The 71,239-nt window shown below is 43.9% G+C and overlaps 3 protein-coding genes across 21 annotated transcripts; 1 reads left to right on the top strand and 2 right to left on the bottom strand.

The window, feature by feature from the left end:
• Positions 1-17,167: 17,167 nt before the first annotated feature.
• On the bottom strand, positions 17,168-20,381 carry LOC100216695 (uncharacterized). The gene is made up of 4 exons (XM_008659933.2): positions 20,306-20,381; positions 19,791-19,861; positions 17,577-19,691; positions 17,168-17,502 (listed from the first exon to the last, which is right to left on the bottom strand). Exons 3-4 carry the CDS (start codon positions 19,672-19,674, stop codon positions 17,459-17,461), a joined length of 2,142 nt encoding a protein of 713 aa, XP_008658155.1. The 5' UTR covers positions 19,675-19,691; positions 19,791-19,861; positions 20,306-20,381; the 3' UTR covers positions 17,168-17,458.
• Positions 20,382-32,753: 12,372 nt separating this feature from the next.
• LOC103638184 (rho GTPase-activating protein REN1) lies at positions 32,754-48,669 on the top strand. 19 transcript variants are annotated; one of them, XM_035962506.1, is made up of 27 exons: positions 32,754-33,066; positions 33,206-33,759; positions 33,934-33,983; positions 34,088-34,207; positions 34,818-34,940; positions 41,345-41,381; positions 41,604-41,680; positions 42,379-42,449; positions 42,534-42,612; positions 42,913-43,060; positions 43,447-43,551; positions 43,680-43,757; positions 43,982-44,037; positions 44,122-44,191; positions 44,373-44,457; positions 44,957-45,200; positions 45,280-45,486; positions 46,043-46,070; positions 46,180-46,379; positions 46,465-46,514; positions 46,871-46,931; positions 47,022-47,105; positions 47,376-47,492; positions 47,578-47,661; positions 47,782-47,877; positions 47,955-48,206; positions 48,279-48,669. In XM_035962506.1, exons 4-27 carry the CDS (start codon positions 34,172-34,174, stop codon positions 48,480-48,482), a joined length of 2,592 nt encoding a protein of 863 aa, XP_035818399.1. In that variant the 5' UTR covers positions 32,754-33,066; positions 33,206-33,759; positions 33,934-33,983; positions 34,088-34,171; the 3' UTR covers positions 48,483-48,669. The 19 variants fall into 19 exon arrangements, with proteins under 19 accessions (XP_035818399.1, XP_020400082.1, XP_020400090.1 ...); XM_035962502.1 differs by having other exon boundaries at positions 32,755-33,006; positions 47,578-47,729; positions 47,817-47,877; XM_008661173.4 differs by lacking the exon at positions 47,578-47,661 and adding an exon at positions 47,662-47,729 and having other exon boundaries at positions 32,755-33,066; positions 47,817-47,877.
• A 58-nt stretch (positions 48,670-48,727) lies between these two features.
• On the bottom strand, positions 48,728-51,929 carry LOC100283684 (IQ calmodulin-binding motif family protein). Its single transcript, NM_001156585.3, has 3 exons — positions 51,094-51,929; positions 50,511-50,786; positions 48,728-49,414 (listed from the first exon to the last, which is right to left on the bottom strand). The coding sequence occupies exons 1-3, from the start codon at positions 51,850-51,852 to the stop codon at positions 49,211-49,213; spliced, it is 1,239 nt and encodes a 412-aa protein (NP_001150057.1). The 5' UTR covers positions 51,853-51,929; the 3' UTR covers positions 48,728-49,210.
• Positions 51,930-71,239: the final 19,310 nt, after the last annotated feature.

Genomic DNA, 71,239 nt, shown 5'->3' with positions numbered 1-71,239 from the left:
TACAATTTGTTTTTGGCAATTCAACACATTGCATACATAACAAATATATATAACAGCCACAATACACAACATATCACATATAACATCTCACATACATAATAATAACACAAGACACATGTCAAATCCACCTCGACATAAGAATTCACAAGTCTCACAAGACATAAGTTTGTAGTCTCACAAAACACATCGAATGGAAGCCCACTACTGTCGATCAACATCAGGAAATATCGAAGAGTGATGCTCGCTACCTCCACTCGCGAAGAGCGTATTGACAAAGTCTAACCCATCATCTTGTTGCTGCGCCGGCAAGGTAGCTGGAGGAGTCTCATATACCTATACAAATGACATTCACGGAGTTACATCGTAATGTAACAAGTAAATTATGATAAATTTGCATACCTGATGTTCGGTAGGTGGAGGTGGAGGTGAAGGCCAAGGAAAATGTATGGAAGGTGGAGGTGGGGGGGCCATCGGAAACTGTATCCCTTGGGCTTGTGCTAGTTGCTACCAAATTTCCGAACACATTAATAATGTCAGTGTTTTAAATCAATACATAACTTAAAATGAATGATCTTTTTGAACTTACTTGTATCAGTGCTTGCTGTTGTTGAAACTGAGTAGCATAGTATTCTTGTTGAGCAGCATGCTGCCTCAAGTATTCCTCTTGAATCCTTTGTCGCTCCTGATGTTGCCTAAGCTCTTCTCGTAGTTGCTCAACTTCTGCAGTATCCTGAGTAGAGCGACGGGAGCTACGAGCAGCAGACCTCGACGAACCTCCCCTCTGAACCGTCACCTGGCTCGAGTCGATGACGTTATCGAAAATCGAGTACCTTCAAACAAGTAACATCAGGACAGATTAAAAAATCTAGACATACACAGCCTGAGGATCAATAGGTGCATACAGATGAAACAAGATAAGGTATGTAGAGTCCACACCTTCCATGGGGTTTTCCACCACTTGCATACACAGCCTGAGGATCAATAGGTGCGGTCCTCCAGTCGTAGTCCGATCCGTGCTGACTAGACATCGCCTCAGCATATGCAGCCTCCATACAAAAGAACAATGCAATCTTACATCACTGGGCACATACATAAATTCATATGAACAAAATCTACCAAGCATTTCAAAACACTCACCAGACGATCTGTTGCCTTTTGGCTACACAACACATCTGGATTTGCAGGATCTGGTCCTCTGTGCCCCCTCAGGTATATTTGAACATCACTGGGCACTACACCACTGCTAGCTTCCTGTACGTACATTTGACAAACATTATAATCAGAAATGTGACATCAAGTCATATACAATCAACAAAACTACACCACTGCTAGTTTCCTGTACTTACCATTCGTTTTGCCAAACGAAAGTGATCATCACCTCCATACTTGTGATACGACTCGGTTCCACGATTGGAACTTTGTCGTATAGACTTTGCCTTGAAATTATCCGAAGCCCAATAACGGCATAAGGCACGCCAAGCAGCATCATTGGCGGCTATCCATGGAATCGAATGCTATGGAAACACAATTCATTTATAAGTAACTATAACATATACAAGGAACACAGTACATCATATGCAAAAACATCAATTTTTTCCAACATAAGCAAAAACATCAATTACCTGAAGAAAATCTTGCTCAGTCATAGAAAGTCCATATTGTGACGCCTCGCTCTTACTGGTTGCTCGTCGTCCTTCACTACTCAACATAGCTTGATTAATCACCTGGATTCGAACATAGTACATCATATCCGCAACAACATCTGCCGCGTTCTTATGGAACACGGAGTGTGCATGCTCGGTATGAGTATCTCCATCAGGCAACTTATAATATTTCTGAAAAAGAAACATAGTCAAGAATCCATAATATGAATCAATCATTGAGCTGATAACTTCGCAAGAAGATAGATAAACATACCCAGAAGTCGTGCCAAACTGCACCTTGCGCATTCCCATGTTGCACGTTAACCGCAAGGGCGTATTGATCCCATCTTGTGACAGGGACCTCAATACCATTCTCAATCACCAATCCAGGCCATCTCATACGACAGATATTGCCCAACACTTTATTTACTTGCCTTACACGATCTTTGCCGGTGAAACTACTATCCAGCCAAGCCCTAACAACACAAGCACAATTGTCAAATTCAAAAATAATTATTTATCATCAATGTGTAAGACATAAGAACAAAGCAAATATGCTCTTACCCATCTCCACTCGGGATTATCTCAACCTTGTTAACTGGTTCTTTAGGAGGGGGGACCCAACTAGTCTTCCGCGGCTTCCGGACCCGTGAAGACCCTCCAACTCCCCCGCTTCCAGAACCTCCAACTGAAACACCAGCTTCTCCTTCCCCTGACCCACTAGCTCCCCCAACTCCCGACCCTCCATCATTGGGCCATTCACCCCACCCTGTCTCTTCCTCATCTTCCACTTGTCTCCACTCCTCTGTCTCTTCCTCATCTTCAGGCTCATCCTATAGATCAAAATTGATAATTTAGTTATTCAAACTCATACAAATATTACATTACAAAACAAATATATTGGTTACCTCATTCCTCTGTACGTCGACTGCCTGACCCTGCAACTCTGGAACATGCTCCAACAAAGCTCTACGCCTGCTCGAGCTTGAACTAGTGCCCTGGAACACTAAGTCCTCCTTTCTCCCAAAAATGGAGGCTCTCCTCGCTAGTCCCTTAGCGAGCTGCTTGACCTTTTTAGACATCCTGTTATTAAAACAAAATCAAATTAGTAATTGAGCATAATGTAAATGAACATAATGTATTGAAATGAACATAATGTAAATGAACATAATGTATTGAAATGAACAATAAATATATAATTACTTTTTAGTCGTATTCAAAATCAGGATCAAATTGTTTTCTACGATTCGATGTTTTCTTCTTTGACTTCCGTTTCCGTATTTTGGGACTTACTACATCTTCAGGATCTCCCACTAATGATTCTGGCAAAACCTCAGTATCTATATTAAAATTGGTCGGAAGTTCATCTTCTTGGTAAATTTCTTCAACTTCCGCTTCGAACCATTCACCCTTGGTGTGTAACTGTTCACGAGGATTCACTTTGTACACTACCCATGTGGCTTCCAGCTTTATAGATGGATACGGTATGTAGTACACCTGGTCAACTTGGTGAGCAAGAACAAATTTGCTACATGCACTTGTTTTGAGCTCATGTTTGACTTCTACCATGCCAAATTGGTTTTCTACAGTCCCTTGATTGGGATCAAACCAATCACATTTGAAAAACACCACCTTAAGATTTTTGCTCCCGGCAAAGTCGTACTCGAGTATGTCATTAATAACTCCATAATAATTCATCTCTCTTCCACGATCATCGACTGCCCTGCATACAACTCCAGTATTCTTTGTCGCCGCAAATGGACGAGTACATTCAAATTTGGTCGAACGAAAACGAAACCCCTTAATGTCGTAACGACCGTAGCTTCTGACTTTTACGATTGCATAAGACATCTGAAGCAAGTCCTCGTCTAAATTTGGAATTTTGTCACACTGCCAATCAGATGGTGAAATTAGATTTATAAAACAAAATATATAAAGTAGAACAAGAGTGTTAGGTTATTTACATAATTTCGAAACCAATTAATGAAATTGGGCTTCCCATGTCTTCCTCGAAGCGCGTTTTCATACTGCCTCGAGGACAATTTCTCATTAAGATGCGATTGGAATTCTCTGTTACAACAAGTAAACAAATGAGGTGCGGAACATGATTACTACAAGTAAACAAATTGAAATATGGAGTCATCTTACTTGAAATATTGAGTCATTTCATCCATATTTTCATACATATAGAGCAAAGCGTCCAACTTTTCTTCGCGCTCAGGATGATATTCTGTGGATGCACCAACAGTCTTGCCCTCAATCTCAAAAATTTGGAGATTGCTTCGGGTCCCTACTTTGTCATCATGATACCTCAATGTAGGGGCATTGATATTGTGCTCGTCTGCAAAGTATACACTCGTAAAGGCTGCTACCTCTTTATATTTGAATTCTTCAGCTATACACCCTTCAACTCTTCCTTTGTTACCAACCATTGAACTAAGCTTCTTTAATGCCCTTTCAATATGGTACATCCACCTGTATTGCATGGGACCACCAACCTTAGCTTCATATGGAAGGTGTACAAGTAGATGTTGCATTGGATTGAAGAATCCTGGGGGGAATATTTTTTCCAACTTGCATATAAGGACAGGAATTTCTGTCTCCAACTTCTCCATCACATCTTTGTTTATTTCTTTAGCACAAAGTTGCCTATAAAAGTAGCTTAACTCAGCTAAAGCCTGCCAGATACTGACTTTCAAGTACCCTCGGAACATTACAGGGAGGAGCCTTTCCATCATTATATGATAATCATGGCTCTTCAATCCAGTTATTTTATTTGTCTTTAAGTTCACAGCTCTCCTAAACCCGGCCGCATAACCATCTGGGAATTTCAAATTTTTCAACCATTCCATTACTTCTTTCTTCTGTTTAGGTTTTAGACAAAATTGAGCACGTGGCTTTTTTCCATTTTCGTCGAGTTCCTGGGTTGGTCGGTTACAAAGTTTTGCTAAGTCCTTTCTGGCCTTTATATTGTCTTTTGTTTTGTCACCTAGATTCATGCAGGTACTTAGAATGCTTTCACCAACATTACGTTCCTGATGCATGACGTCAATGTTATGCATCAGAATCAATGCCTTAACATAAGGTAGTTCCCATAAACCACATTTATGTGTCCAGTTATGCTCGGTTCCAAAACCTATGTATCCATCACCACTTTCATTCTCTTTCAAATTATTAAGCATAGCCTCAATCTCTATTCCGCTAAGACGCCTGGGCGGTCCCTTTGTCACGATAGTGCCCTTCTTAAAGCTGTTAACCTCGAACCTATACGGGTGTTTTTGGGGCAAGAAGCATCTGTGGCAGTCAAAGTAACAGATCTTCCCTCCAAACTCAAGGCGGAAACAATCTGTATCCTTGCCACATATTGGACATGTCAGAGTTCCATGGCAGCTCCATCCAGCAAATAAACTGTATGCCATGAAATCATGAATGGACCACAAATATGCAACTCGAAGTGTGAATTTCTCGTTTTTGTAGCAATCGTATGCTTCGACTCCTTTCCATAACTTTTTGAGATCATCGATCAAGGGTTGCATCATCACATTCAGCCCTTTCCCAGGATGGTCTGGACCAGGAATAATTAGGGAAAGAAACATGTAATCATATTTCATGCACAGATGAGGTGGAAGGTTGTATGGAATAACAAATACAGGCCAACAAGAATATGATGCTGCGTTCGTATTGAAAGGTGTGAAACCATCTGTCGCCAACCCAATTCGAATATTTCTCGCTTCACTAGCAAATTCTGGATCAAAGTCATCTAGAGCCTTCCACGCATCACTGTCAGACGGGTGCGTCATCACATGAGTGTCCCCTCGTTCACGTTCTTTATGCCATCTCATGTGCCTAGCTGTGTTCCTCGAAAGAAACAAACGCTTAACACGAGGCGCAAGAGGCATATAACGTAGTTGCTTTTGGGCTACAGTTGATATGACCATTTCACCATCATCGTTTTTAACCTCTACATATCTCGACTTGCCACACTTTAGACACTTACTATCATTCTCATGATCCTTCCAGAACAGCATACAATTATCTGGACAGACATCGATTTTCTGATAGTCCATACCTAGACCTGAGAGCAGTTTCCTGCACTGATACACGTCTTTCGGCATCTTGTGATTTGGTGGAAACACTTCACTGATTAAGTTCAAGAGCTCGTTGTAACAATTGTTCGAGAACACGAACTTGGACTTGATAGCCATAAGTCGAGTCACGAAAGCGAGGATTGAAACTGTTGTGTGTTCATGCAATGGCTCTTCTGCAGCCTTAAGGAGGTCGAAGAACTTTTTAACCTCTGGAGGAGGCGGCTCCTCATGATTTGGTGGAAACACCAAATCAGGATCCTCCCTTAAATCTTCAAGCATCTCGTCCATTCTATCGTACTCCACGTCGTCAGTGTTGTTGGCTTCCGGCAAATTTTCACGGGGAAAGTCCTCGCCGTGATACACCCATACTTCATAGTTAGGCATGTAGCCATATTTGCAAAGGTGCCCCGACAGAGTTCTCTTGTCTTGACATCTACAAATCCGACACATACTACATGGACAACGCACATCCGTGCCGGTTCTTGATATAGCAAAAGCACGATCAATAAAATCCTCTGTCTTTCTTATCCAATCTATTGAGGGATCATTCATACGCCAACCTTCATACATCCATCGACGGTCCTCGCCCACCATATTTGATTCTAAAATAGTAGAACACATGATTCATAAATTTTTTCTGGTACTAAACGCATATCGATCGTGTCACTACATCTATAGGAAAAGATAGTTCCTAAACCCACCCATGAGTGACCAGTAGAGCAATGATTTATGACGAGCAACGAGTCCGAACGAAATTTCAGCAGCATAACCCCGTTGTTCTCCATTTACATGCCCATAAATGGTGCAATAGAGAACAACAGGGTTATGTCACCGAAATCTCGTTCGGACCCGTCATCGTCATAAATCCATAGCTCTATCATCCACTAACAGGCTGTCCAAAAAGGGACAATTTCGGACCAATACGAGTCATATGTGTATATATCATGTGACTCGTGCCTATCCGGAATGGGCGACACATAGGTTTCACAACACTACGACAATTTTGCAAAAAATATTACTAACACACAACAAACAAGAGACTAACATAATTCAATTACATGCACCACCTTGCTTATTAAGTTAATTAACCGTATTAACATAACTTTCTACGGTTTAAAAACAGTTAACTCTCGGAAGTTAGCATATTTAATATAAAAAACATAATATAAATACTCGGAAATAGTTACCTGATGTGGGGCGGCTGAGCACCCGGCGACGGGGAGGCGGCCGAGCAGACGGGCACGCCGGCGGACGAGCAGACGACGGTGGAGCGAGCGGGCGCCGGCCGAGCAGGCGGGCGCGCGGCGAGCCGCCGGGCGGGCGGCGGTGGAGCGTGCAGGCAGGCGCGCGGCGAGCAAGCGGTGGTGGAGGCGCCGGAACGCGCGGAGAGCAAGCCGGGCGAGCGCGGCGGCGCGTTCCGGCGAGCAGGCGGGCGCGCGGCGGTGGCGAGCAGTGGCGAGCAGGCAGGCGGCGGTGGCGAGCACTGGCGAGCAGGCAGGCGGCGGTGGCGAGCAGGCGCGCGTGCGGCGCGCGTGCGGCGGCGAGCAGGCGCGCAGGCGCAGCGGCGAGACGGCGTGGCGAGCGGCGCGCGGCGGCGAGCAGGCGCGGCGGCGAGCAGGCGAGCAGGCGCGGCGGCTAGACGGCGTAGCGGTAGCGGGCGTTCCAAAATGTGAGACGGGCGCGCTGAAAGTCGCCTAGAGGGGGGTGGATAGGCGAAACCTGAAAATTAAAACTTTTATCCCCCAACTAGATCCTTTGATTAGTGGTTAGAACAAGATGAACAATTATCGGAGTATAAAAACTAAGTTCTTGCTAGTAAAGAGTATAGCTTTCAAATAATGTGTAAGTGATAAATCAACACAACTAATAAGTCTATGATAATAAAGCAAGAAGGCTTAGATGAAAAGAGTACTAATTCAAGTTCTTTCTTGCGGAGTGTTGCTTCACTTAAATGAGAGTTTAACTTGAAGCAACACCAAATGATAGGAGCAAAGAATAGTGCAAGAGAACTTAGAGTAAGGGAAAGCAAACAAATCACAAGCAAAAGCACAATGAACACGGATGATTTGTTTTACCGAGGTTCGGCCCTCGAAGGCCTAGTCCCCGTTGAGGAGTCCACTTAAGGACGGGTCTTTTTCAACCCTTTCCCTCTCTCCCGATCACACAAGGATCGGCGAGCTCTTCTTCTTTTCAAGGATCACTCTCGATCCCACAAGGACCACCACAATCTTTGGTGTCTCTTGCTAGCTTTTACAAGCCTCCAAAACTTTGGAGGAAGTTCGATGGGAGTCAATACTCCACGCGCAAATGAACACAAAGATGTAGCACACACTATCTCTCAATGAATCTCACAAGGCGCTAGGGCTAAACTCAATGAAGGAGCTCTCAATTGCTTGCTCTCTCTTTTGTGGCACTTGTGTTGGTTGTAGTGGACTAAATCTTGTGTATAGGATGGATCAATGAATATATGTGGTTGGGAGGGCTTGAGTATGTCAACTAGATGACTTGGAATGTTGCTTGGACTCCCACACCTTGAAGTGGCCGGTTGGGGTGGTATTTATAGCCACCATCCAATATTGTAGCCGTTGGAGAAGCTGCTGGCGATGGACGCACCGGACAGTCCGGTGCACACCGGACATGTCCGGTGCGCCAGCCACGTCATCCTAGCCGTTGAGATTGGAGCTGGTCGACCGTTGGAGGCTTTGTCCTCATGTGGCACCGGACAGTCCGGTGCAGCACCGGACAGTCCGGTGCCCCTCTGACTTCTGCTCTGACACTCTGAATTCAACTGTACACTTTGCAGAGTCGACCGTTGCGCGCAGATGACCGTTGCTCCGCTGGCACACCGGACAGTCCGGTGTACACCGGACAGTCCGGTGAATTTTAGCGGACGAGCCGTTGGCGTTTCCCGAGGCTGGCGAGTTCCCGAGGCCGATCTCCCTTGGCGCACCGGACACTGTCCGGTGTACACCGGACAGTCCGGTGAATTATAGCCGAGTCGCCTCTGGGAATTCCCGAAGGTGGAGAGTTCAAAGTGAGTCCCCCTGGTGCACCGGACATGTCCGGTGGCACACCGGACAGTCCGGTGCGCCAGACCAGGGGTGCCTTCGGTTGCCCCTTTGCTCCTTTGTTGAATCCAAAATTTGATCTTTTTATTGGCTAAGTGCGAACCTTTGACACCTGTATAACTTATACACTAGAGCAAACTAGTTAGTCCAAAGATTTGTGTTGGGCAATTCAACCACCAAAATTATTTAGGAACTAGGTGTAAGCCTAATTCCCTTTCAATCTCCCCCTTTTTGGTGATTGATGCCAACACAAACCAAAGCAAATATAGAAGTGCATAATTGAACTAGTTTGCATAATGTAGGTGTAAAGGTTGCTTGGAATTGAGCCAATGTAACTACTTACAAGATATGCATGGAATGTTTCTTTCTTTATTTAGCATTTTGGACCACGTTTGCACCACATGTTTTGTTTTTGCAAATTCTTTTTGTAAATCCATTTCAAAGATCTTTTGCAAATAGTCAAAGGTAAATGAATAAGAGTTTGTAAAGCATTTTCAAGATTTGAAATTTTCTCCCCCTGTTTCAAATGCTTTTCTTTTGACTTAACAAAACTCCCCCTAAAAGAGATCCACCTCTTAGTGTTCAAGAGGGTTTTGATATACATTTTTGAAAAACTAATTTTCTCCTCCTTTTGAACACAATAGGATACCAATTGATAAATACTCTTGGAAAGCACTAAGTTTTTGAAATTGGTGGTGGTGCAGTCCTTTTGCTTTGAGCTCATTTCTCCCCCTTGTTGGCATGAATCGCCAAAAACGGAATCATTAGAGCCCTTGAAGTGCTATCTTCCCCTTTGGGCATAAATAAATGAGTTAAGATTATACCAAAGGCGAAGTCCGGTCTTTTAGCTTTGGGCTCTTACTCTCTCCAAAGACGAAGTCCTTTTCTTTGATGCTCATTTCTCCCCCAAAGAATAGAGAGTTGCTTGGAGTGATGGCGAAGTATGATTTACGGAGTGGAAGCCTTTGTTTTCGCCGAAGACTCCATTTCCCTTTCAATCTACGACTTAGCATAGTAATATACTTGGAAACATATTAGTCGTAGTCATGGTACGGGAATAATAGGATATATGCATTTGTACCAAAATGAAAGAGATATGATCAAGAGATATGTTAATTAAGTATGATCATAGTTCTATATAATATAGATTTCTCCCCCTAAATATGTGCCTTGAGAGGAATACTTATTTTGGCCTTAAATGCCAAGTGCACATAATTAGGTTAATGAGAACAAGTCTATATCATAGAGAAAGTGAAGTGCATTGTGTCATAATATGTGTGTGATGCTCAAGACAGTTTATGCACTTATGAAAGCATGTTGCAAACATTTTAAGCATTTTTTCTTTAAAGATTTCAAAGAGACTTAAGGACCATCCACCTTTGGAACAAGGTAGCTTATCCTCGTTACAAGGTTAAGCTTTAAGCTCTTTGACAATAGAACCACTTCATCTAGTTTTAGCAAAGATGCAATAATGCATGAGTGAAATTTTAAGAGGTTAAACTAGGTATGAAGCAGAGATAAATGCAAAGGACATGCTTTCTCTTCCTATTACACAAGATATGCAAAGAGTGTATATAAGAGGAAGATTTTAGGTACATATGTAAATGATAGGAATAAGTTTTACCCGTTTTGTACCTTTACTTGTAGACGCTCTCTTCATTGTGCTTATGTCCTTGGTCTCGTTTGCTTAAGACCTATGCTTAATGACAGTGTGTGAAAATATTTTGCACAAGAGAGAGTTCTTACAACTAGTGATCCTTTTTCTAAGACATGGTTAACATATATCAAGTGGATCACAAATTGTATAAATGAATCATGAATTCTCCTTTTAACTTAGTGCATATCAAGAGAGGTATCGATTGGAAAGAATATGAGGCACTAAGTGTCATTCGATGTTATTCTATGATCAAACAAACAATGGATGTGATCAAGAGAGTAACATATTGGAATAAAAATGGGAGAATTCAATAAGCATGCTACTTTAAGAAATGAAAGCAACAATCCTTGATAAAAGCGATATTACTTTAACAAGTTTGATTGATGTGAAGTAGCATACTATATGAGAAACATTATTCTCATGCAAGAGACTATATGAAATTACTAAGATGAAGCAATAGTCTCAACAAAATCAAAATATAATAATGGACTCCCCCTAAAGATATGCATCAAGTAATTTAAAGAAATGATTTCGATGCATTCATTTTTAAGGACATAAAGGGGGAAGCATTATACATTTTGATCAAGGCTCATAAATTTTGCAACAAATAACTTAAGCCTGGTAACCTCATAATGAAAAAGGATTTAGAATGCTTACAACCACACCATTGATTGTTGTGAAAACCTTATTGTCCAAGTAGGTGTTGTTGTCCTTGATGTTCTTTCTTTTTCATTTGAGTGTCCTCCCTTTATATTTGTCTCTTTTTCCTTCCAAACTTATTGAAAATACTCAAGAGACATGTTAATAGCGCAAGGGAGTATATGGTGAAGGATGATTACTTTAGATAATTAGCATACAAAATTCATCATCCACAAGTCACACAGACATGAAGTAAAATCCTTAACATTAGTGCATTTCATTTGAGAAAAATGAGTGAGCACCTTTTAAGCATTTTAATAATCATTGGAGATTTTACTTTATCATATTGAAGTTAGTTAATCATCACTTGGAAGCAAATCAATATGATAACATATATATAAATATCGCAAAGGCATTAAATAGATTCTAATGGACATGAGCATTAAGAAAATGATATTTGAATGCACACTTAGTTAATTTCGGTTCAATAGCGAATCTATTCCTCACAAGGGTAGAATATGATAATTTAGATTAAATACCCATTGAGATGGGAACTAAACTTAATTAAGAAGATGAGTTCCCATACCTTTGCTTTTACCTTTCTTCTTTTGGGTGAAGATCAACCCATGAGGCTTGTGTACTTTCCCTTCTATGCATATTTATAAGTAAGCTCAAGAGATACGTTAGCAACACAAGCACTAGTTTCCATTTAGTAATCATTTTGATAGGGAATGAAAAGGTGAATTACTAAAGCATGGAAACTTTATAATATGAACTAGATTATTCCATGAAGTATGCCTAGTTTTAAACTCATAAAACAAGCATGGTTAAATTCTTGAGACTTAAGGGAATAAATCTAATTCATTACATGGAGAGCGATAAATGTAGAAGAATCATATCCAATTAAGCAATAAGAGATACAACATGAATTATTGGATAGAATTTCCTAGACATGATGAGATACGCATTTCCATAGAGAAACTTATTCTCTACAAGTGAGACTACTTAGATAAAAACATTAGTCTCACTTTTCTAGCTATAGAGAGAATTTTCCTTTTATAAGTGTCCTAAGTATCTCTCTAAATCTAGAACATGGCAATAATAGAATAATTAATGTAAAAACATGCCATGAGAACTTGCAATAATTTAAAGCATGTAGATTGTCATAATATAGAATTTGATAAATACACAATCTACCATATGAGAGGAATTTCTTCAAAGAATGATGACATAATTTTAAAACATCCTTAAGTGCTTTCTATTTCTATGTGACTACACAAGACACATGACAAATTAAGATAATTGCACTTAAGAATATAAATGTTACCATCCCTTGACTTTCCTCCATGTTGTAGGCTTTGATATTCCGCACATGATGATTCTTTATTTCCTACAACATTAATATCTTCCCGAGATGATATGAGTTTTGAATACAATAAACTGAAGTAACCTTGGGTCAATCTTGAATATGTAGATCATTTGAAGATTGATAGCTTGAGTTGATAAGAATTGAATTAACTCCCTCAAGCACTCCAAAGGTTCATACCATCTCCTTCTCCTACAAATCTTGTCAAGCACATTTTGGTACCCATCGCTTGATGGGTCCATTAAGGTTAGTAAACAAAGATCTAGGAACCCAAAAGTCCTTTGTGTTAGCACTAGGTAAACTCACTACCTTTCTAGCACAAGTTGCAATTTTGGGTTGCCTAGTTATATGAAAATCAATTGACAAGTTAGGAGTGGAATTGTTACCAATGGGACAATCCTTGCATTGATGTCCCTTCTTTCGGCACGTGTAGCATAGGCGTTTTTCAAGTTTTGAAGTTTTCTTCTTTCCTTGTTTGTTGCCTGCTACATGGTTAGTAAAAACCTTCTTTTCTAACCCTATGCCCTTTTGTTTTAAATGGGGACAAGATCTAAGCAAGTGTCCCTTCTTGGAGCATTTAAAACAAAGTCTATCATCCTTGTTAATAATCAAGCCATTTTTAATGTAGGGACATGACCTAATCAAGTGCCCCTCTTTAAAGCATTCACTACACCTCTTAATGTGAAGTGTGGCTTGATCATTACCTTGGATGTTACCTTTTGTGGAGGCGTGGTTGAGGCTTTTGGAGGAGGTGTTGAATTTCTTCTTTTGTTTCTTCCTCTTGCCAATCCTCAAATCCTTGACATTTTCTTCAAGGGATGTAGTGCATGCCACGGTTGTTCCCGTCTCAAGCTTCTTCACCATGTGATCACGGTTATCTTGAGAAGGTTGAGCAATGCACTTCCCTTTTAGTTGTGTCAAGCTCATTTTTAGCTTCTCATTTTCTTCCTTGAGCTTTTGATATGTATCATCATTTGTTCCTGCAAGTTCTAGCTCAAAAGAAGATTTGCTTGTCGACGAACAACAAGCATTAGCACATGGTAATATAGTATCAATTTGAATACATGTGCATGAGTGAGGTTGTTGGGATTTTAAATTTTCTATCACAACCTCATGAGCAATGTTTAATATGATATGATCATCTCTAAGATTTTCATGAGAGCATAGGAGCATATCATATTTTTCTTGAAAAGCTAGATTTTCAATTTTTAGCTTTTCTACTTGGTCCTTTAGCAAGGTATTCTTATTTACTAATTGAGCGATACAATGTAACGCGTTATTTTGCTCAATTGAAATAGTTTCATACCTTTGGACCAAATCAACATGAGAGCACTTTAGCTCCTCATGTTCTTTAGTCAACTCGTCAAAGTGTTGCATCTTTATGGAGAGAATATCTTCTAGCCTTTGACGAGCTTCGCTTTGCTCTCTCGCTCTCTCTAGAAGTTTGAGCATGACCGCCTTATCTTCTTGGCTTAGGCGAGCGTAGAGATGCACAAAGCTTCTTTCTTCCTCCTCATCCTCATTTGTGCTTCCGCTATCATTTTCATTAGCCACACAACATATGTGGGAATCGAAATGGGAAGACAAACCTTTTGGAGAGGTGGATTCATCGTTTGGTCTCCATCGTTCATTTTCTTCTTCTTCCTTGCAAGGGTTAGTATCACAAATACCAAGAGAAGTAGAAGCACAAAATGAACTATCATGTTTGGACTTATTAAATTTGCTTTTAATTCTAATCCAAATATCATGCACATCACAAATGGGTTTGTCATATTTTATTATGAAGGCATGATAATCTTCTTTGCTAAGGGATTTACTTAAGATGTCATAAGCTAGATAGTTTAAGCGTATACATCTTAAATCTTCTTCGGAGGCATTTTCCCTAGCATAGTTAGGAGGAATAATACTCTTGTCTAAAATTTGTTCTAATTGTGGGTCTACCGCTCTAAAGGCATTTATCACTCTAGTAGACCAAGAAACATAATTAGAACAATCGGAAAGTAGTATCTCAAGAGTTACCTCCTTGTTCTCCTGGGTCTTCTTGTTCTTTTGGGATCTTCTACGAGCCATCACTTCGAGTTGTTAGACTCAAGATGAAGTGCCTAGCGCTGATACCAATTGAAAGTCGCCTAGAGGGGGGGGGGGTGGATAGGCGAAACCTGAAAATTAAAACTTTTATCCCCCAACTAGATCCTTTGATTAGTGGTTAGAACAAGATGAACAATTATCGGAGTATAAAAACTAAGTTATTGCTAGTAAAGAGTATAGCTTTCAAATAATGTGTAAGTGATAAATCAACACAACTAATAAGTCTATGATAATAAAGCAAGAAGGCTTAGATGAAAAGAGTACTAATTCAAGTTCTTTCTTGCGGAGTGTTGCTTCACTTAAATGAGAGTTTAACTTGAAGCAACACCAAATGATAGGAGCAAAGAATAGTGCAAGAGAACTTAGAGTAAGGGAAAGCAAACAAATCACAAGCAAAAGCACAATGAACACGGATGATTTGTTTTACCGAGGTTCGGCCCTCGAAGGCCTAGTCCCCGTTGAGGAGTCCACTTAAGGACGGGTCTTTTTCAACCCTTTCCCTCTCTCCCGATCACACAAGGATCGGCGAGCTCTTCTTCTTTTCAAGGATCACTCTCGATCCCACAAGGACCACCACAATCTTTGGTGTCTCTTGCTAGCTTTTACAAGCCTCCAAAACTTTGGAGGAAGTTCGATGGGAGTCAATACTCCACGCGCAAATGAACACAAAGATGTAGCACACACTATCTCTCAATGAATCTCACAAGGCGCTAGGGCTAAACTCAATGAAGGAGCTCTCAATTGCTTGCTCTCTCTTTTGTGGCACTTGTGTTGGTTGTAGTGGACTAAATCTTGTGTATAGGATGGATCAATGAATATATGTGGTTGGGAGGGCTTGAGTATGTCAACTAGATGACTTGGAATGTTGCTTGGACTCCCACACCTTGAAGTGGCCGGTTGGGGTGGTATTTATAGCCACCATCCAATATTGTAGCCGTTGGAGAAGCTGCTGGCGATGGACGCACCGGACAGTCCGGTGCACACCGGACATGTCCGGTGCGCCAGCCACGTCATCCTAGCCGTTGAGATTGGAGCTGGTCGACCGTTGGAGGCTTTGTCCTCATGTGGCACCGGACAGTCCGGTGCCCCTCTGACTTCTGCTCTGACACTCTGAATTCAACTGTACACTTTGCAGAGTCGACCGTTGCGCGCAGATGACCGTTGCTCCGCTGGCACACCGGACAGTCCGGTGTACACCGGACAGTCCGGTGAATTTTAGCGGACGAGCCGTTGGCGTTTCCCGAGGCTGGCGAGTTCCCGAGGCCGATCTCCCTTGGCGCACCGGACACTGTCCGGTGTACACCGGACAGTCCGGTGAATTATAGCCGAGTCGCCTCTGGGAATTCCCGAAGGTGGAGAGTTCAAAGTGAGTCCCCCTGGTGCACCGGACATGTCCGGTGGCACACCGGACAGTCCGGTGCGCCAGACCAGGGGTGCCTTCGGTTGCCCCTTTGCTCCTTTGTTGAATCCAAAATTTGATCTTTTTATTGGCTAAGTGCGAACCTTTGACACCTGTATAACTTATACACTAGAGCAAACTAGTTAGTCCAAAGATTTGTGTTGGGCAATTCAACCACCAAAATTATTTAGGAACTAGGTGTAAGCCTAATTCCCTTTCACGCGCGCCGTTAGCCTAAAATAGATAACTTCCGAGAGGCGCTGAGCAAAACCGTCGGAAGTTAAGGCATACCCGGATCGGTCAACGTCTGAATAAGTAACTTCCGAGAGGCCACAGACTAGCCGTCGGAAGTTAACTGAACTTCCGAGAGGCCGTCGGAAGTTAAGTTAACTTCCGAGAGGCTCTTGGCCGGCCGTCGGAAGTTAACTTAACTTCCGAGAGGCACTAGTCGCCACTCGGAAATTATTTATTTCCTACGGTTTTGAAAAAAACCGTAGGAAGTTATTTGCCTCTCGGAAGTTTCTTATTTTGGTGTAGTGTTAAGCTGAGCGTCGAGCCAAGAATGAATCTTCATAGGATCCTAACACATGCTTGTCTATGTGAATAAAGTTTCTCTAAATTAAAGCTACTAAAGTCATATTTATGTCCTACTTTGACACAACAAAGACGTACTACCCCATATTTTTAAATTTGACGTCAAATAGTGCAAAATTGAACTATCAAATAAAGAAAATAGAGGGTGAATTATTTAGCCGCCATGAGAGTGAAGCGTTGTAGAAGATTGAATATAAATACATAAGATTTTTATTTAAAACTTAACTCGGAATTATCCGCTCTGCAATGTCCCAACCAGAGGGTGGCGAACAGGACATCGTAACATCGAGGGGAATCGAACACAGATCTTAGAGGTGCTACTCGGAAGCCTTAAGCATCCGATTAGAGGCACTTTCACATTTAAAACCCAACAATGTTTTTTAAATAAAATAGATATCTCCCTATATTCTATCACACTATATGTTATTGTGAGTTTTAGATTGTTGTTAATTATTATTAATAAAAATATAGATACTACTAATTTAGATTCGGCATAAGAACTTAAAATTTTTCTAGCACGGGGCCTGACACGTACATCCGGGGCATTTGTTAACACCACACCATCAAGCAGCCCCATCAATATTGCACCAGTTCAGCAGCTAGCAGCTATATTTGAGAGCCGAGCTAGGATGAAGAAATTGATGCGCATAAATTCAATACATAATATATAAAAGATTAATACAGTAGTAGCAGTCACAACAACATGAATAATAGTATAACAGACAATGAAATCAACTGCTATATGTTCTCTATTGCAATAATCTCCATATATTATATATTTAATAAGGTATGTGTATTGCAATTTTCAGCGATAACGTCATGATTTTATTTTTATTGATAAAAGATGTAAAAGTGGAAACAATTAATATATTGTATAGCAACCACAAGAGCTGAAGCTTGTTCCTCCAGTAATTGTCTAGGGGTCCACCGTGGAGTCAGCCAAATAGTGGGACTCGGATCCTGTATATATATATAATAATAATTATTATTAATTTAATTTAAATTAATTTAATTTAGTTTAATTTACGACCGACCTGTGGGTGTTGACGAAGCTAGCTTGCTCTGCAGTTGTGGGCGGTTAACCATCTGCATGTGCACTGGGAGATTGTCGAAGACGTAGTATCTTCTTTCCCTCTTTGATGAGTCGTCGTCGACATGTTTGCGATGAGCTTTCACCAGATCTACCTCCACCCGGAAGGCAGTGGAGGAAGCACCGAGCCCGTGGTGGGACAAGAGAAGCCACACGAAGGTGAAGAGCTCCCCGCCTCTCGCCAGCGCCGCCGCGTGCGCCTCGGGCCTGGACCTGGAGGCGGCGTACACGAGCAGCCTTGCCCACATGTGCTTCAGCTCCTCCAGTGTCTCATCCCACGTCGCCGAGCAGGGCCACAGCGTCGTCGACATGGCCTCCGCTGCTGCAGGGCCGCCGCCGTCACACAGAAGGCGCATGCAAGCATCCCGCTGCTCGTCAACCGTGCGACAGCTACGGTACCCATCACAGCGCCGAAACTCCGCTTCAGGGTTGCCTTCCTGCAAAAGCGAGGAAGCAGCACCTCCTGGGTTTGCAGCCACCAGGTACATCATGTACCTGGATAGCTTCCGGCAGACGTCGGCCGAAGCGGCGGCGCCTGCGGTGCCGGTGGCGATGCTGATTTCCTTGTTGGCCGCCGCCGCATCCGCAGCCTGACACAGGAGGGTCTCCGTGCATGCGTGCAGCCAGGATACAAGGCGGACAAAATCGTTGGCCAGCTCCTGCCGCCGCTGCGTTGCCTCCAGTAGCAGCTGCCCGAGGCACCACCACTGCTGCTGCTTCTGCTCATCGCGCGGCTGGCGAGCGGCGGTGGCTATGTCGTCTATCTCCTTCACCAGGCACAGGGTGACATTGTCGTCCACCACCACCTGCTTGGTCTTCAGCAGCCTGTTGAGACAGAACGAACCCCCCTTGTCCCTCCCGACGCCGACCAGCTTCCCCACGATGCACATCACTACCTCGGAGAGCCTAGACGGCGGCGGCGACCACGACCTGGATTCGTCGTCGTAGTATACGAACCTGTACTGCCCCATGGTGTTTGACCACAGCGGCCTGCTTGTCATGTCCCACCAGGAGAGAAGGCACCGAGAGACGCGAGAAGCAGCCCGAGTCCGAGGGTGACGCAGCCACGCCCACGCCCATGCCCAAGGTGACGCCATGTACACCTTAAGCAGGGAGCAGACGTCCACGGCAAGCCCTCCTATGAACAGCGTGTAGGTGATGACGATGGCACCATCGCTGCTGCTGTAGGATGAGGAGGACGAAGACGAGAAGAAGAAGAAGAGGGTGAGAGCGGCAACGGTACACGCCAGCGAGATGCACCGGAATACGATGCCTGCCCTCGTACGGAGCACTGCGGCCTTAGTGTAGAGATCACTGTACACCATGGCAAGCTCCACATCCATCAACGTGAACAGGGAAGTATGCCTATCAAACGAGGAGGGCGAGGGATAGGAGTCGACGATGCTCCTAAGATCGCCGGCCACTTTTGCCGTCGTGTGGCCTGCGAACAGCATCCGGATCCCCGGCGCCGAACGCAACGCGTCAGCACAGATGTTCGCGAGATCGGGTGCTGGTTTCTGCTGCTGCTGCTGCTCTGATCTGCTGTTGTCGGAGGTGACCAGCTCCTCCACCACCATGCTGCTGCTCAGGTCCCCCTGCATCAGGGCTGCTGTCCTCTCTCCGTACTTGATGATCCCAGCGGCAAACAGCAGGACGCCGGGGAAAAGAACCTGCGTGCTGCTGGGCTTCCAGAAGAAGAAGAAGGCGTACAGCGCTAGGGTCACCTGGACTAACAGGTTCAGCACATGCCGCTTCCACAGGCTGCTGTCCTCCATGGAGAAGGCGGTGATGGTGTCCTGGCCACCGAGATGGATGAGGAGGAAAGGTGCCCAAAGGGACGCTGTTCCGTTTTCCATCGCATTCGCATCTCGTGACAGGACACCGAGAGCGTAGATTGCTACCAGGTCAGCTCCCGCATACGCTACCCATATGCTGCATCGAAGCAAAGGGTTTCTTGTGCGTTGCCGAAGCCCACCAGTGAAGAACAGAAACAGCTGAAGAAAGAAGCTGACAAGCACAAGTACCTCCGCCGACCTGTCCATTACTTATATATACAACCCTACAACAAGTATATATGTACAGTATCAGCTAGCTAGCGCAACAATCGATTATTTATTTAATTAAATATGCATGGAAAACAACCGACTGCTGTGCTCACCACTGATCTTGACAACAGCTGGTACTTGATAGCAAAGCTTCCCAGCAAGCTTCAAAACAGTTGGTAGGTACCTGGTAGCAGCAGGTGTATTAAATATATCAGGAGAAATAGTTAATACACGCTTTCTAGAGATATTCCATTGTGCCAAAAACAAGTAATGAAGAATATACATGTCAGTGAAAGCCATTAAATTATGGGAAATTTGGATCCATACCATTAAAAGATCATCACTTTGGATCCATACCATTACTATCTCACTTACATGTGGGTCCACATGAGTCAATGACATGTGGGGTCCATGGTATATATCTAAAGTTTGGATCTTTTAATGGTATAGATCCAATTGTTCCTTAAATTATTGTATTTTAAAACCTAATACTACTTTTTCATTACACACTTTTCTTGACAGAAAGAAAGAAAGAAAGAAAAGAGAATGTGTAGAACATATATATATATATATATATAGGCTGCTGATACAGTTTCGAAGGCAAGATATATAAATCCAATAAGTATACCCGAGGTTCTTCCGGTGTGTACGCAAACTAGCCTAGATGTTTTAATAATGTGTAGCTTATGCGCATGCTTTCGGATAGATCGATCAATAACGTCGTCGTCTATATATAGCTGTTGCATAAGTATAGTATCTTCCTCTTTGGAGCAATCTTTATGTTCTCTTGCAAGAAGAGCAATGCTGAGATGCATTCTTCCAAGAAGAGCAAAGGGATGCTTTCTTTACCTTTTATTCTGCTGCTGTGCTTTGTGCGTGGCCCTGCAGGCAAGCTCTTTTGTTGTATTGATCATTTTCAGTCAAATTGACTCGATCATATATAACCGGAGGATAAGCTGATATAAACTCAAACTGAGCGTAAGCATGATGATAGTAGATAAGCAGCGAATGAGCCAAGGTCAAATTCTTCTTCACACAACGAATGAGATCGATCGATGACGGCTGCTCGCCAGCAAAGATAGGCTGCTACGAATCATGTTCTTGCAGGAAGAGCAAAAGAGATATATGCTTATATATGGCTTATTGGTCGCAAAAGAGATGCATGCATGGCAGCTGGAGGATCGATCTTGTTTTATTCATTCCGTCTCCGCTCTGCAAGCAATTCCAATCCTGGTGACATTTGTTGGGTTAACCATACAGGACTTTGGCACGGCTGTCTCTACAGTATTGGTTTTAATCCGTATTGATTTCTAGTGTTTCTACAGTATTTTTATCTAAATAAATTGTAGCTACAGCAGTTCAAACAGTTAACTTTAATCCAGCGAACTTACTAATAGCTAGGCAGTGTTTGAGGGTGTTGAGTTTGTGATCCAAATTCTGAAAAAAACGGCCAAGTTGGCGAGCGAAGAGGAGACCCGTCGTCGGGAGGCTTGGGCCGGAGCGTAGATTACTGAGAAATCCAAAGTGCTATTTATCTCATCAAAGTGCTATTTATCTCATTAAGTCTTGCATTATCATTCATTGTGATAGCCAGAGTGCTATTTATCTCACCAAAGATCAGATGATTACTGAGAAATCCAAGCATATTGATATTCGTTATCACTTCGTTCGTGATATCATTGAGAAGGGTTTGGTGAAGGTATGCAAGATCAGTACTCATAATAATCCTGTTGATATGATGACGAAGCATGTTACTGTTGCTAAGTTTGAGCTATGCTCAAGCTTAGTTGGTATTACAAATTAGCCCCTAGTGGCTGTTGGCGTCGGCATGATGATGATACATTGTTTGAGGTGGAGTTTGCTATTATGATGCTACAAGGAATTTTGTCTCAAGGTGGAGTTTGTGATCCAAATTCTGAAGAAAGCGGTCAAGTTGGCGAGCGAAGCGGAGGCCCGCCCATGGACGGTGGGGGTGCGGGGGGCTCCGCCCTCGCGGTACGGACCGTTCCCTACTCACTGAAAGGGAATTAGGCTTACACCTAGCTCCTAAATAATTTTGGTGGTTGAATTGCCCAACACAAATAGTTGGACTAACTAGTTTGCCCAAGTGTATAGATTATACAGGTGTAAAAGGTTCACACTCAGCCAATAAAAAAAAGATCAAGTTTTGGATTCAACAAAGGAGCAAAAAGGCAACCGAAGGCACCTCTGGTCTGGGGGCACCGGACTGTCCGGTGTACACCGGACAGTGTCCGGTGCACCAGAGTACTCCAACTCGAACTTGCCACCTTCGGGAACTTCTCAAGCCGGCGCGTTATAATTCACCGGACTGTCCGGTGTACACCGGACAGTGTCCGGTGCTCCAAGGAAGCGCGGCCTCTAGAACTCGCCTGCCTCGGGATTTCACTTCAGCCGCTCCGCTATAATTCACCGGACTGTCCGGTGTACACCGGACTGTCCGGTGTACCAGCAGAGCAACGGCTATTTCGGCGCCAACGGCTACCTGCGGCGCAATTAATGCGCGCTCTGCGCGCGCAGAAGTCAGGCGCGCCCATACGGGGGCACCGGACAAGGAACAGTCGATGTCCGGTGTGCACCGGACATCCAGGCGGGCCCACAAGTCAGAAGTTCCAACGGTCAGAATCCAACGGCAGTGATGACGTGGCGGGGGCACCGGACATGTCCGGTGTGCACCGGACTGTCCGGTGCGCCATCAAGCAGACAGCCTCCCAACGGCCACTTTTGGTGGTTGGGGCTATAAATACCCCAACCACCCCACCATTCATTGCATCCAAGTTTTCCACTTCCCAACTACTACAAGAGCTCTAGCATTCAATTCTAGACACTCCAAAGAGATCAAATCCTCTCCAATTCCACTCAAGCCTTTAGTGACTAGCGAGAGAGATTTGCCGTGTTCTTTTGAGCTCTTGCGCTTGGATCGCTTTCTTTCTTTCTCACTTGTTCTTGTGATCAAAACTCAATTGTAACCAAGGCAAGAGGCACCAATTGTGTGGTGGCCCTTGTGGGGAAGTTTTGTTCCCGTTTGATTGAGAAGAAGAAAAGCTCACTCGGTCCGAGGGACCGTTTGAGAGAGGGAAGGGTTGAAAGAGACCCGGCCTTTGTGGTCTCCTCAACGGGGAGTAGGTTTGCGAGAACCGAACCTCGGTAAAACAAATCCGCGTGCCACACTCTTTATTTGCTTGCGATTTGTTTTGCGCCCTCTCTCGCGGACTCGATTATATTTCTAACGATAACCCGGCTTGTAGTTGTGTTTATATTTGTATATTTCAGTTTCGCCCTATTCACCCCCCCTCTAGGCGACTATCAATTGGTATCAGAGCCCGGTGCTTCATTAGAGCCTAACCGCTCGAAGTGATGTCGGGAGATCACGCCAAGAAGGAGATGGAGACCGGCGAAAAGCCCACTACAAGCCACGGGAGCACTTCATCGGAAGAGTCCCGCACCAAGAGGAGGGAGAAGAAGAAGAACTCCTCCAACAAAGGGAAGGAGAAGAAATCTTCTTCTCACCACAAAGAGAAGAAGGAAAAATCTTCCTCTCACAAGCCGCATCGAAGTGAGGACAAGCCAAAGAGGATGAGGAAAGTGGTCTACTACGAGACCGACACTTCATCAATATCGACCTCCGGATCCGATGCGCCCTCCGTAACTTCTAAACGCCAAGGGCGTAAGAAGTTTAGTAAGATCCCCCTACACTATCCTCGCATTTCTAAACATACACCTCTACTTTCCGTCCCATTAGGCAAACCACCAACTTTTGATGGTGAAGATTATGCAAGGTGGAGTGATTTAATGCGATTCCATCTAACCTCACTCCACAAAAGTATATGGGATGTTGTTGAGTTTGGTGCACAGGTACCATCCGTAGGTGATGAAGACTATGATGAGGATGAGGTGGCCCAAATCGAGCACTTCAACTCTCAAGCGACAACAATACTCCTCGCCTCTTTAAGTAGAGAGGAGTATAACAAAGTTCAAGGGTTGAAGAGCGCCAAGGAGGTTTGGGATGTGCTCAGAACCGCGCACGAGGGAGACGAGCTAACAAAGATCACCAAGCGGGAAACGATCGAGGGGGGGCTCGGTCGGTTCCGGCTTCGCAAAGGGGAAGAGCCACAACACATGTACAACCGGCTCAAGACCTTGGTGAACCAAGTACGCAACCTCGGGAGCAAGAAGTGGGACGACCACGAAATGGTTAAGGTTATTCTAAGATCTCTCATTTTCCTTAACCCCACTCAAGTTCAATTAATTCGTGGTAATCCTAGATATACTAAAATGACCCCCGAGGAAGTTATCGGGAATTTTGTAAGTTTTGAGTGCATGATCGAAGGCTCGAGGAAGATCAACGAGCTTGATGATCCCTCCACATCCGAAGCTCAACCCGTCGCATTCAAGGCGATGGAGGAAAAGAAGGAGGAGTCCACACCAAGTCGGCAACCAATCGACGCCTCCAAGCTCGACAATGAGGAAATAGCGCTCGTCATCAAGAGCTTTCGCCAAATCCTCAAGCAAAGGAGAGGGAAAGACTACAAGTCCCGCTCCAAGAAGGTTTGCTATAAATGTGGTAAGCCCGGTCATTTTATTGCTAAATGTCCTATATCTAGTGACAGTGACCGAGGCGACGACAAGAAGGGAAGAAGAAAGGAGAAGAAGAGGTACTACAAGAAGAAGGGCGGCGATGCCCATGTTTGTCGGGAGTGGGACTCCGACGAAAGCTCTAGCGACTCCTCCGACGACGAGGACGCCGCCAACATCGCCGTCACCAAGGGACTTCTCTTCCCCAACATCGGCCACAAGTGCCTCATGGCAAAGGACGGCAAAAAGAAGGTTAAATCTAAATCCTCCACTAAATATGAATCCTCTAGTGATGATAATGCTAGTGATGAGGAAGATAATTTGCGTACCCTTTTTGCCAACCTCAACATGCAACAAAAAGAAAAACTTAATGAATTGATTAGTGTCATCCATGAAAAGGATGATCTCTTGGACACCCAAGAGGACTTCCTTATTAAAGAAAATAAGAAGCATGTTAAGGTTAAAAATGCTTACGCTCTAGAAGTAGAAAAATGTGAAAAACTTTCTAGTGAGCTAAGCTCTTGCCATGAAACAATAGACAACCTTAGAAATGAAAATGCTAATTTGTTAGCTAAGGTTGATTCTCATGTTTGCAACGTTTCAATTCCCAACCCTAGAGATAATAATGATGATTTGCTTGCTAGGATTGAAGAATTGAACATTTCTCTTGCTAGCCTTAGAATTGAGAATGAAAAATTGCTTGCTAAGGCTAAAGATTTTGATGTTTGCAATGCTACCATTTCCGACCTTAGAACTAAGAATGATATCTTGCATGCTAAGGTTGTAGAATTAAAATCTTGCAAACCCTCTACGTCTACCATTGAGCATGTTTCCATTTGTACTAGATGTAGAGATGTTAACATTGATGCTATTCATGATCATATGGCTTTAATTAAACAACAAAATGATCATATAGCAAAATTAGATGCTAAAATTGCCGAGCATAACTTAGAAAATGAAAAATTTAAATTTGCTAGAAGTATGCTCTATAGTGGGAGACGCCCGGGCATCAAGGATGGCATTGGCTTCCAAAGGGGAGACAATGTCAAACTTAATGCCCCTCCTAAAAGATTGTCTAACTTTGTTAAGGGCAAGGCTCCCATGCCTCAGGATAACGAGGGTTACATTTTATACCCTGTCGGTTATCCCGAGGACAAAATTAGAAGAATTCATTCTAGGAAGTCTCACTCTGGCCCTAATCATGCTTTTATGTATAAGGGTGAGACATCTAGCTCTAGGCAACCAACCCATGCTAAGTTGCCTAAGAAGAAAACTCCTAGTGCATCAAATGGTCATGACATTTCATTTAAAACTTTTGATGCATCTTATGTTTTGACTAACAAATCCGGCAAGGTAGTTGCCAAATATGTTGGGGGCAAACACAAGGGATCAAAGACTTGTGTTTGGGTACCCAAAGTTCTTGTGTCTAATGCCAAAGGACCCAAAACCATTTGGGTACCTAAAGTCAAGAACTAAACTTGTTTTATAGGTTTATGCATCCGGGGGCTCAAGTTGGATACTCGACAGCGGGTGCACAAACCACATGACAGGGGAGAAGAAGATGTTCTCCTCATATGAGAAAAACCAAGATCCCCAACGAGCTATCACATTCGGGGATGGAAATCAAGGTTTGGTCAAAGGATTGGGTAAAATTGCTATATCTCCTGACCATTCTATTTCCAATGTTTTTCTTGTTGATTCTTTAGATTACAACTTGCTCTCTGTATCTCAATTATGTCAAATGGGCTACAACTGTCTTTTTACTGATATTGGTGTCACTGTCTTTAGAAGAAGTGATGATTCAATAGCATTTAAGGGAGTGTTAGAGGGTCAGCTATACTTGGTAGACTTTGATAGAGCTGAACTCGACACTTGCTTAATTGCTAAGACTAACATGGGTTGGCTCTGGCACCGCCGACTAGCCCATGTTGGGATGAAGAATCTTCACAAGCTTCTAAAGGGAGAACACATTTTAGGATTAACAAATGTTTATTTTGAGAAAGACAGGATTTGTAGCGCATGCCAAGCAGGGAAACAAGTTGGCACTCATCATCCGCATAAGAACATAATGACTACCGACAGGCCACTGGAGCTCCTACACATGAATCTATTCGGCCCGATCGCTTACATAAGCATCGGCGGGAGTAAGTACTGTCTAGTTATTGTGGATGATTATTCTCGCTTCACTTGGGTATTCTTTTTGCAGGAAAAATCTCAAACCCAAGAGACCTTAAAGGGATTCTTGAGACGGGCTCAAAATGAGTTCGCCTTAAGGATCAAGAAAATAAGAAGCGACAACGGGACGGAGTTCAAGAACTCTCAAATCGAAGGTTTCCTTGAGGAGGAGGGCATCAAGCATGAGTTCTCTTCTCCCTACACACCTCAACAAAATGGTGTAGTGGAGAGGAAGAATCGAACTCTATTGGACATGGCAAGAACCATGCTTGATGAGTACAAGACTTCGGATCGGTTTTGGGCCGAGGCGGTCAACACCGCCTGCTACGCCATCAACTGGTTATATCTACACCGAATCCTCAAGAAGACATCCTATGAACTCCTAACCGGTAAAAAGCCCAACATTTCATATTTTAGAGTCTTTGGTAGCAAATGTTTTATTCTTGTTAAGAGAGGTAGAAAATCTAAATTTGCTCCTAAGACTGTAGAAGGCTTTTTACTAGGATATGATTCAAACACAAGGGCATATAGAGTCTTTAACAAGTCCTCGGGACTAGTTGAAGTTTCTTGTGACGTTGTGTTTGATGAGACTAACGGCTCTCAAGTAGAGCAAGTTGATCTTGATGAGATAGGTATTGAAGAGGCTCCGTGCATCGCGCTAAGGAACATGTCCATTGGGGATGTGTGTCCTAAGGAATCCGAAGAGCCTCCAAATGCACAAGATCAACCGTCCTCCTCTGTGCAAGCATCTCCACCAACTCAAAATGAGGAAGAGGTTCAAGTTGATGAAGAAGAAGATCAATCAAATGAGCCACCTCAAGATGACGGCAATGATCAAGGGGGAGATGCAAATAATCAAGACAAGGAGGATGAAGAACCAAGGCCGCCACACCCAAGAGTCCACCAAGCAATCCAACGAGATCACCCCGTCGACACCATCCTCGCGACATTCATAAGGGGGTAACTACTAGATCTCGTGTTGCACATTTTTGTGAGCATTACTCTTTTGTTTCCTCTATTGAGCCACACAGGGTAGAGGAAGCACTTCAAGATTCGGATTGGGTGGTGGCGATGCAAGAGGAGCTCAACAACTTCACGAGGAATGAGGTATGGCATTTAGTTCCACGTCCTAACCAAAATGTTGTAGGGACCAAATGGGTCTTCCGCAACAAGCAAGATGAGCATGGTGTGGTGACAAGGAACAAAGCTCGACTTGTGGCCAAAGGATACTCGCAAGTCGAAGGTTTGGATTTCGGTGAAACCTATGCACCCGTAGCTAGGCTTGAGTCAATTCGTATATTATTGGCCTATGCTACTTACCATGGCTTTAAGCTTTATCAAATGGACGTGAAAAGTGCCTTCCTTAATGGACCGATCAAGGAAGAGGTCTATGTTGAGCAACCTCCCGGCTTTGAAGACAGTAAGTATCCTAACCATGTCTATAAGCTCTCTAAGGCGCTTTATGGGCTCAAGCAAGCCCCAAGAGCATGGTATGAATACCTTAGAGATTTCCTTATTGCAAATGGCTTCAAAGTCGGAAAGGCCGATCCTACACTCTTTACTAAAACTCTTGAAAATGACTTGTTTGTATCCCAAATTTATGTTGATGATATTATATTTGGGTCTACTAACGAGTCTACATGTGAAGAGTTTAGTAGGATCATGACACAAAAGTTCGAGATGTCTATGATGGGGGAGTTGAAGTATTTCTTGGGATTTCAAGTGAAGCAACTCCAAGAGGGCACCTTCATCAGCCAAACGAAATACACTCAAGACATTCTAACCAAGTTTGGGATGAAGGATGCCAAGCCTATCAAGACACCCATGGGAATAATGGGCATCTCGACCTCGACACGGGAGGTAAGTCCGTGGATCAAAAGGTATACCGGTCGATGATAGGTTCTTTACTCTATTTATGTGCATCTCGACCGGATATTATGCTTTCCGTTTGCATGTGTGCAAGATTCCAATCCGACCCTAAGGAATCCCACCTTACGGCCGTAAAACGAATCTTGAGATATTTGGCTTATACTCCTAAGTTTGGGCTTTGGTACCCTCGGGGATCCACATTTGATTTGATTGGTTATTCAGATGCTGATTGGGCAGGGTGCAAAATCAATAGAAAGAGCACATCGGGGACTTGCCAGTTCTTGGGAAGATCCTTGGTGTCTTGGGCTTCAAAGAAGCAAAATTCGGTCGCTCTTTCCACCGCCGAAGCCGAGTACATTGCCGCAGGCCATTGTTGCGCGCAATTGCTTTGGATGAGGCAAACCCTGCGGGACTATGGTTACAAATTAACCAAAGTCCCTTTGCTATGTGATAATGAGAGTGCAATCAAAATGGCCGACAATCCTGTTGAGCATAGCCGCACTAAACACATAGCCATCCGATATCATTTTCTTAGGGATCACCAACAAAAGGGAGATATCGAGATTTCTTACATTAACACTAAAGATCAATTAGCCGATATCTTTACCAAGCCTCTTGATGAACAAACTTTTACCAAACTTAGGCATGAGCTCAATATTCTTGATTCACGCAATTTCTTTTGCTAGATCGCACACATAGCTCATTTATATACCTTTGATCATATCTCTTTTATATGCTATGACTAATGTGTTCTCAAGTCTATCTCAAACCAAGTCATAGGTATATTGAAAGGGAATTCGAGTCTTCGGCGAAGACAAAGGCTTCCACTCCGTAACTCATGCTTCGCCGTCGCTCCAAGCCACTCTCCATCCTTGGGCAAGAGAGCAAAAGGACTTCATCTTTGGTATAATCTTCACTCGTTCATTTATGACCAAAGGGGAAGAAAGTACTTCGAGGGCTCTAATGATTCCGTTTTTGGCGATTCATGCCAAAGGGGGAGAAAGTAAGAGCCCAAAGCAAAAGGACCGCACCACCACACCAATTTCAAAAACTTTGTGTTTCCAAGAATATTATCAATTGGTACCTATTGTGTTCAAAAGGGGGGAGAAAGTAGTATTTCAAAAACGATATATCAAAACCCTCTTGAACACTAAGAGGAGGATCTCATTTAGGGGGAGTTCTGTTTTAGTCAAAGGAGAAGCATTTGAAACAAGGGGAGAAAATTTCAAATCTTGAAAATGCTTGGCAAAATCTTATTCATTTACCTTTGACTATTTGCAAAAGAACCTTGAAAAGGATTTACAAAATAGTTTGCAAAAACAAAACATGTGGTGCAAGCGTGGTCCAAAATGTTATATAAGAAAGAAACAATCCATGCATATCTTGTAAGTATTTATAAGCAACCTTTGCACTTACATTATGCAAGCTAGTTCAATTATGCACTTCTATATTTCCTTTGGTTTGTGTTGGCATCAATCACCAAAAAGGGAGAGATTGAAAGGGAATTAGGCTTACACCTAGCTCCTAAATAATTTTGGTGGTTGAATTGCCCAACACAAATAGTTGGACTAACTAGTTTGCCCAAGTGTATAGATTATACAGGTGTAAAAGGTTCACACTCAGCCAATAAAAAAAGATCAAGTTTTGGATTCAACAAAGGAGCAAAAAGGCAACCGAAGGCACCTCTGGTCTGGGGGCACCGGACTGTCCGGTGTACACCGGACAGTGTCCGGTGCACCACCGGACAGTGTCCGGTGCACCAGAGGACTCCAACTCGAACTTGCCACCTTCGGGAATTTCTCAGGCCGGCGCGCTATAATTCACCGGACTGTCCGGTGTACACCGGACAGTGTCCGGTGCTCCAAGGAAGCGCGGCCTCTGGAACTCGCCTGCCTCGGGATTTCACTTCAGCCGCTCCGCTATAATTCACCGGACTGTCCGGTGTGCACCGGACTGTCCGGTGTACCAGCAGAGCAACGGCTATTTCGGCGCCAACGGCTACCTGCGGCGCAATTAATGCGCGCTCTGCGCGCGCAGAAATCAGGCGCGCCCATACGGGGGCACCGGACAAGGAACAGTCGATGTCCGGTGTGCACCGGACATCCAGGCGGGCCCACAAGTCAGAAGCTCCAACGGTCAGAATCCAACGGCAGTGATGACGTGGCGGGGGCACCGGACATGTCCGGTGTGCACCGGACTGTCCGGTGCGCCATCAAGCAGACAGCCTCCCAACGACCACTTTTGGTGGTTGGGGCTATAAATACCCCAACCACCCCACCATTCATTGCATCCAAGTTTTCCACTTCCCAACTACTACAAGAGCTCTAGCATTCAATTCTAGACACTCCAAAGAGATCAAATCCTCTCCAATTCCACTCAAGCCTTTAGTGACTAGCGAGAGATTTGCCGTGTTCTTTTGAGCTCTTGCGCTTGGATCGCTTTCTTTCTTTCTCACTTGTTCTTGTGATCAAAACTCAATTGTAACCAAGGCAAGAGGCACCAATTGTGTGGTGGCCCTTGTGGGGAAGTTTTGTTCCCGTTTGATTGAGAAGAAGAAAAGCTCACTCGGTCCGAGGGACCGTTTGAGAGAGGGAAGGGTTGAAAGAGACCCGGCCTTTGTGGCCTCCTCAACGGGGAGTAGGTTTGCGAGAACCGAACCTCGGTAAAACAAATCCGCGTGTCACACTCTTTATTTGCTTGCGATTTGTTTTGCGCCCTCTCTCGCGGACTCGATTATATTTCTAACGATAACCCGGCTTGTAGTTGTGTTTATATTTGTATATTTCAGTTTCGCCCTATTCACCCCCCTCTAGGCGACTATCACTCACATTAGGGTTTCGTCTCTATAAATTCACTTATAATTCGCATGAGATCGACACCTCATTGTAAATCTCCTGCGATCTGTAAGCACCCAAAAAATAGTGATATTGTTGTTGGTCGGCGCCCGTGGTTTTCCCCCCTTCGTCTGGAGGGAAAAATTCTTTACATCTGGGATGTAAATAATCTCTTTTTACAGCCCCTCACATATACCAGCTCATGGTCCATATAAATCGAAGAAAAACACATTACTAAAGGGTTATTTTGTAAATTTTGATCTGTCTTTGTGGGCCTTTAAATGGTGGATGTGAAGGTCTGTAAAAGATGTTGTTTATACCCGGTATGTAGAGAATTGTTTTCCGCGTTTGGGTGAGAGATGAGATAGTTTCATCTCAGCCGCTCAGTCTTCACCAGCAAGAATTGAACCATGTAAGGCTCTGTTTAGAAGCACCTAGTTTTTTTAAAATAGTTTATAAAAACTGAGTTGGTTCTAAACCTACCAGTTTATGACTCAGTTTATAGAAATTAGATTATCAATTTCTTAAAAACTAAGAAGTTGGCCTCTTCTGACAAAAGATAAAAACTAGTTTTTAAAAAACTTTGTTGCTTCTAAATAAGATCTAAGATACGAGGGGCAGTCAAATCTAAATAGAGGTATCCATACGGCGCAACCGAACAAGGCATTAAGTGACCAATAAAACCTCATCTAGTATAGACTCTTGAATTAGAAATCGTTGGGGACGTCTGCTTGAAAATACATTTTTTTGGTTAAGTTTGATAAAGTTGTGCTTGTTAAAAATGTACCGTAATTATGTGACCGGAGGGACCGGTATCTCCATGTCCATGATACGTGAATCGAATGTGCCGTTGACTTAGACGGTGAGAAAATTAGATTTATGTCATTATAAAACTTAGTATTCGCTCAAATATTATTATATGAACACGTTTCGCTAAAAAACCATTATTAAACGTTATCTTACAGACAAAATGCTATTTAGGTAGTTATTTGTAACTTAGGGCCCGTTTGGCACAGCTCCAGCTCCTGATTCTAAGCGAGGATCTGGAGGAGCCGTGCCAAATAGGTATTTTTTTAAACTGATTCTCGTGTGGAGCCGAAAGATCGGGAGTCGTTTTTGTGAAGAAAGGTGGGATCTAAAAAAACCTGCTCCATCCTCCCTTAAAACAGCTCTTCAACCAACCAAATATGGACCTCCCCTTAAAGTTTGATCGAAATTACCCATAATTGTTATTGGACAAAAACATAACGACCCAATTTATGGATTAAACATTTCAGACCATTTATGCACTATTATGATGAGAATATTTTATATGTTATTGTTTCATATTTTTTTTCCGTATATGCCTCCTACTTATTGGTTTGTAACAAAGTTGAACTGCAAAGGGTAAAACAGACAATCGCCACAGACCACCAACTCTCAGAAGACAAGAATCAGTTTACTTGCCAAACGGTTTTAAAAATGATTCTGATTTTCTAGGAGAATCAAGAGGATCAGCTCCTCACGAGGATCAGGATCTGGAGCTAAAGAAGCAGGAGATGAAGATTTATCAAACGGGTCCTTAACCTTATTTGATTATATTGGCAGCTAGTGACCGAACATTTTTTCCCCTCGAACCGACGAGGCTCTCTTCTCTATCCTCTGTGTCCCCTCCACCAAAACCGACGGCGACGTCGCTCTCCTCCACCGGTGCTCGGCGCTCTCCCCCGACGGCCCTCTCTTCTCTATCATCTTTGTCCCCTCCACCAAAACCGACGGCGACGTCGCTCTCCACCGGTGCTAGACTGTCCTGTGAACGGCAGAGCTGAGCAGTTTTGATCCAGAGCTTAGCGGCGGCAGAGCTGGAGGAGGGAGAACGGTGAACATATTTGATAGGGCAAAAGTGTCCGGTCACTAGTTACCAATATAATCAAATAAGGTTTAGTTTTAAATAATATTCTAAATGGTATTTTTTTACAAGATAATGTTTGATAATGGTTTTTTACGAAGTGTGTTACTATAATGTCATTCGAGCGAATCTAAGTTTCATAATGCCATAAATTCAATTTTCTCCTCAGATGGTACCACTACCACGGGCCATTGGAGCTCAGGAGCTGCTGCTGTGTTCCGGAGTCCGGACTTCCGATTCCGGCGGCGCTCACGGATGAGACGAGACGATGGCTGGCCACTGTTCCCCCAACTCCGCAGCGGAGAGAGGGAGAGGAACGCCGGGCGCGGGGGCGGCGCAATGACGTGGCGTCGTCCCTCCATCTGGACCGCATGCCATGTCTCCAATCGCTGCTCCGATGCTGCCCGCTCCATTGCCAAGAATAGAACGTACTCCAATCGTATCCATAGGGAGCTCAACCAACCAACCATCCATCCATGGATTGGTGCCACAAACAACAAGACCGGCCAAGAGGGAAGAGCGGAGGAGAGGCGGCTCTTGCAGCTGTCGGGCCGGGGAACAACATCGGAGGGGCTAGTCATGGTCTTGGCTAGGGGATTTCTGATCGCCTCCTCTCCTCTCCTGCCCCGCCGTGCCGCAAGCCGCAATGCAACTATGAAATCTGAGCTCGCCGCTTCCCTCCGCCATTCACGTCGGTGACATTTATTCATTTCCTTCATTCAGGTAACATCCTCGACGCCCCAACATCTATATGTTTCGAAAATGCACACTGCCAGTCAGTCTATAGCTGATTGCGATATGGATCATGGATCGACAGTCCATGCCCTTCACACAATCAAAATCGAATCTTGGTTGCACAACTGGAATAACGCACATCGTTTTCCCCCCTCAACATAGGATCGTCTCTGTCTGAAAGCACAGCAAGTTGGTATTTGGATCAGGACTCGGTAACACGTGTGCCTGTTTTTTTCACTTTTTTTTTTTAATTTTTGGTGTGGAGCATAAAGCCGATGACCTTACAGGCACTAACATTGTACCCTGCATCTCTCAGTAGGGAGCAAAAACGGCAGCGCATTGCCAGGACAGAGGTCATCCTGAAGTTCTCCTTAAGTCGGACACTTAGACCAGGCTGACGATGTCAGCTTCCGAGTTCAGAATTCCATACCAGCAAGTAAACGGCTCATAAGTTTCGACAATAATTTTTATGTTCTGTGCTGGAGTTTGGCTATCAATCTGTATATACCCCAATGCACTATTCAAGTGCTTTAATAAACCAGATATTACTGTTCTGAGTTGGATAGCAATCACACCGTATAGTTTACTTCACTCATTCTAGTTATGAATCATTAGTTCATAAAAGAGTAAGCTCCTGTTTAGAAGCAACCTAGTTTTTAAGAAATCAGTTTTTATCTTTTAGCTAGAACAGGTCAGTTTTTTTTTTAAGAAACTGAGAATCAAATTTCTATAAACTGAGGTATAAACTGTTATGTTTGGAACCACCTCAATTTATATAAACCAGTTTCTTAAAAACTGAGTGATTCCAAATAGACCCTAAATCATGGAGAATATGCTGCACAATGCATGCCTATGGAAGATATGTTGAAACAAAATACATGTTGGACGATGCTTTGAGTAATAACAATAGTTAAACTTCTCTATGTAAAAGCCCCCCTCCCCCCCCCCCCCCCCCAATAAAGTCAAGTTCACAGGATCATTGTTTAATTGTTTGAGTGAGGCACTGTTCTACATGTTCACTTCACTTTGTTTAATTCTCTCGACAGGTTTCTTCTTCACAGCCTGTTGAGAATGTGAATCAGTTTAAGACCTGTCGATGTGGGGAGGGAGACCCAAACTCCACATCTGAAACTGGTGACAGCCCGCCGGCCTCTTGTCCTAATTGTCAGGTTCGTGTGATCTTACAACTAAAGGCATTGTGCTGTGTTAAATAAAATAAAATTAAATGGTCTTTTTAATACTATATCTGTGTGTCATGTCCTATAATAGCTAATGTGCTGCTCAACATGTATCAGCTGTCTTTATACATGGCGACCCTTCCTTTCCCGCCTGAGCCCTCCTCTCCCCTGGACCTCTCCTCTACCCCGACGCCTCTTCACCTACCTCCACTAGCCCCACGCCGGTGACCATTCCGATCCCGGCGGCCAATCACCTCTCATCTTCCCCGGCGTCGGCGGGGCCCTCTGCGTGCGGTGGTCGTTCCAAGGCGCAGCGGTGGTGTGAAGACGGCGCGGCGGGCGTGGGAGTTGTCCTGCCTCCGGGTCGGCTCTCCTATAAGGAAGCGCTGGTGTCCTCACAACCCTCTGATTCTCATTTCGTGGGAGGGAGTGCTGGTGGCGGCTGGGAGACTGTCAAGAGTCGTCGTGTCCATCGCTTGGCTCGCCGCCCTCCCCGGCCAGAGCCCAGACCCGTTCCGGTTGATCTGCGGGGCAGATGTTTCAACTGCTTCTCTGCTGATCACCGGGCGGCGAGGTGTTCGAACTATGTTCGGTGCTTCTTCTACAGGCGGCCGGGGCACCGTGTGAGCGAGTGCTCGCACAAGCAGACGAACCTGGTCGCTCCTGTGCACAGACTGGTGTGGCGGCCAATCTCCAAGGAGGCCTCGACGGTCGCTGGTGCGGACTACGCCATGGCGGGTGGCTCGGCGCTTCGTGGTTCGGATGCCGCGATCAGCGGTGTACCCGCCGTGGGCAGCGAAGGCGCAGGGCCGGGTCTGGTGGTGGACTTGGCGGTGATCCTTTGCTTCTGCCTTTGGGGAATTTGTCGCCCACGGCTTTGGACGGTCCTCGTCCTGTGAGGTTTATTGGGCGTTCCAGGATGATCGACCGTGCTGAGTTGGAACTTCGCCATGCCCTGATCGTCAACGTTGTTGGACAGGAAGGAACTGGTTGCGCCACGAAGGTTAGAGAGGTGCTCGCCTCAAGGTTTGGCCTTGACGCCGATGCGCTCCGCCTACGTCGTGCTGCGCCAGGCTCCTTTCTTGTCCTCTTCCCTTCAGAGGAACTGGCTGTGCGGGTGATTAGTGAAGGATCGTCGCTCCTTGTCCCTCCATTAAGGTTGCATGTTAAGAGATGGACTAGGCAGGCTTTTGCTTCGGGAGGCAGTGTCTTGTCTTCCCTCATTGACGTCGAGCTCCATGGTATCCCTGCTCACCTTTGGGGACTGGAGACAGCGGAGGTTTTGCTTGGTCCATACTGCCTGATTCAGGGCCTGCACCCGGTTTCTATCGGCGGGGAGGACTTGTCAGTCATCAGGTTGAGAGCATGGTGTCGCTCTCCCGTGGGGTTGCCGGAGGTGTTGGACCTGCATGCTGTGGAGCCGGCGGTCCTCGATGAAAACGGAGTTTGGATTCCACGTTCGTTGGTGTTCCCTGTGATAGTGAAGATTATTGGATCGGAGGGTGTCCTTGAGGAGGAGCTGCCGCCACCTCCACCGGATCCATCTGATGATGAGCCGGAGCAGGGTCGTCGGGCTCGGCAGATGCGGAGGCTGGGTGATCAGACCTTTGCCTTGGACTTCGGTGCACTCGCGGCTGGGCCCACGTTTTCATTCCACGTCGACGCGTGATGGACCCTCTGATGATGTGGGGCTTTTGGATGCGTTGATGGCTACTGGTGATTCGGGTTGCCCTTTAACTCCAGTGGATGTTTTGGCGGTGCCTGTCTCTTCGGATTCATTGGCAGGACCAGTTGATGCCCCTACCCTCCCGTGTGTTGCGGTTGAGGAGCTGGCGGCGCCTGGTGTTCTAGCCTTGTATGATGATGTGGTACCCGATTATTCTCCTGATGGTGCCACTGTTGTTTTGGCTGCTGGTTTGAGGGAGGATTCGATATTGGCAGTGAGTTTTGTTGACAGTGTTTCTTCTGCTAGATGGAATTTGAAGCCACCTATTTTCAAGGTCTACTCCAGGAGGTTGAGACCATCTAATTTGGATGATCAGGATGGCACATTGGTTCAGTCGGCTCTTGATAATTCTATGGTAATTTCTTCGCCCTTGTGCGAGTTCCAGTGTTTGGTCACTAAACCAGTGGATGCCTTGCTGCCAACTCCACGGTTTCCCAAGAGAAGGAAGAAGCCTCTACCCAGTAATTTTATACCAAGGCGGAGCAGGAGGGTGGCCAAATTTCCTCCAGAACTCGGTTCTGAGGCTGCTGCCCAGGTCTGCAGACATCTGGGTTTCTGTGATGACAATGAAGTTATTTTTGTCCAGGATGCCAGGAAATATGCGAAGCTATTTGTTTCTGGGCTCTGTAGCATTCATATTGCTGCTTTGGCAGCGCTGTTTGGCTGGACGGTGCCGCAGAACGGACCTGTTTAGGTGCGGTTGGGATGGTTTGCTGGTGGTGTTTGATTGTTGTTTAGATGGATTCAAGCTGCTTTTTAATCTGGAATGTGAGAGGGCTGAATGATCGTGTGAAGAGATATCCTGTTAAATCTTTGGTGGTTGATATTAGACCTTCGATTATTTGTCTGCAGGAAACCAAACTTTGTTCTATTTCAGATTTTGATATTCTCTCAATTTTGGGGTCTGGTTTCAGTAATTTTGTTTATAGCACAACGATTGGTACCAGAGGAGGGGTGTTAATATCCTGGCGTGATGGAGTTTTTTCATCTTTGGCTTCAGTTATCAAGCAATTTTCGGTTTCAGTTAAATTGCAAGAGAAAAATGGTTCTTGCTGGTGGTTCACTGGAGTGTATGGTCCTCACCAGGACAATCTTAAATCCTCCTTTCTTCATGAATTAAGAGAAATCAGAGATACCTGTGTGGGACCATGGATCATTGGGGGCGATTTTAATCTGATTTTCAGGGAGGAAGATAATAGCAATTCCAATATTAATAGGGCTATGCTAGGGGACTTCCGTAGGCTTATTAATTCCTTGGATCTGAAAGAGATTCCTTTGAAGGGAAGGAGGTATACTTGGTCCAACCAGAGGGATGCTCCAACTCTTGTTAAGCTGGACCATGTTTTTTGCACTAGCTGTTGGGAAGATCTATTTTCGGACGCTTCTCTTCATAGTAATGCTACCACATCTTCAGATCATTGTCCTTTGACCCTCAATGTCAGAGATGGCTGCATGGGGAAAAGACGGTTTCACTTTGAGAGTTTTTGGCCCAAAATTCCTGGTTTTCTGGAGGTGGTGGGTGCGTCTTGGAGCATGCCAGTTAGGAGCTCCTGCCAATTGGAGCAAGTGTCATTGAAGCTTAAAAGGTTAGCTCACATACTGCAGTCCTGGGGGCATAAAGAAGTGGGTAATGTGAGGATGCAGCTGGGGCTTGTCAGAGAAGTGTTACATAGGCTGGAAATGGCGCAGGATATCAGAATTTTGTCCAGTGGGGAAGTTTGGTTGCTAAATATGTTGAAGCAACGATGCCTTAGCCTTGCGTCTCTTGAAAGGACTATTGCTCGGTTGAGATCTCGGATCCACTATCTAAAGGAGGGTGATACCAACACTAAGTTCTTTCATTTACAGGCATGTTATCGGAAGAAAAAGAATTTCATTTCCAAACTTGAGGAAGATGGAAGAATGGCTACCAATCATAATGACATGCAACAAATTCTTGAAGAGTATTTTTGCAATCTGCTGGGGGCTGATTTGCAGAGGCATTTTACTATTGATTTGAGTAATTGTCACAGGGCTGCGATGGATCTAAGTGCTTTGGAGCAGCCTTTTTCGGAGAAAGAGGTTAGGGACACCATTGCTTGTCTCTCATCTGATAAGGCTCCTGGGCCTGATGGTTTTACAGGAAAATTTTACAAGACATGCTGGGACATCATTAAAATCGACATAATGGCTGCTCTTAACTCCCTTTACCATGGAAATGCCTATAAGCTTGATTTGCTGAACTCAGCGTATCTCATTCTTCTCCCGAAGAGAGAGGATGCTACTTCAGCTTGTGATTTTCGGCCAATTAGTTTGATTCATAGTTTTGCTAAGTTGGTCACTAAGATCCTCGCTAATCGATTGGGGCCATATCTTCAGGACCTGGTGGCAGCTAACCAGAGTGCATTTATTAGAGGAAGGTCAATCCACGACAATTTCATGCTAGTGCAACAATCGATTAAGTTCCTTCATAAGAGGAGGATCTCTAGTTTACTGCTGAAATTGGATATTTCCAAGGCTTTCGACTCAGTCTCGTGGGCGTTTCTGTTGGAAATTTTGTCACATTTGGGCTTTGGACCTGTTTGGCGTAATCTGATCTCCAACTTGTTATTCACTTCTTCTACTGAGGTGCTCCTAAATGGTTCGCCTGGTAATCATATTTTTCATCGGAGAGGTCTTCGCCAGGGAGATCATCTTTCTCCCATGTTATTTGTGTTGGTTATGGATGTTCTTAGCAGCATGTTCAGGGCTGCTGAAAATAGAGGTTTGTTGCAGAGCCTTGGGGGAGCTAATGTCCGCAGTAGAGTCTCCATCTATGCGGATGATGTGGTCTTTTTCATAAAGCCAATTGAAGCAGATCTGAATTGTGCTTAGATGATACTAAACTGTTTTGGTTCAGCTTCCTGTCTGGTAACCAATATGCTCAAGAGCAGTGCTATTCCAATTAGATGTGATGATCAACTGGTGCTTGCTGGCTGCAGTGTGTTGCATTGCAGTCTCGCTTCGTTTCCTTGCAGGTATCTGGGCTGCCCATCTCTGATAAAAAATTGAGGAAGTGTGACCTTAAGTTATGGATTGAGAAGATTGCAGACCGTCTACCTAACTGGAAAGCTCAGCTGCTCAACCTGGCTGGGCGGACTACGCTGGTGAAGTTTGTTCTATCGGCCATTCCGACCTATCTTTTTATTGCAATCAATGTCCCTCAGTGGGTTATTAAATCAATTGATAAAATTCGGCGAGGATTTCTTTGGAGAGGAAGAGAGGAGGTTAATGGTGGTAGCTATCTTGTTCCATGGGAAGTTGTCACGAGGCCTCTGAAGTTTGGCGGGCTTGGGATCCCTAACCTTAAATTCAAAAGCTGGGCATTGTAAGCAAAATGGTTATGGTTGGAAAAGACGGACCTGAGCAGACCTTGGCATGGGCTGTCCCTCCCAGTGCAGCGACAGGTTGGACAGTTTTTTGACTTGTCGGTTTTTACCATTTTAGGGAATGGGGTTACTACTCTCTTCTGGTCGGATAGATGGATTCATGGGAATACTATCTAGGCCATTGCCCCTGAGGTGGTGGGTATGGTTGGCCGCAAGGCGTATTCTTCCAGAACGGTGGCACAGGCTCTTGATAATTGGCATTGGGTCATTGACATTCGTGGTCCTCTTTCCTTGAGAGGGTTGCAGCAATATCTGTTGTTATGGGATACTTTGGGAGAAGTTTTGCTTTCTCAAGATGCTGACAAACATGTTTGGATGCACTCTTCTTCTAGGAAGTTCTCCTCGAAGTCTTGCTATAAGGCTTTTTTTATGGGATCCATTTCATTTGAGCCATGGAAACGTTTGTGGAAATCCTGGGCTCCCCCAAAATGCAAGTTCTTCCTCTGGTTGGCGATAAGGAATAAGTGTTGGACTGCTGATAGACTAAGGAGAGGGCTGCAACACCCGATTGTTTGTGTTCTATGTGACCAAGAGCAGGAAACAGTGCAACATCTTCTGTGTACTTGCAGTTTTGCCAGGCAATTTTGGCATGCTATCCTTTTTTCCCTTGAGTCTAGGGGCTCTCACTCCTGCTGTTGATGAAATCTCCTTTGCTGAATGGTGGAGGAAGGTGCTTAAGAAGGTGCACAAAAACAGAAAGAAAGGCTTCAATAGCCTCATTATTTTGGGGTCATGGTGCTTATGGCTGACTAGAAACAAAGTTGTTTTCGATGGAGTAAACATTTCCCTGAGCTCTGCTAAAAGTTTGTTTCTGAATGAGTTAAGTTGCTGGGATAGGGCTGGAGCTATGCAGCTAGCAAGTTTTGGTCTTCCTGCTATTATGAGTAGGGTTTAGATTGTGGTCAAGTGTTCGGATTGCCCTATGGGCATTGTACTTTGGTCCTCTTGGACCTTTTCCTCTCTTAATATAATGACGTACAGTCCTCCTGCGCGTTCGAGAAAAAAAACTGTCTTTATACAATTTGGTGCTTTCACAAATTGTCATCACTGTGCATGACTACCACTGATGCTTATCTGCAACTTGGTTATGTCTCAGCATACGGTCAAAGCAGAAGTTATTAGAAAACTTGATTTATTATTGCAAAGCATACTATTATTTAAGTCATGATAAACAGTAAAAGTAGAGAAATATACCTGGCTATTTCATCCATATCTTTGTAAGAAAACTTTCATGGACAATGATAAATATTCGTCTAGTGCAGGTCCTTAAGAGTGGACATTTACTACTTTCATCTAAAGGTATGCTTTCCTGCAAATATTTATGATATTGCATAAATTCTGTGTTCTCCTCCCTCTCTTTTAATATCTTAAATAGCTTATTTATGCTATCCCTTTTTTGGTGCCAAATGGTCATATTTCGTTTAAGCTTTAAAGCTTGGCTGCCCCACTTAGTGACTTTTCATAGTTGATCACATATTACTTTCGAGATAAAACACTACATATTAAATCTTCTATAAACAGGAATTGGATGGACATCATGGAAAAAGCGCTGGTTTATTCTTACAAGGGCATCCCTAGTTTTCTTCAGAAGTGACCCTGTAAGATATACTGCACTAGTTCCTTCAATGTTCCTCCTTTTCCTTAAGTTCTACTGTATTATCTGTACTTTTTTGTGTTCATTTACATAATTATTCATATGCCAATCTGCTCCTTGTGATATCCTATGCATATGTTTGAAGTAAAATATTTTTTTTCTTGTAATGAAGAACACTAGAGAAGCTTTAGTAATTCTAATCCACTTCTCGCAAGGAGATTCTAGCAAATACTCCCCCGAATGACCATAACAATGTGAAACCTGTACTTTATTAATGAGATAATATTTTATTTAAGTTTTACTTTGGCTGTAAGTCTTATTTCACGTTGTTAGTCATTACCAGGTATTATCTGGAGATATAGTATCTGCTAGACTGACTGGGTTCTGTTTTTATTGGATTCTCTATATACGGCTATTCCCATGATCATCTACCTATGCGCACAGCTACTTGTGATAGGGGCATTTTGTTGCTCAGATATCCCTATAGATTATCGATCGAATTGACATTACTCTTTTGTGATGGAAATCAGATTACAATTATCATTGCATACACATTTTGTCATGGGACACATTCTGGTGAGACTACTGGTGAAGTGGGATAGTGTTGGATAATAAAATGTAGTTTGGTTTCTTAAAAAACATATTATGATCAGATTAGGTAGGCACACAGTAGTCACCCCCAATTTTGTGCTTTAATTTCAGAATGTACCTCCACCCAGAGGAGCTGAACCGATTGTTACACTTGGTGGAATCGACTTGAATAGCTCTGGAAGGTATGCAATGAAACTGAAACTTTGACGAAAGGTTGATGATTCTTCAATATTGTCTGATAAGCTTATAACTGGGGAATGGTTAAGCGTTGCCGTCAAAGAAGAAAGGAAACTTTTGACAGTGTTCTTTCCTGATGGTCGTGATGGACGAACTTTCACTCTGAAGGTTAGTTGTCCAGTCCATACAATTTCTGGCATATTGCTTCCGGTGTTCCAATTGGGTTTGGTTATTTGTTGTGGTTTGCACAACTGACTGTGGTTGGCAATGACTGAAGCAGCAGTAGTGATGGTTACTTGGTTAGATTGATGGGACGGACATGCTAGTTCTAGTTTCTTAGGAGCTTGCAGTGGTCTATGCTGTAACACTGTAGTAATTGGCTCAATTTTGTTCCTTTAATTCATTACAGGTACCATTCTTATATGTAATTATGTATGAATTAATGGTATGAAATTTTTCACCAAGCAGGCAGAAACTACAGAAGACCTAAATGAGTGGAGAAATGCACTGGAGAGTGCTTTAGCACAGGCACCCAGCGTAGCAAATACAATGGGGCAAAATCCAATATTCAGCACTGATGTAGCAGCAGAACCTGCTGAAGCTCCAGCTGAACAGTGTAAGCTGTGTTAATTTGTATCACTTTCTCACCATTTGAGATAATAGATGTTTAGAAGATTTTACATCTTTTTTTAACATGGAAAGAATCCAACTTCATCTTCAAAATAGAGGAATCAGCCACGTTTACATTACAAAATAATTTCACACTCAAGCAACCATACAACCAAACTCTTGATAGTTCACAAGGAGACCCTAAAAAAGGAAGGCCATCCAGAGGGCAAAAAAAGCAATTGCTGCTGACTCCAGGGTAGTGCGTGCAAGGGCGATGAGCAACTTAGAGACATCACTGCACTAATTTTAAATAGTAGAATGGAACTTCTCCATTTGCTGATAACTGAACTTGGATTCCTTACATTTCATTAAGTACAGTTGTTTGTGGTGCAGCGGAGGACAGTTCTGTTATTGGCAGACCTGCAGAATTTGCACTTGTAGATGCTGATGGTAGTCCATCATTTCTGGAGAAGGCCCTGAAGTTCATTGAAGATCATGGTAAGTTCTTTTGCTTATTGCGGTCATTACAGAGTCTTGGTAAATTTTACACTGTGGTGAGTAAAAGCATAAATGGCTATAAATCATTCAACAGTCTTAATACACACAAAAAAAACCTTTATCTGTAGGGGTAAAGGTAGAGGGCATCCTGCGTCAGTCTGCTGATGTTGAAGAAGTCAAACGCAGAATTCAGGATTATGAAAAGGGTGATTTCTTTGGACTGAACCTTTTGTTTTCTTATCTAGGATATCTACGTTTGGTGTTTGGCAGTCTTTACTTCAATTTAAAAATAATTTGTCTTCTTCACTATGTTTTCATACAGATATTTTATGAGGGCCATAATAATGTGTGGGAATTGTATTTTTATTTGCTTTGACTGCTTTACCATCTTCTGTGTACTATTTAAGACACATTTAGTTTGTTTTTTAAGGGAAAAACGAGTTCTCTCCAGAAGAGGATGCTCATGTTATTGGTGACTGTATTAAGGTATATATCTGGCAAGTGTTGGTTACAATCTCACTTAATAGGAATGCTCTTCACTGATATTTGTCTGGTTTTCCTTTAATACAGTATGTTCTTAGAGAGATGCCATCATCTCCAGTTCCTGCATCATGTTGCACTGCCCTGGTTAAAGCATACCGTAAGATTAATTTGAAACTTTGTTTATGCATTCAGTAGTTACCTTGTATTAATCAATCAAACTGATATATAATCCGAATTGATGACATAAAGTAACTACCAGAATTAAATCAATACATGCCCTTATCTACAGCATTTTGATATTTTAGAAGCATACGATGATCAAGACTGATGTTATACAGGAAGTGACAAGGCAAGAAGACTTGATGAGATAAGTAGGGTGATATATGAAGTTTTCCCTGAACCAAATCGACAATTGTTGCAGAGGTATCTAACTAATATGCTTATACTTCATCCCATAAAATAAGGCATATATTTTTTGACAAAGTCTTTCGAGTGAAACTTTGACCATTAATTTCTTTCAAAATACGACATAAAAAAATACAAATTGAGTATCATATTAAAGTATTTTTGAATATAAATTCAAATATATAACATGCACACACTAAAAATATATGTTTTTTGCTGAATTGTTGGTCAAAGTTTTAAAACGTTTACTTTTCTAAAAACATGCACGCCTTATTTTATGTGATGGAGGGAGTATCATATTTTCATGGGATGGAGGGAGTATCATATTTTCTTGCCAACCAGAACATTATACTTAGCATATTAATTTTTGTGGCATCGCAGCTGGATTCTCATTCTTGATGGGGGCTTCTCATCCCTTGATATCATTATAATCAGTTTGACTGAGTTACATTATCCTGTAGAACCATAACAACATTATTCCAACAAATGGGCTCCAGACTAATCAGGTTTCTTTCAGGACTCTTAAGATGATGCAAATTGTTGAGTCACACAAAGCTGTGAATAGGATGTCTCAATCTGCTTTGGCAGCTTGCATGGCACCACTTCTTCTCCGACCTCTTCTTCTTGGAGAATGTGACATAGACAATGAATTTAGTATGGGAGGGGACAGTTCATTTCAGCTACTTCAAGCTGCTGCGGCTGCGAATCATGCACAAGCTATTGTTATTATTATGATGGAGGAATTTGATCAGATATTTGATGTATCCTCTTTTTACTTGATCCACTTGAAGTACTTCACGTAGTTGTTCATGAGATATAATTCAACTGATTATCATACAGGACTTGGAAGAAGGTTCCTGTTCTTCAGATGCTTATACCGAGTCTGAGGATGATGATGTTGATAAGGAATATTCCACAGATAATGACATTAATGATGATGATGACGGTTCTTATGATTCTGGTGAAGATGACATTGAAGAAGACTTGGACTACTCTGATGACAGTGAACATGACAGTAAGATCAACACTAATGTCAAGGATGGCAAGGTACTTCACTGATCATTGTATCGATTGATTCCATAACATTATAGATGAGATATTCTCCATGCTGGCACTGGAAGGTCCTTCGAGACAGATGTTAACTTTTTGCAGCCTTTCATGATATGGTTCTTGTTTCAACGTGCTATATTTTTATTATTTTAATTTATGATGTTACCTTGTTTTTTTCCCTATGCATAGAATAGCTCTTTGGCTCATATGTTTTGTCCATTAATATAGGTTATGTGCGTGGTCAAACTTTTCTGCTTCTAAACAGTGGTGTTTATATTTTTATAAAGATGGTTATATCTATAACTGCTTGTGTTTCATGGAGACTTTTAAATGCATTATATACTGCAAATAGCTCTGCGGTGTTTGTAACTGTATTCTTACACGAGAAAATCTTGATCACACTATGCTCTTGGGTACAATATTGAAGAATAGTTTAGACTACTGCTTCAAAGCACATTCAAAGTTGCAAAACTTTGCTCATTTGGCGTAGAACACATGTATTTTTCAGAACTGCAGCTTTAGGTCTCTGACTTCAATTTTTCTTGGCCTATAGGTTAAAAACAATATCTCAGAAACTGCAGGTAATGACAATAACCAGTATCTTCAGCCTCCTATAAGAGCAACAAGAATAGAAAATGGTGCATCAAGGGAAGGCACTGATCAGAATTCTTCACTTAATTTTTTCCATAGAAGTTGCACAGGCAAAGGGTGCTTCTCATATGGAGACCAATAGTCAATCCAACCAGAAACAAGAATCATGTGGACCAAATGGATCCAAAGATCGTATACTAAGATCAACTTCTCGTTCATCATCCTCCAGAGAAAAATCTATGGAGAAATCATGCAGTTCGGCACACAGGGGAAAAAGAACCTTATGGGGCCGTACTTCAGTAAGTGAAAATGTTATTGGTATAGGTCTTCATATTAATGCTGGTAGGATAATCTTACAATTTTATGGGAACACTTGATATACAGGCAAGAAAAGACCTGTCAACAGAGGAGATTGAATGCTGCAGTGATGATGAGTAAGTGGCCTGGGCACCTTTGGTCTTTGGGCATGTCCTATTTATTGAAAGAATTGCAAACATATATCCTTTGAAAGCGCCACAACCTTTTCCAGCTTTTCTTTCTCAATACGTTATTTGTTACTTGTAATATTGGTCTTTGTTTAATACTATGGCAAACTTGCCATTTGCCATTCGTTTATTCACTGTGAAGCTGTCCTTCCATTCGGTGTTTGCATGCTGACTTCAACTAGTAAAACTATCACAAACAAAACTTAACAGCAGTCTGGACCCAAAAAAAATGTGAAAAATGCAAGGAAGCTTTCAGAATTTCTGGCTGACATTTGAGTTATTTTCTGATGTGGCTTCTAAACAAGGTCCCTTATTGAGAAACTTGAGAGCAACAAGGTTGATCTCCAATCGAAAATTGCAAAGGAGGTAAAGCCTTTTCCCCTAGGATCACATGAATTGGGTTAAGTGGCACTGGATACCTCCCGATGAGATGATATTGTTCCTTTCCTTTCATAGGCCAAAGAAAATGCTATTCTACAGTCAAGTCTAGAAAAGCGGAAAGAAGAACTACATGAGCGCCGTTTAGCACTTGAAAAGGAAGTAAGAACTGAAGTGTTATCTTGTCTTTTCATTTTGGGCAGTAAAACCCAGGTAGCTTTTACTAGCGGATCACTTTGTCTCGATAAGAGATCGTCATGCCATCAAGAAGAAATTAAATAAGAAGCTTTGCAATAAAATAATGCTGAAAGTGTTCAGTATAGAAAATTATGGCCATGTAGTATTTCATCCCCATGAAGGTGTTTGGGTGTGTTTTCTCAGAGCAAGTCACACATTTCTCTTTTTGACAGCAAAAAATTATTGATTTGATAGGTTGAAAATTTGAGGGAGCAGCTGCAGAAGGAGAGAAGTTTGAGGACATCCTTGGAGTCCGGGGTGATGAATTTGCGAAGAGGGCAGGTGTCCTTGCCGTCAACAACAGACAGCAAGGTAGTTTCCTAAAGAAGTGATTAGCGAGTTTATTCTCAGTTCCTTTGTTCTCCATGATTTGAAATGTTGACTCTGTTAATTAAAGACTAAGGCTGATCTTGAGGAGGTTGCAACTGCTGAATCTGATATTATAAACTTGAAGCAAGAGGTTTCTGATCTTCGTGGGCAGGTCAGTGGCCAGCAGCTGTGCTGTGAATCATGCAACAAAAGGCTCCTAAACACAGACAGGCTTGGCGGGTAAGACTTCGGTCTATTATGTTCTCACTGTTTGGCATCATTTCGGTTGTAGACTTGTACTAAACTGGGGGGGGGGCCTTTCTCCAGACCTGAAAGCTCATCAGTGGCAGCGTCACCGACCATTGGGAGTGACTCTGCATCTGGCATGGTAAGAATGTCAAATTCCTTCCGTTCTGCTTTCAATATGAGCGGGAGGGAACTCATTTTCAGGTTAAAAAAGAACAGAAAACATTTCAGGGTGATATCGAGCAATCAAGGAAGCAGACGGCACAGGATTCGCCTTCTTCGACAGACAAGCCAGGTCACGAGGCGGTCGGGGGCAGCAGCCAGAGGGCTCCTCAAAGAAGGCAATCGATTGCCAGGGAGGGCCAAGATGGGTGGTCGTCATCATCCTCTAATTCGAAGTGGAATCTTGCTCAGAAACAATATTCAAATAGCCCATTGATAAGAGGGCTTCATGGATCCAGCAGACTAGAGGTTTGTGCTTGAGATGAAATGATGATCCTTTCCTTTGATGACAACTGATGATGATATGCTGTTGCTGATCAGGATTTCGGTGGAAGCATACCACCAGCAGCGTCATCGGCATTAGTCAAGCTGACAAACCGGCTCAACTTCCTGAAAGAACGGAGGGCGCTGCTGGCAAGCGAGATGCAGAGCTTGGATCTGGGTCGGCCCCCAGCAGCAGCTGCTGCTCCATCAGCCAAGTCCCCAACACCAAAAGGCCATGAAAGGAAGAAGAGTCGAGACTGAGGAAGATGTTGTGCTCTTCTGAATGCTAGTTAGCCTTATGATTACCAGCAGTGTAGTTTGTGTGCATCCCATTCCCTTCCATAGTGCTGTCTGTCTGTACATGTTTCCACAAATTCTACTGCGGATACATAATATAGATACGGCTGGACAGGCTGCTTTGTTATTGTTCAAATTGTTGCTGAATTGATTCGTCGCTCAAAGCACTTTGCTGACACATTTCTGATGTTAAAAAAAACTCGACCTGCTGAGGGTAAGACAGCCTTTGGAGTTTTGTTTAAAAAGACCTCACACAGGTCGAGAAAACCTCTAAACCCTACCCAACTCATACGCAGCAGCATCAAAACCCATATGAGAATGACCGCGACTGAGACTAAGCTTTAGACCTGTACTTTGGCGTGGGACAAACGATGGGATATTTTTTTAACCACAGTCTGACATTCGCTCCCACAACCAGGACATGAGGAAGTGCTACTCAGACTACCTAACCAACCCGGCTAGAGGCCCTTACGCTATTTGTAATGTTCAAACTGACTGCCTAGCAACATACTACAGGTTCACAATAAAAACATGGCTATCATTTAAGGTACAATAAAGTGCAGATATTAGTTCTCCTCCCTCGAGTGTCAGCAAAGCACACGGATATAAACTTCTCCTAGACGATACACGGATAGATATGGAGCTTTCATCAGGATTCAATCCTGCCAGTAACAAGGTGGTGGTGCATCACTTCACTTGCCTTCCTCGATGATCCTGATGGCTTTGTTCACAGCAGCGGTTTTCTCATCGGGGATGGCTCCACCCTCTGGGAGATCAAATTTCCTGCGGCTCAGTGATCGCTGCTTCCCTGGGGGCTGAGGGTCCACAACCTCCAGCATTGCTTCGAGCTCCTCTAGCATAGATTTCTTCGCGGTCCTCACCATGTAGTCAGGTCCCTGGATCCAGGGGAAAGCACCAAATATGGTCAGAGTCTGAGGCAAATATATGGAGCCCAGGGATAAAGTGAGACACGAGCAGGGATTTTATGAATAAAACATGTTAGTTGGCAAGTACTCCCTCTATTCTTTTTTATTTGTCACAGTATAGTTCAAAATTGAACTAGCGGACGACAAATATTCGAGAACAGAGGTAGTACGTGTTTAGTACAATATAAGGGTCAGAATGAAGCTGAGGAAGAACCAATTCATCTGATTGACATATATTCAAGGAAAGAGGCAGGGCCTAATTTGAGTGCAACACTACTGCAGTAGTAGTGGTAGTGAGGGTAAAGGCAAGACATACAAAATTTATGAGACAGAGACTAAGGCCTAATGCTTTTTGCCTTTTTTTTCACTATCATAGCATTATCAATAGATAGGTTCCATTCCAGAAAGACTTGAGAATTTCAAGCAGTGCAGCCTGTGCAGGGTTACAATGCTTGAATATCGAGAAACATTTGAAATTATTTAGATAGCTTCTCTTACATTCATTTGCCATGGAAAGCTGGAAGTCTACAGCAAAAACAGTAGAGAAGTTTTTTAGGAACAAAATGTCATGGATTTCTGCTCCCTAATCAATCCAATACCAGCCATATAAATGTTGTGCTAGTATGCAAAGCTAACTTCGCAGGAAATATGCAGCATTGCCTAAGAATAACAATATACATGACAATATTAAAGGTTTCAACCTCACGGCATCAGTATCCAGAAAAAAAATGACACAAGTAAATCAGTTTGTGTATGTTTTCAGGCCTTGGGCAGCCATTTTGGATTTTCTAGTATTTACATCTAAAATAAACCTACATCTTACAGAATCATATGTGCATACAAAACATACACAAGTAGACAACAAAAATGATCCCAATAACCTTTTAATCCTTGTACAGTTGATTCTATTTTCCTAACAATGTGATAATATTACTTAAACGGTTTAACCAATAACTTCAGATACTAGTGCAGCACTGCAAACTCGTGCTGAAAAAAGAGATTTGACAAATAAATCACAACCCAAAAATGTAACTGAAGAAAACACAGTGACAAACATGCAGCTCACCTCGAGTGCATCTACGGTGATGAGCAGCACGATGATCTTCTCAGAGAACCTCTGGCGCTCTTCGTGGTCATGCGCAATGCGGTGCCTGTAGGAGATGTTATAGAACAGGGACCTGAGCTCCTTGAGCTTGGCTTTAGCCACAGCTAGGTCACGCAGGCAGCGAAGCACCTGGGAGCGATGAGCAAGGTGAGCCCTGTAGGTCATCTGGATGAGCAATGCAGCGTCCTGCGGTGAGAGCTCCTTCCTCTTTCCCTTGCCGTTGCCCTTAGCAAATGCCTTACTCAGGATCAGAGAGGAAAATGCAGGTCAGTACAAAAAGAGTGGCAGCCAGGACCAGGAATGCGGATCTAGAACGGTACAGCATCATCAAACTCTTCTCGAACCACATCAAGTATCAAGTGTATGGATCTCTCCAATAGTCCTAGTGCTGCTAGAAAACTAGCGTTTCTTCAGATCAAAACAAATATAAAAGTAAACCTTTTTGGCCCCCAACCACCGTTCAAAACCCCTGTGAGAAGCGGAAACCCAAGCAGTCACCACTCACCAGTGAGGGGAATGACGAATGCAAAAGAAATGGTCTGACCTTTTTGATGGCGACGCATCCAGCATCATTGTCTTCCGAGATCTCCTCGATCTTGACGGTGGCGAAGGGGCATTTCTTCTCCTTCTTGACAGCCTTCACCTCCTTCTTCTCATTCTTGTTCATGGTGATCTTCTTGGCCTTGTTCTTGTCGGCCGCGCGCTCCTCCTCTTCTTTGTCGCTGTCGCTGGCGGTGAAGTCCTCCTCCCAGGTGTAGGCCTGGGACCAGGGCTCGAGACATCCCTTGCCCTTGACCGCGGCACCCCACTTGAGCTTCCTGGCGCTGGCTGCGGAGGATCCGCCCTTGGCCTCCCACTTCCACTTGCGGTCGAAGCCGTCGTCGTCGGGGGACTTGATCTCGGCCTCCCACTTGAGCGTCCGCTCCCCGGCGCGCGGCTTCTCGACGGAAGTCCACTTGACCTTGCGGCCGCCGGCCTCAGTGACATAGGTGCGCTTCCGGGTGGCGGGGGGTCCGGGGCGGCGGCGCGCGGTGGCGACGGCGACCTCGAGTGCGGCGACACGGTTGGTGAGGTCTCGGAGAATGAGCGGGGTGGGGGTGAAGGCCAAGAAGGGGTCGAGCGCCGGCGCGGGGGGCAGGAGGAGATCATCTAGGTCGGGGAATGGGGAGGCGGCGGGGAACGGGGACGGGTAATCTGAGACGCCGTCAAGGAGGAACGGGCAGGAGGAGGAGGAAGGTGGCGGCGGTGGGAAGGGGGAGAAGGGGTCTTCGAGGAGGCGTAGGAAGTGGCGATGGGAAGCCATGGCGAAAGCGACGGCGACGGAGATTGGTGGGAGCAGAGCAGATCAGATGGTTTGGGAGCTGGGACTGGGAGTGAAGTGGGAAGTGGGAGTGAACTGGGAAGGAAAAGGAATGCAGAGGCGACTCGACGGCGATGCCGCGATGGGCCCCGCCCTGGCGGCGGATGGTGTGTGCGCTGCACGTGACGTGACGCGGCAGCCGGCATGGGACTGTTTTTTTCCCTTTTATATAAATTTTTATTTTTACTTTTGGATCCTCAAAACTAATTTATTTTAGTAATCTATTTTAGTGAATAACATCCAGACTAGACGTTTCGGTGTTATAAATTATCCTTATTCCTTTACAAGTGGTGGTGACTATCTAACTCCTAAATCCTCCTTTTTAGCGCGACATGTATTCCTGTTTATCCGGAGTTTAGTTGTCCTTCATCCGAGTTATCTCCAAGTTCTAGTACTTTGGGTACGCTCAACCTCCCTGCCCGAGGTATCAGTGCTCCTTCTGCACATGACTCGGTCGTCGGATCTTCACCTCCACGGGTCAAGTTCATCCAGCCTGGTTGCGGCCCGAGGGCATGCCTTGCTAGGCAAGTCATCGAGGCCCATCAAGCGACCCACGGAGTGTTTCTGCGCTCCCACTCGAGATCAGTCTCGGGTGAGTCGCGACTGCATCTCCCATCCGAGGTTGGCTTCGAGCGAGACGGACTAGCGTTTCTGTGCTTGTAAAGATCCGGTGGATATATATCAAATAAGTTCCCGAGGCTCAAGCCAATTTTCGAGGGTAATTGACTCGAGACTCCAAAATGAATCATGCTATTCGACCGTCTTATGCTTTTGAGTGCAGCCTTGTTTCGCCTTTGCATTGGTGTTGTTGGAACCTGCCCTTCAAGACAGGTTGATCCAACAGGAAAATGGGGAGAGAGTTTGTAATGCTAACACGGGATGTCAAAAGCCACGTTAATCTCCCTATGCTTGCACATAGTACAGGGGTATTTATAGGTGCTCGAGAGGACGACTATCCCTATCAAAGACATTTAGATCCTCGAGTACCTGGTTTATCCCCAGAATATTCCCACGAGGGGGGTTACAGACAGTCATTACGATATACTTTATTACAGATGCGACCCAATTCACGCATGCCCACGCGGGGCCCAGCTTTGTGGGACGATCTGTACATGGGCCTCTCTCCGTGGTGAGGGAGCGGGAGGTCCAGTGGTCTTCGACGGGGCCTTCGTCTTGTCTCGTCGGAGCGAAGGGGGCAGAACAGGCCTCCGTCTGGTCAGCGCCTTGGCCTGTCCGGTGGGTCTTGCGGATGCGGTCTTCGTCTGCGCAATGCGAGGTGGAAGTCGTCGAGCGAAGGGTGCCGTGTTCACCTTCGTCCCAACATTTGCCCTCCGAGGGACCAGTTCGACTAAGTCAGCTGGCGTCGAAGACCACCGTGAGATGGTGATGACGCTGTCCTCGCTCGAAGTGGTCCCGCGGGGTTTTTGAAATGTGACCGTTGATGGACGTGTTACTGTTGGACTGCGGGTTTCCCGAGGCATCGTGTCGCGCCTATAAAAAGCCAACCTCGGCTGAGACCGTTTCCTGCTTGCATTTGCGCTGCAGAAACCCTAGCTTCTTTCAGTTGCTCGTCTGCCCTCCTTGCTCGCTCTGCGCCGGAAATATGGCCCGCATCAAGCAGACCGCGCGCCGCCGCCGATGGTATGTTGCAATGTCTTCTTCCTCGTCTACTACGAGTGCATCGCCGGCCGCACCATCGTCCGAGGAGACCTTGAGTGATTTGGTGGTGATTGAGTTGTAGCCCGGCCACATCGTGGAATTTGGTACCTCGAGGATTTTCTTGGGCCGCGTGCTGGAGATGCAGCGGCTTGGTTACTTTGGTAACGGTGTCGGGCGGGCCCCGGGCGCTGAGGAAATCCCCGAGCGTGAAGGCGAGTTGATAGTTTTTGAGGCCTTTTTGTTGCCGGTCTTCGCCTCCCGACACATCGGTTCGTGGTGGAGGTGTTGCGACGATTTGAGGTCCAAGTCCACCAGCTGACGCCGAACGCAATGGTGGTGCTTGCGAAGTATGTCTGGGCAGTCACTTCCTACGACGGGCAGCCGTCTGTGGAGGTCTTCGCCAAGAATTATTGCCTACATTGGCAGAAGAGGAAGATAGGGAATAAAATAGCCCAATTTGGATCATGTGAAAAGGAAATAGGGTTAACCTTTTCCCACAATTAATTTTGGTGGTTGAATGCCCAACGCAAATATATGGACTAACTAGTTTGCTCTAGAATACATGCTTTACAGGTGCACAAAGGTTCAACTCAAACCAATAAATATTCAAGTTAGGGATCAAATTCAAAGGAGCAAAGAAACTTGAGTGTGCTGAGGAACGACGCACCAGACTGTCCGGTGTGCCACCAGACAGTGTCCGATGCACCACCGGACAGTGTCTGGTGTGCTAGGACCGTACAGCTCAAACCAACCACTCTCGGGTTTTTCCAGGCGCCCTCCGCTATAATTCACCGGACTGTCTGGTGTGCCACCTGACTGTCCGATGCACCAGCTAACTCGCGCAACGGTCGACTCTGCAAAGGCTACAGTACGTGAATAGTGCCACACAGAAGTCAGAGCAGAAGTCAGAGGCACACCGGACAGTGAATAGGACATGTTTGGTGTGGCACCGGACTGTCCGGTGCCACATGAGGACAAAGCCTCCAACGGTCAACTGCTCCTGAACCTTAACGGTTGGGTGACGTGGCGGCGCACCGGACAGTCTACAGGACCTGTCCGGTGGCGCACCGGACTGTCCGGTGCGCCCATCGACAACAACCTTTGAAAGTCGCCTAGAGGGGGGGTGAATAGGTCGAATCTGAAAGTTTATAAACTTAAGCACAACTACAAGTCGGGTTAGCATTAGAGATATGAACGAGTCCGAGAGAGAGGGTGAAAAACAAATCGCGGGCAAATAAAGAGTGAGACACGATGATTTGTTTTACCGAGGTTCGATTCTTGCAAACCTACTCCCCGTTGAGGTGGTCACAAAGACCGGATCTCTTTCAACCCTTTCCCTCTCTCAAACGGTCACTTAGACTGAGTGAGCTTCTCTTCTCAATCAAACGGGACACGAAGTCCCCGCAAGGACCACCACACAATTGGTGTCTCTTGCCTTGGTTACAATTGAGTTGATCACAAGAAAGAATGAGAAAAAGAAGCAATCCAAGCGCAAGAGCTCAAATGAACACGTCACTCTCTCACTAGTCACTATTTGATTGGGAGTGATCTTTGGACTTGGAGAGGATTTGATCTCTTTGGTGTGTCTTGTATTGAATGCTATAGCTCTTGTAAGGTGTGGGAAGTCAGAAAACTTTGATGCAATGAATGGTGGGTGGTTGGGGTATTTATAGCCCCAACCATCAAACTAGCCGTTTGGTGAAGGCTGCTTTCGCATGGCGCACCGGACAGTCCGGTACGCCACCGGGCACTGTTCGGTGCGCCTGCCACGTCACCTGGACGTTGGATTTCGACCGTTGGAGCTTCTGTCTTCTGGGCCACCGGACAGTCCGGTGGTGCACCGGACAGGCACTGTTCACTGTCCGGTGCGCCATCTGGCTCTACTCTGACTCTAGCGCGCACTGTAGCGCATTTAATGCCTTCTGTAGACGACCGTTGGCGCGAAGTAGCCGTTGCTCCGCTGGCACACCGGACAGTCCGGTGCGCCACCGGACACTGTCCGGTGCTACACCTGACAGTCCGGTGAATTATAGCGGAGTGGCCTCCAGAATTCCCGAAGGTGAGCAGTTCGAAGTTGAAGTCCCTGGTGCACCGGACAGTCCAGTGCGCCAGACCAGGGCACACTTTGTCTGACTTTAGCTCTCTATATTTGAATCCTTTTTCGGTCTTTATATTGGTTTGTTGTGAACCTTTGGTGCCTGTAGAACTCATAATCTAGAGCAAACTAGTTAGTCCAATTATTTGTGTTGGACAATTCAACCACCAAAATCAATTAGGAAAATGTGTAATCCTATTTCCCTTTCAATCTCCCCCTTTTTGGTGATTGATGCCAACACAAACCAAAGCAAATATAGAAGTGCATAATTGAACTAGTTTGCATAATGTAAGTGCAAAGGATACTAAGAATTGAACCAATAAATTCTCATAAGATGCGCATGGATTGATTTCTTTGTTTTTAACATTTTAGACCACACTTGCACCACATGTTTTGTTTTTTTGCAAATTCTTTTGTAAATTCTTTTCAAAGTCCTTTTGCAAATAGTCAAAGGTAAATGAATAAGATTTTGAGAAGCATTTTCAAGATTTGATATTTTTCTCCCCCTGTTTCAAAATGCTTTTCCTTTGACTAAACAAAACTCCCCCTCAATCAAATCCTCCTCTTAGTGTTCAAGAAGGTTTTAGATATTAGTTTTGAAGAGGTTGTACCACTTTGAAATTCTATAAAAAATAAGATACCGATTGAAAAAATCACCAATTGAAAAATCTTTTAACTCAAATTTTTGAAAATTGGTGGTGGTGCGGTCCTTTTGCTTTGGGCTAATACTTTCTCCCCCTTTGGCATGAATCGCCAAAAACGGATATTAGAGTGAAATATAAGCCCTTCTTTCTCTCCCCATGGTAAATAACATATGAGTGAAGATTATACCAAGGTTGGAGAGCGGAGCGACGGCGAAGGATGAGTAATTTGATGGAGTGGAGTGGAAGCCTTTGTCTTCACCGAAGACTCCAATTCCCTTTCAATCTATGACTTGGTTTGAAATACACTTGAAAACACAATAGTCATAGCATATAAAAGAGACATGATCAAAGGTATATTAATGAGCTATGTGTGCAAAACATCAAAAGAAATTCCGAGAATCAAGAATATTTAGCTCATGCCTAAGTTTGTTAAATGTTTGTTCATCTAGTGGCTTGGTAAAGATATCGGCTAATTGTTCTTTGGTGTTAATATATGCAATCTCGATATCCCCTTTTTGTTGGTGATCCCTTAGAAAATGATACCGAATGGCTATGTGTTTAGTGTGGCTATGTTCAACGGGATTATCCGTCATGCGGATTGCACTCTCATTATCACATAGAAGAGGAACTTTGGTTAATTTGTAACCATAGTCCCTAAGGGTTTGCCTCATCCAAAGTAATTGCGCGCAACAATGTCCTGCGGCAATATACTCGGCTTCGGCAGTAGAAAGAGCTACGTAATTTTGCTTCTTTGAAGCCCAAGACACCAGAGATCTTCCCAAGAACTGGCAAGTCCCCGATGTGCTCTTTCTTTTAATTTTACACCCTGCCCAATCGGCATCCGAATAACCAATTAAATCAAATGTGGATCCCCGAGGGTACCAAAGCCCAAACTTAGGAGTATAAACTAAATATCTCAAGATTCGTTTTACGGCCCTAAGGTGAGCTTCCTTAGGGTCGGCTTGGAATCTTGCACACATGCATACGGAAAGCATAATATCCGGTCGAGATGCACATAAATAGAGTAAAGAACCTATCATCGACCGGTATACCTTTTGATCTACGGATTTACCTCCCGTGTCGAGGTCGAGATGCCCATTAGTTCCCATGGGTGTTTTGATGGGCTTGGCATCCTTCATCCCAAACTTGTTTAGAATGTCTTGAATATACTTCGTTTGGCTAATGAAGGTGCCTTCTTGGAGTTGCTTCACTTGAAATCCTAAGAAGTACTTCAACTCCCCCATCATAGACATCTCGAATTTTTGTGTCATGATCCTACTAAATTCCTCACATGTAGATTCGTTAGTAGACCCAAATATAATATCATCAACATAAATTTGGCATACAAACAAATCATTTTCAAGAGTTTTAGTAAATAAAGTAGGATCGACCTTTCCGACTTTGAAGGCATTAGTGATAAGAAAATCTCTTAGGCATTCATACCATGCTCTTGGGGCTTGCTTGAGCCCATAAAGCGCCTTAGAGAGTTTATATACGTGATTAGGATACTCACTATCTTCAAAGCCGGGAGGTTGCTCAACATAGACCTCTTCCTTGATTGGTCCATTGAGGAAGGCACTCTTCACGTCCATTTGGTAAAGCTTGAAGCCATGGTAAGTAGCATAGGCAAGTAAAATACGAATTGATTCTAGCCTAGCTACGGGTGCATAGGTTTCACCGAAATCCAAACCTTCGACTTGTGGATACCCCTTGGCCACAAGTCGGGCTTTGTTCCTTGTCACCACACCATGCTCATCTTGCTTGTTGCGGAAAACCCACTTGGTTCCTACAACATTTTGGTTAGGACGTGGAACTAAATGCCATACCTCATTCCTAGTGAAATTGTTGAGCTCCTCTTGCATCGCCACCACTCAATCTGAATCTTGAAGTGCTTCCTCTACCTTGTGTGGCTCAATAGAGGAAACAAAAGAGTAATGTTCACAAAAATGAGCAACACGAGATCGAGTAGTTACCCCCTTTTGAATGTCGCCGAGGATGGTGTTCACGGGGTGATCTCGTTGGATTGCTTGGTGGACTCTTGGGTGTGGCGGTCTTGGAACTTGTTCATCTTCCTCATCTTGATCATGTGTATCTCCCCTTGATCATTGCTCTCCTCTTGAGGTGGCTCAACTTCTTGATCTTCTCGTTCATCATTTTGAGCCTCATCCTCATCTTGAGTTGGTGGAGATGCTTGCATGGAGGAAGATGGTTGATCTTGTGCATTTGGAGGCTCTTCGGATTCCTTAGGACACACATCCCTTATGGACATGTTCCTTAGCACGATGCACGGAGCCTCTTCATCATCTAGCTCATCAAGATCAACTTGATCTACTTGAGAGCCGTTAGTCTCATCAAACACAATGTCACAAGAAACTTCAACTAGTCCAGAGGACTTGTTAAAGACTCTATATGCCCTTGTGTTTGAGTCATATCCTAGTAAAAAGCCTTCTACAGCCTTAGGAGCAAATTTGGATTTTCTACCTCTTTTAACAAGAATAAAGCATTTGCTACCAAAGACTCTAAAATATGAAACATTGGGCTTTTTACCGGTTAGGAGTTCGTATGATGTCTTCTTGAGGATTCGGTGTAGATATAACCGGTTGATGGCATAGCAGGCGGTGTTGACCGCCTCTGCCCAAAACCGATCCGAAGTCTTGTATTCATTAAGCATGGTCCTTGCCATGTCCAATAGAGTTCTATTCTTCCTCTCCACTACACCATTTTGTTGTGGCGTGTAGGGAGAAGAGAACTCATGCTTGATGCCCTCCTCCTCAAGGAAGCCTTTGATTTGTGAGTTCTTGAACTCCGTCCCGTTGTCGCTTCTTATTTTCTTGATCCTTAAGCCGAACTCGTTTTGAGCCCGTCTCAAGAATCCCTTTAAGGTCTCTTGGGTATGAGATTTTTCCTGCAAAAAGAACACCCAAGTGAAGCGAGAATAGTCATCCACAATAACTAGACAGTACTTACTCCCGCCGATGCTTATGTAAGCAATCGGGCCGAATAGATCCATGTGTAGGAGCTCAAGTGGCCTGTAAGTCGTCATGATGTTCTTGTGTGGATGATGAACACCAACTTGCTTCCCTGCCTGACATGCACTACAAACCCTGTCTTTCTCAAAATGAACATTTGTTAGTCCCAAAATGTGTTCTCCCTTTAGAAGCTTGTGAAGATTCTTCATTCCAACATGTGCTAGTCGGCGATGCCAGAGCCAGCTATGTTAGTCTTAGCAATTAAGCAAGTGTCGAGTTCAGCTCTATCAAAATCTACCAAGTATAGCTGTCCCTCTAACACTCCCTTAAATGCTACTTAATCATCACTTCTTCTAAAGACAGTAACACCTATATCCGTAAAAAGACAGTTGTAACCCATTTTACATAATTGCGAAACTGAAAGCAAGTTATAATCTAAAGAATATACAAGAAAAACATTGGAAATAGAGTGGTCAGGTGATATAGCAATTTTACCCAAGCCTTTGACCAACCCTTGATTTTCATCCCCGAATGTAATAGCTCGTTGGGGATCTTGGTTTTTCTCGTAGGAGGAGAACATCTTCTTCTCCCCTGTCATGTGGTTTGTGCACCCGCTATCGATGATCCAACTTGAGCCCCCGGATGCATAAACCTACAAAACAAATTTAGTTCTTGATTTTAGGTACCCAAACGGTTTTGGGTCATTTGACATTAGATACAAGAACTTTGGGTACCCAAACACAAGTCTTTGACCCCTTGTGTTTGCCCCCAACATACTTGGCAACTACTTTGCCAGATTTGTTAGTCAAATGTAATACCCAACTGGTAATTTGTGGAGGATAACCTAAAAGGAGAAATGATATTCCTGTGTATATGTGTGTGTTATCCATATTTATCATTCCATGAGAACATCACATGAAAACAAATAAATAAACAACAAAAGATACCCAAAAAAAGTATGCATCATGCTGGGGGTTTATTTTGTGTGCATCTTGTGACAATAAAAAAATCATATGAACTAAAGTTCCAAAGTGGAGTTTAGAATATAAAAGAAAAGGCTAGAATTTAGGAGTGGAAAAAGAAAAGAAAGACCACATAAAACATAGGGAATAAATATATACATAAATATAATCTCTTCATCCCCAAATGTAAATTGGCGCATTTGATATAAGTACAAATACATAACTGAAATTCAAATTTGAATTTGAAATCTAAAAGGAGAAATGAAAATCTAAATTTGAAAAGGAAAAGAGAAAAGAATAAAGAAAAGAAAAAGAAAAATGGGCCTAATCCCACGCTGCCGGCCCATCTCCCATTTTTCCTACGCGCGCGCAACAGCCCGCTCAAGTGTTGGCGCCGACACCTTGGGTCCAGTTGCCAGTACCTGTGTGTGCGTCCGCAGCTGCCAAGTGGGCCCGCCCGGCCAGACTCTCGCGCGTGCAGGCGGGACTCCTTTTCCCTGTGCCACTGATCCATGGGGTCCACATGACCGTTCCACCCAGTCAATCAAACACGCTCTCCACGTAACCATCCGCGACCATGTCGCCGAACTCTTTGGGGACCTGGGTTGGGAGCCGGCCAACTCGGCCAGTACTCCGCCCATTAAACTGTGCCACTCCTGTGCCCCTCCTTTGTCTCCACCATGCAGTACCTAAGGCACTGGCCGCAAGTCCATGGCCATCACCGGTTACAGCCACCGATAGGAGAGAGGAAGGTGCTAGTGCGGCCGCCATTGAATCGAGCTCGGCGGGCGTGATTGGCGGGCTGCAGGGAAGAACTTCTCACCGGCGCTACTCCGCCGCCACGGAGCAATGCGTCAGGGAGATCGGGAGCCTCTGTACCATCACCAGAGAACACCCCGCCATAGCGCCTGCTCGCTCTGTAGCCGACTTCTCTGCGACATCATCACCGGTAAGATGCTAGAGCCAAGTTCGCCATCATTATTGCTTTGCGTAGCTTTCGTCGAAGCAGTATTTGGGCGATTGGGCGCGCGGGGGAGGAGGATTCCGGTGGGCGGCGCTGGTGCGGGCAGGGGCCTGCCGCGTCTGGCTGCCTTTGTGGGGTAGAAGACGAGCCGGGGCGGTTTGATCTTTGTTGAACGACTGAGATCAAGAGCTGGGTAACGATTCGATCTGGGATGGTTACGACCGTAGATCAGGGATCGGACAGCTGGGGCTCCGTTCTGGTCTGTGCGCGCAGTCAATCTGGTCGGTCGAATCCTGATCGGACGGCTAGCAATTGCCTGTACCCCTTCGGCCGTAGTCTTTTGCTAAAGAGCCCCTGGAAAATTTGTTAATAAACCCGCGGTCCACAGTAGACTTAGTCTGAGTCTTAGAACAATTTTCGCCGTAGCCCCTGTCTTTTTTAGAATTTGGTGCCCAGTCCAGAGAATTAGAAATCCAGTAAAAGTAATTGGGAAATGATTTTTAATATATAAATAAGTGCTAGAACTTGTAAAATTCATAGAAAATTCATTTTTAGTCCAAATTACTCCATTCCAGTTTATAAAATTTTGTAATATTATTCTCTATCACCTAGAGTCTCTGTTTTGACATGAAAACAGTAAGAAAATAATTTCTCACTTAATCCTATTTCAAGCACATAAAACCTTTGGAAATTCATATCTTAAAATCTATAACTCCAAAAATTATGATTTCTGTTTCTAGGATTTTATTTTAATGTTTAGATTATTACTGTGTACTTTGTTTACATGTGTGGTGTGATGTTAATTTTCTCTATATATTGTGCTTGTTTGTATTGTGGCGAGTAGAAGAACGTGTGACTGAGGATCCTGGTGAGCAGCAGATAGAAGTAGTTGAGCAGGACCTCATTGAAGGCAAGTTGTGCCCTTGATCACTTCCTTTACCTATTCATGTTCTTATTAATCATAATGATCTGCATAGGTTAATTTTGATCGGACCCAATAGGATACCCTAGATTTTGACTATCTTTATACCTTGTTTCACCACTGGTTTTACTACTAAACTTTTGGGTAGTACATGCTATTGCTTTATGTGGCTTTGGGTATAGAGATATTCATCACTCATTTTTATACTTGTTATTATCTGTTCATTATTTTCTGTTCATGATAAGATCATTATGTTAATGGGAACATGGAGAACCACCCGGGAAAACAGTGCTACCACAAGGGTTTAATGGGACGCCCTTGGCTGATTAACTAGGAAAGCTAGTGGAGGGCTACCTTACCCGAAAGGGGCAAGGGCAGTAGGGGAGTGGTCAGTGTAGGGAGGTCCTTGGGTTGATTTTGCTGCGATGGCGGTCAGGCGAGGGATTCCTGCACTGGAGCTTCCTATAAACTGTAGCGGATAGTCTGAAGCTAGTGGAACTTTGTAAAGGCCTCGTAGTGGTACCCTGCCTCGCTTCCTTGGTAGAGGTGTATGGAGTCTGATCAACTCCGTGGCAAATGGGTAACATGACTTGTGGGTAAAGATGCGCAACCTCTGTAGAGTGTAAAACTGGTATACTAGCCGTGCTCACGGTCATGAGCGGCTCGGACACTCACATGATTAATATATGGAACTTAAACTTAATATGTCATTTCATTGCATTTGGGATTATTTTATTATTACTTTTATTTATTATTTCTAAGGTTTGGTATTTACTTACACTTAGTAACTGCTAATAAAATTTGACCAACTTATAAAAGCAATGCTCAGCTTCAGCCTTTATTTTATTGATCAGCCTTACACTTCATGAACTCCCACCTTTGGTGAGTTCATGCCACGTTATTCCCCACAACTTGTTGAGCGATGAACATGTGTGAGCTCACTCTTGCTGTCTCACACCACCCCACAGGAGAAGAGCAGGTGGTCGAAGAGGAGTCGCCTAACACTGAGGCTTTCGACTTGATCTAGGTGGCGTCTCCCATTCAGCTTTCTAGCGCCAAGGATAGATTTTAGTTCCTGCTTTATTCATCTTTTATTTTGTAAGACTTCCGCTATGTAATAAATACTCTGATTATATTGTGACATTTATCTCTATACACTCTGTTATTATATATGTTGTCTTCTTGGGCGCATGTATGAGATGCACCCGGCTTTGTCCCTTAAAGCCCGGGTGTGACAGAAGTGGTATCAGAGGAAATGTTGACTGTAGGACGAAACCTAGATAGAAATGGACAAAACCCTTACCTACTTACCTTACTCTGATTCATTCTATACTTATCTCACTCTGATTCTTTCTATGCTTATCTTGATCATGTCTCACCTTCTACTGCTCTACTCTGATCACTCTTACCTTCTCTACTCTGAGACAAGATGAATTTCACACCTTGAATCCTATATTTATGATATTCTTAAGAGATAGGAGACCTAAGACAAAAAAATTAAAAATTATTTTCTCTGTTAAAAATGTTGGTTGATTGTTCTGATGATCAATGCCTGATTTGCTTCTTTGATTGATTGAAATAGTATAGACAGGCATCTTAGCATGTACCACCATAAGGTAATGTATTATCTTTAGTAGGAGACACACTTAGCTAATAAATCCCCCAAAGTAATATGCTTCGTAATTACATGCCTTGTCTACAATCCTTTCTTTCTTACCCTGTGTTTCTAACCCAGATGGGCTACCCCTATAGTGTTAGAAGAGAACACTATAGATGTGATCCTTGTTATGTCATGGTTAAGAAAGGTAAAGGCAGTTTATATACTATGCTAAAGGAACCATAGAACTCACCAGCTCTTAAGGAGAAAGATTTGAAGTTGGAATTGCAGTAACTACCGCCACCAAACTAGCGGCATTCTCAGTCGATGGGAAGTTTGTTGATGACAACATCCGTGTGGTTAAAGATTTTCCGGATGTCTTTCCAGAGGAGTTATTAGGGATGCCACCAGATAGGGAAGTCGAGTTTGACATTGATCTCTTACCTGAGACTGCCTCTATTTCTAAACGACCATACATGACATCCATAGAAGAACTAAAGGAACTTAAGAAGCAATTAATGGAATTACAAGAGGCTCGGTACATTTGTCCAAATTTTTCACCGTTGGTTGGAGCTTATTAAGGATTATGATTTGGAAATTTACTATCACTCGGGCAAGGCGAATTTGGTTGCAGATGCCTTGAGTCGAAAGGAGCACGTTCGTTCAGCTATTGTTGCCCAACTACCTGAAGAGATTATTGAGGATTCCAGGAGACTCAACTTGGGAATTGTTACACACACTGAAGGAGTTACCATCGAGTTGGAACCTACCTTGGAGCAAGAGATTCGTAAAGGTCAGGTTGGTGATGCTAAAATTCAAGAGATTAAGGATCTGATTACCGAAGGTAGAGTGCCAGAATTCACGGAGGATGAGCAAGGTACTATATGGTTCAAGGATCGGATATGTGTTTCGGAGATTGATAGCCTTCGTGAGACTATATTGAAAGAAGCTCATGATTCTGATTACTCTATCCACACTGGTAGCACTAAGATGTATCAGGATTTGAAGCAGAAATATTGGTGGTATGGATTCAAGAGAGATGTGGCTGCACATGTGGCTATGTGCGATGCGTGTCAAAGAGTTAAGGCTGAACATCAGAGGCCAGCTGAATAATTGCATCCACTGAAGATACCCGAGTGGAAATGGGAAGAAATAGGCATGGATTTCATTGTTGGACTACCTAGCACTCCTGCTGGGTATGATTCTATTTGGGTAATTGTGGACAGAGTGACAAAAGTGGCTCATTTCATACCAGTGAGAACTAATTACACGGGAGCCAAGCTAGCAGAATTGTATATGACTTGGATAGTTTGTCTACATGGAGTGCCTAAGAAGATCGTGTCTGATCGAGGATCACACTTTACTTCTCGGTTTTGGAAGAAGTTGCATGAGAGCTTGGATACAAAGTTGAATTTTAGTTCATCCTACCATCCTCAGACTGATGGGCAGACAGAGAGGACTAACCAAGTGCTGGAGGATATGTTAAGAGCTTGTGCCCTTAAACATGGTAGAAGTTGGGATAAGAGCTTACCATATGCAGAGTTCTCTTATAATAATAGCTACCAGGCTAGTTTGAAGATGTCACCTTTTGAGGCTTTATATGGCAGGAAGTGCAGGACCCCTCTATATTGGGATCAGACTGGAGAAAGACAGTTCTTTGGGCCTGAGCTTATTCAAGAGGCAGAAGAACAAGTTCGAATGATAAGAGAAAATTTGAGAATTGCACAATCAAGGCAAAAGAGCTATGCTGATAATAGGAGAAGACTACTGGAGTTTAAGGAGGGTGATCACGTGTATCTGAAGGTGTCACCGATCCGGGGTATGAGGAGATTTAAAGTCAAAGGAAAGTTGTCCCCTCGCTTCATTGGACCTTTCTTGATCTTAAAGCGAGTGGGAGAAGTTGCATATCAACTAGAATTACCCGATCATCTGTCAGATGTACATGATGTATTCCATGTGTCCCAGCTAAAGAAGTGCCTCAGGGTACCTGAGGAGCAACTACCAATGGAAGATCTTAGTATTCAAGATGACCTGACTTATGCTGAGTACCCTATCAAGATTCTGGATACTTTGACTCGAGTTACAAGAAGTAAGGTGATTAAGATGTGCAAGGTACAATGGAGTCACCATGGTGAAGATGAAGCTACTTGGGAGAGAGAAGAAGAGCTTCGCATAGATTTTCCCCATCTTTTCCCTAGAACTTCTTAAATCTCGAGGACGAGATTCTTTTTAAGGGGGTAGGATTTGTAATACCCAACTGGTAATTTGTGGAGGATAACCTAAAAGGAGAAATGATATTCCTGTGTATATGTGTGTGTTATCCATATTTATCATTCCATGAGAACATCACATGAAAACAAATAAATAAACAACAAAAGATACCCAAAAAAAGTATGCATCATGCTGGGGGTTTATTTTGTGTGCATCTTGTGACAATAAAAAAAATCATATGAACTAAAGTTCCAAAGTGGAGTTTAGAATATAAAAGAAAAGGCTAGAATTTAGGAGTGGAAAAAGAAAAGAAAGACCACATAAAACATAGGGAATAAATATATACATAAATATAATCTCTTCATCCCCAAATGTAAATTGGCGCATTTGATATAAGTACAAATACATAACTGAAATTCAAATTTGAATTTGAAATCTAAAAGGAGAAATGAAAATCTAAATTTGAAAAGGAAAAGAGAAAAGAATAAAGAAAAGAAAAAGAAAAATGGGCCTAATCCCACGCTGCCGGCCCATCTCCCATTTTTCCTACGCGCGCGCAACAACCCGCTCAAGTGTTGGCGCCGACACCTTGGGTCCAGTTGCCAGTACCTGTGTGTGCGTCCGCAGCTGCCAAGTGGGCCCGCCCGGCCAGACTCTCGCGCGCGCAGGCGGGACTCCTTTTCCCTGTGCCACTGATCCGTGGGGTCCACATGACCGTTCCACCCAGTCAATCGAACGCGCTCTCCACGTAACCATCCGCGACCATGTCGCCGAACTCTCTGGGGACCTGGGTTGGGAGCCGGCCAACTCGGCCAGTACTCCGCCCATTAAACTGTGCCACTCCTGCGCCCCTCCTTTGTCTCCACCACGCAGTACCTAAGGCACTGGCCGCAAGTCCATGGCCATCACTGGTTACAGCCACCGATAGGAGAGAGGAAGGTGCTAGCGCGGTCGCCATTGAATCGAGCTCGGCGGGCGTGATTGGTGGGCTGCAGGGAAGAACTTCTCACCGGTGCTACTCCGCCGCCACGGAGCAATGCATCAGGGAGATCGGGAGCCTCTGTACCATCACTGGAGAACGCCCCGCCATAGTGCCTGCTCGCTCCGTAGCCGACTTCTCTGCGACATCATCGCCGGTAAGATGCTAGAGCCAAGTTCACCGTCATTAATGCTTTGCGTAGCTTTCGTCGAAGCAGTATTTAGGCGATTGGGCACGCGGGGGAGGAGGATTCCGGTGAGCGGCGCCGGTGCGGGCAGGGGCCTGCCGTGTCCGGCTGCCTTTGTGGGGGTAGAAGACGAGTCGGGGCGGTTCGATCTTTGTTGAACGGCTGAGATCAAGAGCTGGGTAACGATTCGATCTGGGATGGTTACGACCATAGATCAGGGATCGGACGGCTGGGGCTCCGTTCTGGTCTGTGCGCGCAGTCAATCTGGTCGGCCGAATCCTGATCGGACGGCCAGCAATTGCCCGTACCCCTTCGGCCTTAGTGTTTTGCTAAAGAGCCCCTGGAAAATCTGTTAATAAACCTGCGGTCCACATTAGACTTAGTCTGAGTCTTAGAACAATTTTCGCCGTAGCCCCTGTCTTTTTCAGAATTTGGCGCCCAGTCCAGAGAATTAGAAATCCAGTAAAAGTAATTGGGAAATGATTTTTAATATATAAATAAGTGCTAGAACTTGTAAAATTCATAGAAAATTCATTTTTAGTCCAAATTACTCCATTCTAGTTTATAAAATTTTGTATCATTATTCTCTATCACCTAGAGTCTCTGTTTTGACATGAAAGCAGTAAGAAAATAATTTCTCACTTAATCCTATTTCAAACACATAAAACCTTTGGAAATTCATATCTTAAAATCTATAACTCCAAAAATTATGATTTCTGTTTCTAGGATTTTATTTTAATGTTTAGATTATTACTGTGTATTTTGTTTACATGTGTGGTGTGCTGTTAATTTTCTCTATATATTGTGCTTGTTTGTATCGTGGCGAGTAGAAGAACGTGTGACTGAGGATCCTGGTGAGCAGCAGATAGAAGTAGCTGAGCAGGAGCTCATTGAAGGCAAGTTGTGCCCTTGATCACTTCCTTTACCTATTCATGTTCTTATTAATCATAATGATCTGCATAGGTTAATTTTGATGGGACCCAATAGGATACCCTAGATTTTGACTATCTTTATACCTTGTTTCACCACTGGTTTTACTACTAAACTTTTGGGTAGTACATGCTATTGCTTTATGTGGCTTTGGGTATAGAGATATTCATCACTCATTTTTATACTTGTTATTATCTGTTCATTATTTTCTGTTCATGATAAGATCGTTATGTTAATGGGAACATGGAGAACCACCCGGGAAAACAGTGCTACCACAAGGGTTTAATGGGACGCCCTTGGCTGATTAACTAGGAAAGCTAGTGGAGGGCTACCTTACCCGAAAGGGGCAAGGGCAGTAGGGGAGTGGTCAGTGTAGGGAGGTCCTTGGGTTGATTTTGCTGCGATGGCGGTCAGGCGAGGGATTCCTGCACTGGAGCTTCCTATAAACTGTAGCGGGTAGTCTGAAGCTAGTGGAACTTTGTAAAGGCCTCGTAGTGGTACCCTGCCTCGCTTCCTTGGTAGAGGTGTATGGAGTCTGATCAACTCTGTGGCAAATGGGTAACACGACTTGTGGGTAAAGATGCGCAACCTCTGCAGAGTGTAAAACTGGTATACTAGCCGTGCTCACGGTCATGAGCGGCTCGGACACTCACATGATTAATATATGGAACTTAAACTTAATATGTCATTTCATTGCATTTGGGATTATTTTATTATTACTTTTATTTATTATTTCTAAGGTTTGGTATTTACTTACACTTAGTAACTGCTAATAAAATTTGACCAACTTATAAAAGCAATGCTCAGCTTCAGAACTCCCACCTTTGGTGAGTTCATGCCACGTTATTCCCCACAACTTGTTGAGCGATGAACATGTGTGAGCTCACTCTTGCTGTCTCACACCCCCCACAGGAGAAGAGCAGGTGGTCAAAGAGGAGCCGCCTAACACTGAGGCTTTCGACTTGATCTAGGTGGCGTCTCCCAGTCAGCTTTCTAGCGCCAAGGATAGATTTTAGTTCCTGCTTTATTCATCTTTTTATTTTGTAAGACTTCCGCTATGTAATAAATACTCTGATTATATTGTGACATTTATCTCTATACACTCTGTTATTATATATGTTGTCTTCTTGGGCGCATGTATGAGATGCACCCGGCTTTGTCCCTTAAAGCCCGGGTGTGACATCAAAACATAGGATGCATCAAAAGTTTTAAATAAAATGTTAGAATCATTTGATGCAATAGGAGTTTTCTTCTTAGGCAATTTAGCATGAGTTGATTGCCTAGAGCTAGATGTCTCACTCCTATACATAAAAGCATGGTTAGAGCCAGAGTGAGACTTCCTAGAGTGAATTCTCCTAATCTTGTGCTCGGGATAACCGACAGGGTACAAAATGTAACCCTCGTTATCCTGAGCCATGGGAGCCTTGCCCTTAACAAAGTTAGACAATCTCTTAGGAGGGGCATTAAGTTTGACATTGTCTCCCTTTTGGAAGCCAATGCCATCCTTGATGCCAGGGCGTCTCCCACTATAGAGCATGCTTGTAGCAAATTTAAAATTTTCATTTTCTAAGTCATGCTCATTAATTTTGACATTAAGTTGAGCTATGTGATCATTTTGTTTCTTAATTAAAGCTAGGTGATCATGAATAGCATCAACATTAATATCTCTACATCTAGTGCAAATGGAAACATGCTCAACGATAGATGTAGAGGGTTCGTAAGATTTTAGTTCAACAATCTTAGCATGTAAAATGTCATTTTCATTTTTAAGATTGGAAACGGTAACATTGCAAACATCTAAGTCTTTAGCCTTAGCAATTAATTTTTCATTCTCATTTCTAAGGCTAGCAAGAGAGATATTCAATTCTTCAATCTTAGCAAGCAAACTAACATTATCATCTCTAAGATTGGGAATTGAATCATCACAAACATTTGAATCAACCTTAGCAATTAATTTAGCATTCTAATTTCTAAGGTTGGCAATAATATCATGGCACGTGCTTAGCTTATTATATAGTTTTTCACATTTTTCTACTTCTAGAGCATAAGCATTCTTAACCTTAACATGCTTCTTATTTTCCTTAATTAGGAAGTCCTCTTGGGTGTCCAAGAGTTCATCCTTCTCATGAATAGCACTAATTAATTCATTTAGTTTTTCCTTTTGTTGCATGTTTAGGTTGGCAAAAAGGGTGCGCAAATTATCCTCCTCATCACTAGAATTATCTTCATCACTAGAGGATGCATATTTTGTGGAGGGTCTAGATTTTACCTTCTTCCTTTTGCCGTCCTTTGCCATGAGGCACTTGTGGCCGACGTTGGGGAAGAGGAGTCCTTTGGTGACGGCGATGTTGACGGTGTCCTCGTCGGAGGAGGAGTTGGTGGAGCTCTCGTCGGAGTTCCACTCGCGGCACACATGGGCATCGCCTCCCCTCTTCTTGTGGTACCTCTTCTTTTCTCTCCTCTTGCCCTTCTTGTCGTTATCCCTGTCACTGTCACTTGATAATGGACATTTTGCAATAAAGTGACCGGGCTTACCACACTTGTAGCACACTTTCTTGGAGCGGGATTTGTAGTCCTTCCCTCTCCTTTGCTTGAGGATTTGGCGGAAGCTCTTGATGATGAGCGTCATTTCCTCATTGTCGAGCTTGGAGGCGTCAATGGGGAGTCTACTTGATGTAGACTCTTCCTTCTTTTCCTCCGTCGCCTTGAATGCAACCGGTTGTGCTTCGGGCATGGAGGAGACATCTTGCTCGATGATCTTCTTTGAGCCTTTGATCATCAACTCAAAGCTCACAAATTTTCCTATTACTTCCTCGGGAGACATTAGTGTGTATCTAGGATCACCACGTATTAATTAAACTTGCGTAGGGTTAAGAAAAACAAGTGATCTTAGAATAACCTTGACTATTTCATGGTCATCCCATTTGGTGCTCCCGAGGTTGCGCACTTGGTTCACCAAGGTCTTGATCCGGTTGTACATTTCTTGTAGCTCCTCCCCTTGGCGAAGCCTGAAGCGACTGAGCTCCCCCTCGATCGTCTCCCACTTGGTGATTTTCGTCACCTCGTCTCCTTCGTGCGCGGTCTTGAGTACGTCCCAAATCTCTTTGGCGCTCTTCAATCCTTGCACCTTGTTATACTCCTCTCGACTTAGAGAGGTGAGGAGTATAGTGGTGGCTTGAGAGTTCAAGTGCACGATTTGGGCCACCTCGTC

This window comes from Zea mays, chromosome 9 (assembly GCF_902167145.1).
Source record: "Zea mays cultivar B73 chromosome 9, Zm-B73-REFERENCE-NAM-5.0, whole genome shotgun sequence".
Classification (NCBI taxonomy): Eukaryota; Viridiplantae; Streptophyta; class Magnoliopsida; order Poales; family Poaceae; genus Zea; species Zea mays.
This window is presented reverse-complemented; position numbering and strand designations above follow the sequence as displayed.

What these genes read in the sequence shown, in the direction of transcription:
- LOC100216695 (XM_008659933.2), bottom strand. Translation starts at nt 19,674, where the DNA reads ATGGACAGGTCGGCGGAGGTACTTGTGCTTGTCAGCTTCTTTCTTCAG. An exon ending in AGCTTCGTCAACACCCACAG is followed by an intron (nt 17,503 to 17,576) that starts GTCGGTCGTAAA and finishes ATATATATACAG; the next exon opens with GATCCGAGTCCCACTATTTG.
- LOC103638184 (XM_035962502.1), top strand. Translation starts at nt 34,172, where the DNA reads ATGTCAGCTTCCGAGTTCAGAATTCCATACCAGCAA. An exon ending in TTATTGGTGACTGTATTAAG is followed by an intron (nt 44,038 to 44,121) that starts GTATATATCTGG and finishes CCTTTAATACAG; the next exon opens with TATGTTCTTAGAGAGATGCC. An exon ending in CTAATGTCAAGGATGGCAAG is followed by an intron (nt 45,487 to 46,042) that starts GTACTTCACTGA and finishes CTTGGCCTATAG; the next exon opens with GTTAAAAACAATATCTCAGA.
- LOC100283684 (NM_001156585.3), bottom strand. Translation starts at nt 51,852, where the DNA reads ATGGCTTCCCATCGCCACTTCCTACGCCTCCTCGAAGACCCCTTCTCC. An exon ending in GATGCGTCGCCATCAAAAAG is followed by an intron (nt 50,787 to 51,093) that starts GTCAGACCATTT and finishes ATCCTGAGTAAG; the next exon opens with GCATTTGCTAAGGGCAACGG. An exon ending in TCACCGTAGATGCACTCGAG is followed by an intron (nt 49,415 to 50,510) that starts GTGAGCTGCATG and finishes CCCTGGATCCAG; the next exon opens with GGACCTGACTACATGGTGAG.